Source organism: Polyergus mexicanus, unplaced genomic scaffold (assembly GCF_030449975.1).
Source record: "Polyergus mexicanus isolate NDT 795.1 unplaced genomic scaffold, iyPolMexi1.0 SCAF_15, whole genome shotgun sequence".
Classification (NCBI taxonomy): domain Eukaryota; kingdom Metazoa; phylum Arthropoda; class Insecta; order Hymenoptera; family Formicidae; genus Polyergus; species Polyergus mexicanus.
Window position 1 is genome coordinate 6,653,298 of NW_027223335.1, and position 72,089 is coordinate 6,725,386.

Below are 72,089 nucleotides of genomic sequence, written 5' to 3' on the forward strand. Positions count from 1 at the left end.
CATTTCGGATTTTTTTAACACGTACGCTATCTCGATGACACACTTTAATAGTGACGGATTACCGGTTTAAGTAAATATAATGATACATTTATATATCATATCATATGTCGTACATAGAATTTTGCCTTTAATTGTAAATATTTTTTGCTTTTTTTTTTTATAAGTTACAATTAATTATATTTAAAGCAAAGAAAAATTAATTTGGATTAATTATAGAAAGAAAAAAATTATATAAGAAGAAAAACACCTAAAAGAGATAATACTGTGACAAGCATTATTGTTTCTAATCAAATAAAAAAAAAAAAAAAAAAAAAAATATTTCTCCTAAAAGAAGAATTCATAGACAAAAGGAGGTGGAGCGCAATTCTGGGACACCCAATGTAACACAAAACGATAAATACCCACAAAAGATATTCTGCCATATAGAATCGCTTAATTTCCTTATCGTTGTTACATTGTAAACATGTCTTTCCGAAGAGGCTTTTACATTTCGGGACCGCGAAAGGGTTATCAGAGTCTCGCACAGCGCGTCGCCGCCGGAAGTTACATAGATTCGTGAATGTATTCAACCTGTCGGCACGGTATCGCTCGTGAAACGAGAGAAAGTAGAAGTTTGGCTGAAACGTATCTACAGCTAACAGCGGTTTCCCAGCCTAAGGCGGACACAATCGAATATTCGAATAGGTAGTCGCTAAATAGACGCGTGCGCAGAAAACAAAAGCAACAAGAACAATATTGTGCGTACACTCGCGCGACTACAGACACAGTGATTAAAAATTGCATAACGATCCCCCGTGTAATTATTAGAAAACTGTGCCGTCGAATATTAGTTTTTACATGTTCTTCGTTTTAATCGAGCAATCGAACAATTAATTAGAGATTTCTAATTTAAAACTGCGAGCAAACAAATCGGGAACTATCGAAATGCAAATTACACTTGAGCGAATGTCAAATGCTACGGAATGTAAAGACGACGACACGCAAAGTGTAGCTACAAATATATATATATATATATATATATATATATATATATATATAAATATAGTGTGAAAAGAATACGGTCGAATATGTAGATTCGTAAAAATTCAGACGTTCACAGAAACGTCAGATATACTGGGTGGCCCATTTTAATACATCCAGTCGAATATCTCAAAAACCAAGCCCGGAAGAGAAAAATGTTTCAGACAAAAGTTGTTTGGTTTCGAGGGGGCCATAAGATGGTACCATTGGTTTAACCTTGGAAAATCATTTGAAGGTCATGTGAAAGTCAACTTTAAAATCTTAAATGGAAACTCCCATTTTTTATTTAGTATTCTTGTAGCTGACATCGAGAGCTTTCCAAAACACTATAATAAAATATTTTTTTATTAAGTACTTTTTGAGTTATTTTATATTTTAATCTGACATCTTTTGATATAAAAAATTAAATATCTCGTAAAATATTTAGTTTTTGATAATCTTACCGTAATACTTCTATGTACAGAATAATGAGACAAATCAATTAGTATAAAAAAAAAATTGTTTTTAAGAAAATTATTTACAATGTATTTTTTTAAACAATTATTTTTTTTTTTTGCACTAATTAATTTGTCTTATTATTCTGTACATAGAAGTATTACGGTAAAATGACCGAAAACTGAATATTTTACGAAATATTTTATTTTTTATATCAAAATATGTCAGATTAAAATATAAAATAATTCAAAAAGTGAAAAAACACTTTATTACAGTGTTTTGGAAAGCTCTCGATGTCAGCTACAAGAATACTAAATAAAAAATGGGGATTTCTATTTAAGATTTTAAAGTTGACCTTCACATGACCTTCAAATGATTTTCCAAGGTCAAACCAATGGTACCGTCTTATGGCCCCCTCGAAACCAAACAACTTTTGTCGGAAACATTTTTCTCTTCCGGGCTTGGTTTTTGAGATATTTGCCTGAGGAGATTAAAATGGGCCACCCAGTATTTTGCTCTTAGAAAAATTTTGTTTTGCAAGATTCGCGATGCAGACTCATTGATGCCCGTCGAAATCTTTTTACCGGTGAAATCTCCAAAGGGTCCTCATCGCTTCTCTCTTCTTTCGCGAAAAAAACGCAATTCTGAAAACCACTTTTACTCTTCTGAGGAAAGCCTGAGAAAGTAGGTCTTGCATACCGTATCGCGAGCGCGGGCTTTCTTTAAAAAATCCGAAAGCTTCGGGCCAACCTCTCGTCCGTGACCCGCGTTATTTCGCGGCATTCGCTTAATTAATTTAGATGGATAAGCGGCAGACGTAAGCTCGCGATCGTTACCGATCGCATTATACTCTTTTTCCTTATCGTCGACTTGCAACCGGAATTAATCGTTGAATATCACGCAAAGATCATCGCGTGTATCCAGGATGTGTTTACGTTGACTTTTATTACTTAACTAAATTCGAAAGTTTTCGTCAAGAAGTCGATAACCGATAGGGGTGTGGAAAATGATATTCGATGCGCACGCGTAAAATCGTAAAGTTATTAATCATTAATATATCAAAATAATTAATTTATGATGACAGGGTAGCATAAAATATTATTTAATGCCGTTTTTCTTTTTAAATTTTCGATTAAAAAAAAATACTAGGAGATCAAGTGCCTACGTCACATACTCATTCATACATTTATTTCTTTTATTTGAACATTCAATCTAATTAATTCCAATCAAATTAATTCTCACGCAATTTTCTCACGATTCTGCGCGCCAAGAATATTTCTCAAAAATATTGTCTCGATTTTTAGGATCAATTTAGCATTGTCTTGGAAAATATCGAACGATGCCGCAATTACTTTATTGATAGAATAGCCGTCCGATATCTCGCCGATACAATCGAGAAAATTTCAAAAATGTACATTACAAATAACAATCGCATCTAGCATCGATGCCAGTATACAAAAATAAGTACCAATATTTTTAATCAATTATTTTGCTCATAATAATAATTTACACATAGAATTTTAGGCAAAAAAAAATATAAAAAAATATTTTATGATGTTTTTAAATAAAATTCAATAAATTATATAAATAAAGAATATTATAAACTTTTATATCAAATCGTAATTCGAAAAGATGTATTAAAAAGTATGATATTTATTCTAGTATATAATAAAATATTTATAAAAATTGACGCGTGTTTTTGTTTTTAATTTCAATAAACATTGATAAGTTTCACTCACTATGATCACATATGATTCGTTAAAGATTATTTCTTGTCAGGCCAAGGAGGTCTATTTATTAAAAATTTTCGCTCAACGCATCGGAAAATTAAGGTCAGTTATTTGCATCGTGTACATGCGTTTGTTGGCCCGGTTACTGATTATTACTATTTGCGTTAATGTCCGCAATAGTGCATTCTAATTGCTGCCTACGTACGTAGCATTCGCGATTAATTAAAGCCGCGACAAGCGGAAGCTTTGCGATAATTCACAGCGTCGTTTGTAAGCGTCGTCCCAAATTTCTTGTCGGATTTTTCCTTTTGAACCGCCGCTTATAATAAGCGGCTCGGCGAATAGCTAACCGGTGCATTTGCATTATTGGGCGTGTCGAGAAATATTGCATAAGCTTCGTCGCACTTTTTAGCTGCTCTTTGGCGAGACAAATATTCCAAAATAACAATGTTCGCTTGATTGCCATCTAATAAAGCATAAAAATATCAGCGCAAGCTTATTCTTGTTTTCCCTTATTGTGTTTTCCATTTCCTTATATCTTGTAAAAGATTTTTCTGAATATTTTTTTCTAATTTTTCTCATCTTTGTAACTTTCTGATCATGACAATAAATATATAATTAATAATTATTTTTATAAGTTTTGACGTAAGAGGAATTGCACGAAGAAATCAACAAAATGTAATCTATTTAATAAATAAGTAATAATATATAACAAATAAATCGAATTTCGAAGCAAAATATTAGCAAATATATTTTCAGACTCATTACGAAAATCATATATTTTTTGCAAAGATGCTTTATTAATTATATAGTAGTAATTTATACAATTTATAAATAAAATAAAATTTGATACGTATCATAACATTAGATTTATTCATTTCACCATGCTACTATTTTCTCGCTATTTGTATCATTGTATTACGAGCTCCAATACGTCAATACGAAAATCGCGTAAAGGTTTTATCTACAAATAAATGTTGCCTCTATATTTCATTATGAAAATCGATCGTAACTATTGCGCGTGGATAATATATAAAACAAAATTAAATTAACTAAGCAACTAATTAAATTTTATTAAGCACGAATGTATTTTATACTAAAAATTTGAAATGAATTATAAATAATACATATTAACGATAAGTTAACATTTGACATAACAAAATAATACATATATACAATTTTGATATCAATTAAAATTATAGCTATTACGTATCAGTTATAGTAATTTCGTTCATTTTATATTATGTTGAATAATGTTGTTTAGAAAAATTTTTAGAGCTTTTTTTAAAAAGATATTTAAACAATTAGAAAAACTGTCCAAATTTAATAAATAAAATTTTGGCAAAAATAAGTAAAAAAGAAAAATTTTAACAATTAAATAATATCACAAGTAACAACAATATTCTGAAAATAATTTCATAATCAAAAAATTAATAAAAATAAGAATATTTCAAATATATAATTTTGAAAACAGAGTTTGCTAAATATATATAAAAACAGTCACAATGGACTAACGCGTAGGCACTTTAAGAGAGTCTCTTGTGTGAATTATGTATTTATTAAGAAGATCCCTCCCCTGCATATTTTCATCAGTAATAAGTAGGCAAAATTGAAGAAATGTAATCTATATATTGTCTTGTATTAAAATACCCATAGCCACGATTTTGTCTGCCTACGATATTGTTTTTGCAAAAAAAGATGTTACAAATTACTATTAATTATAATTATTAATTACAAAAAAGACGCCACAATATCATCGTCATTATACTCTCAGCGTTACTGTTATTCGCAAGAAATTAATATCGGATTTTCCAGGAACGCAATATATAATGTTCGCTAATCTCTACAGCTCTAGCTAAATGTGCCTTTAATAAAACGCATAATTTAAATTAATCTGCGTTTGCAAATTAAAATTGACAATGTTTCAAACAAAAAATTTATCCTGACAGTAACGCTTAATAATTTCAATTTCGATACTATTTCAAATCCAGAGTTTTAATTTTTTCTTAGTACAGACAAATATTTGACTTTAATCTCGATACTTTTGCTGATAAAGATAAAAGAAATTCTTTTTAATCTCGATCAAGAAATGCAAAAAGGACCAAGAAAAAACCAGAACTTCGCTTTCTTTCATGTTTGGTCGAACGAAGCAATTTTGATTAAAATATCTAAACGCGGTCGAATTGTTTGTAGCGTTAAGAATATAACCGCGACCGCACCGATCGCCGCTGCTGCAATCACGCGCGGCTGTTTATTTAGTGAAAAAGAAACGGCGTAATAAACTTCGACAGCCGGCCAATGACGTCAATGATTTAATCGCACATTGCGAATGGATCGGAAGAATCAATCGACAGAAAATCTTTCTCTTCGTTGAAAAGAGAAGTAACATGCATTCTGTGAAAGCTCATGAAATGTGGCGATTATTTTTATATGTTATCGCTTCCTATCCCTAAATCGACTCGATTAAAAACGAATCACGAAATAGATTTGCGAAATCATCAAGAAATACTCTCGTAAATTTGACAAAAAAATTTGGATGCATTTTAACAGAAATTATTTAAAAAATTTAATTTTATCTAACAAAACTATACAAATAAATTAATTACAAATAAGTTTATTTAAAAATGTCAGGTTTAGATATCAATCCGTTTTATCTGTTAGCTCGGAATTTTATCGATAATAATATTATCACAAACAGTGAGATGACAAGTGTGTTTGAGGAAGATTTCACACACAAACATATGAAGATATTAAATTCGAAATGTGACATCTAATCAATAAAATCGAGACATCTAATCAATAAATCTTTCTATTTTGATGAAATTTAACACAAGTTTGTAGAGCAAAGGAAATAACTTTGACGTTTCTCTTGACATATCCAAGCTTAAAAATTTTTAAAAAAATACAATCTCTGTGTGTGTAATATATATTTCAATCTATATAATATATATTGAAAGCGGGCGCGAAAAAAAGAATATTCCACGAAAATGCACGCTTACATATAACGAGAAGCAATTTAAAAAATTGAAAATTTGAAACCAGTATTCTTATCTCCGTTTTTCTTTATCTAGTTTTCGATTTATCCACAAATATTTCTAGTTAGCACTTCTTAAATCGCAGTCTAACAAATTAATGTGTTGCCGTTAATAATTATCACTTTGCCGACCCCGCTTTGTCAAGATTTTCGCGGGCATCCTTCATCCTCCTCGTCTATTTTCGGAACGAACCCTTAGCACGCCTGATGCTCCACACGTTCTCGTTTTCTTTCTAGCTGCACGTCTGCTTTTGAGAGGGCAAAAGAAGGGAAGGCGGTGAGTCGGTGGTCACTTTGAGAGAAAAAAATCTAACTAGGGATAATAGAGATACTCGCATCTCTATATATCTACAAACGTTCCTTACAAACAAACGATTAACTTGCGAACCTAGAATCAATTTACGAAAGTTTTGTATATGCGAGAGATAATATAGATACAATTTCAATTAAATATAAAAAATAAAGACAAAAAGATGATAACCACAAGTACAAAATTGGAAAAGAAGTTATTTTTGAAGCTGTAGAATAAATTTATTTGCACATAATAAAAAGATAGATAAATAGTTATATAAATAGAAAATAAAACTAGAAAAGATAATAAAAAGATAAAAAAAAATAGAAAAAATAGATAATAAAAAAATTGCATTAAGAAAAAGATCAATTTTAAATTGATTAAGAGAATTCGTGTAAAAGCAAAGAAATTAAAAAAAAAAATTATATTAGACTAAAACCAATAAAAATATATGTATGACTCTCATTAAATATCTAAATATAAATATATATAAATATATAATATTATTATTATATTTATACATAATATATATTTTTTATTTTGCGACATACATTTGACATGAGATTAATAAATTTTTATATTATAAAGATTTATTATAGTCTCGTGTCAAATATATTGTTTATATTATAAAGATTTATTAGTCTCATGTCAAATGTATGTCGCAAAATAAAAGCGATAAAATTTCCATAATTTTTGTCTCACGTTAAGATAATTTGCATAGTTGCTGCTGTTAACTGGCGAGACTTATTAATAATCGCATGCGAAAGAGCTGAAATAGCTTTTACGAGTTTCCATCGTTTTTCTCTCAGGCACCAGCTATCGGAATCAATCCTATTTGTAAAGTTAACTGAAGCTAAAGGTAAATGACCATTTGCAAGTATATTTATACAACCAAGCTGCTTCATCGCAAGCTATCCGTAATAAAACAAACTTCAAATTTCAATATACTTGCTCAACTTCATTATATCTTACAGCTTAATCTCTAATCCTCAGTAATGTGAATCGGGTATAAAAAGATTTCTATTTAATATAATTCTAAATTTTTCCTTTTCTTGTAATCTTTATCAATTTAATTTATTTCATAGATAATGCATATTTATTTATTTATTATGCATAATTATATGTCTGATAAACTTATTAACAAATTCATCCACTTTATGAATTAACAAACACGAATCGAATAAATTTTAAAAATTAGATAAATATGTAAAATTAAAAATTGCAACCATCTTAAAGTAAAATCTGACATATAACATTAAATTCCCCAAAATATTCGAAAAAATTAATTGTAAAGCTTTGAATAAGGCATCAAACCGATTTCAGCGTATTTTATCATACTCTAGTAAAATTTTGTCTGCGTTATCAATGTTTCGTTTATACTCCACTTCCGGAAGATATAACCTAACCCAAACCCATTTTCAGTTTTAAAAATAAAATTGAAGACATGACACAAAAATTCATGTAGTTACATATTTAAAGCTGTTAACGAACTGTGAGAAATAGGTGAAATCGATTATTGACAAAATATCTATGATACCATATACCTATATCCCGTAAATGTAAACAAATACTTTTTCCATGTATACCCTACAACAAATACGCAAACTTCACATTTCCTAATATTACTTTACAATAGCATTAAATTTAGCCGAGAGGGAAAGCATTAAAGCTGTCAAACTTTAATCTGTCATATCTTCTAAAAGGAATGCTTTCCCCCACTTTTCTCTCGCGGCGAATTACTCAGAGGAACCTCCCCTAGACATGTGTCTAAGTGGCGATAAAATCGATGAGGTAATAATCTTTTATGCGTATTTACCTAAAAAAGATTCTCTTCTTGGAGCGGCAAAAACTTTTGGCGGATATAACACAATCGCGATTAATCTGACATTATATTGCAAATTTTCTTTTCTGCATAATGTAAATAATATCCAAAATATATGATCCGTACAAAATTAATAGTGACTACCTTTCATTTCCTCAGACTTTCACATTGATCCCATAAAATTTTAGATAAGAATTCAGTACGTTTTGATGTATTATCACCTGCTATCATCGATTTGTTACCGCTATTTCAGTGAGAATAATCGCAGAGGCTGAAAATCATAGAATACGTAATGAACAATTGTGAAACGTCGCGAATCATGGAAATAAGCAGAATAATGGCAGCGATTCGTTGAATAGTCATACTTGCATCATTCCTTCTCAACCTTGTTAGTTCTCCTAATCTCTAAGAACAATTCGGAATTTGTAATTCTTAGATTCAATTAATCTTAGTACTCTGCGTTGATACCACTGCTTCACAGCAGTAAAATCTACAAAGATTTCTCTAAGGCAAAGATCTATCGGGAAAGAAAAAGAATTTCTGTATCGAACTGTACAAAAAGACTTGATTTCCAAAATATTACTCAATAACATTGGAATACCCTATACGATGCTTAAGATTTTATTATGATGCACGAGACGCAACACCGAGATCCCGAAAGCGTCACGAGAAGGAACAATACCAAGCTTCCAACGTCGATATGGCGATAAGGAAAGAAACCTGATGAAAGATCCATCGCTGTCCGAGAGCTAGAATCGGAACAAACGTGTCCATGCATATGTAGATGCGGCTGCATCTGCAATGCAGATCTACGCGGCATCGGCGAACCGACCTTCGCGAAATCAAACGATTCGAAACTTTGTAATTTCGCATATAAGACAATTTAAAAAATTATAAAACGGATTGAAAAAAAGAGAGAGCATAAAAAGACAGAAGTATTGCTTGTAATATGTAAATTAAATTAGAATTCTTAATCCTGAATGAAATCCGAAAATAATCAAATTTTCTATTTCATTTATAATATAATTATCAATTTTCATTTATGAAACTACTATTCACTACATAGCTATCCTGCAACCATTAAAAATACGCTTGTTTATAATTTTTATAAATGATTTTTAAAAATTGCATTAATACAATATTTTCAAAAATTCGTTTCTATATAATTAAAAAATCTATGAAAAGATTCTCAATCGAAATAAATTTCTGCAATATAAAGCGAAATATAATAAATTACGTATAGATAAAATAATAATATTTAAAAAAGAAACATAATAAATAATATTAAAAATAAAATCATTAATCTTCTCTTCTATTCAATAATATTTACTTCTTAAAAACAAATTTCGCTCGACGATATAATTTCGCACAAGTCGGAATAAATTCTATCATTCGATTTATAACTGCGACCTAAATCTTTTTTATTCGTAACATGGTGTATTCTCGCGAAATCAAACCCACAGAAAAGATTTAGGAGATTCGCAGCCGACTTCCTTTTTCGGCTAGCCACGATGCCATCTTTCTTGTCCGCGAGATTCATCCAAACGCGTCGTCCATGTCTACTTAAATCGTCCCAAGCGTATCGGCACGAGCAAAGTGGAGACGCATAAACGTACACGTGTGGAAATAAATCGTTCGTTCGTGTACGCGTGAGAGAGATTTAAAACATCACTTTCGCCTTTCGGAATAAATCTCACTCGCACATTCGTTCGCGAGTTCTCGTAAAAATATATATATATATATATATATATATATATATATCTCGAGCGAAGGATGATATTCCGCCTGAGAGACTATGAGTAGACGCAGGGTTTCACGCGAAAATCGAGGCGATGATCTTTTCCTTCTCTATCTTTCGAAACAAAGCGAATTCCTTTTATGGATCGATCGATACGCTGCCGAAATGTCGATGCTAAAAATGGTAATCGTGTCACGGGAGCGAAGCAAATGTGCGAGAATAACCGTTCATGTTTATTCATGATACTATAAGAAAGTTTCTAAGAAATCGTGAAAAAGATGATCTGCTTCTCACATTAAAAAAAAAAAATTAAATTATTCAAATGATTGTTATATTATAATGTAGCTTAAATAAAATAAAATTTCTTTAATAATAATTGTGATTCCATTATGAAGAACATTTGATTGTCGAAACTATAAAAATTATAAAAAAATTATAGATTTGTTTTTTTTACACATTTTTCGTGCATTATAATAATTGCAATAATAAATTGTTTTATTAAATTTTAATCGAAAATACATAATTCAATCTTTTCTGAATTTCATGATGAATGCAGGGCTTTCGAGGAGAGTCGCGCAAAGTTAAAGGAGTAAAGAAAAATGTAAATTTTTTAAAATAATTTGTTTTCCTTTTTTCCCAATGATATCGGTTCGTGAAGCGATGATGTTTGGTTAAATAGTCACAACTGTGCCACGGGAACGAAGTTACGGACTACACGTGGGTGAAAATAAATCGTCCGACTTGTGGGAACGACGATGCGAAACGAGCTAACGTGTCATCGACTGCGACCCGAGTGGGACCCGCCGCTTCCTCCCTGTAATGGAAGAAATATCTTCGAAACGTCGATATTGGGGGAGGATACGAAAACTGCGAGAGTCCCTCGCCTTCGAGAATGTCGGTCGTAATTTATATACTCGGTCCGTAGCTAATCATCTTTGATATTGTTGTATAAAGGTCAACTCACGTACGTTGTGCAAATTCTTACTAGGCTGATACTATTGATATCGTTCTAAAAAAATCAGGTGAAGCTAATAATTGACTGGCATTGCAAATATGACTGCCATATGTTTATTATAAATACAGATTGCAGTCCATTTTCAATCTTAATATATGTAAATGCTCTAAAATTTATTGTACAGGGAAAGAGACAGAATTGCAGAGATCTTCGATCTTATTATTATATGATTTTGATCAATGATGATAAAATATGTTACGCGGCATGAATTTAATATAATATTTTTTATTAGACAGTTATAGATTATATTGGATGATTGCATAAGTTCGTGCCCGATTTTCATAGATGGCATTAAATTACTGCATGGCGGAGTTCTATTGTTTTCGTGTGGTAATTGTTGCTTACACCGAATAGATGACGTTGTCTTATGTCAATTTAGCGTCAGACATTGTTCAGATAAGTCCATTTGTGCATAAGAGAAATCATTAAACATGGAGAACGAAACGGTGCATTTGCGGCATGTAATGCTATATGAATTTCGGAAAGGCGTGAGTGTTGGGATTGCACAAAAAAATATTCAAAGCGTTTATTTGGACCGCGCTCCTGCTCTCCGAACAGTCAAAAAGTGGTTTGGCAGATTTCGAAATGGTGATTTCAACATGGAGGATCAACCCCGCTCTGGACAGCCTTCTGGCATTGATGATGACATTGTGCATGCCTTAGTGGAAAGAAACCCAAGGATTACAACTGAGGATATTGCTGAGAGGCTGAACATCGATAATTCAACCGCTTTTCGTCATTTAAAAAAGCTTGGATACATTTCCAAGCTTGATACCTGGATGCCGCATCTCCTGACTGAAAGGAATAAGCTGCAGGAAAACTGCAGGAGTCGCAATGGGAAATTCTGCAGCACCCGCCATATTCTCCAGATATTGCGCCTTCAGATTTTTATCCGTTCCGGTCTTTGCAGAATAGTTTAAATGGCAAGAATCTCAATTCCGAGGAAGCTGTCGAAAACCACCTTACAAACTTTTTTCGAGAAAAACCAAGTTCTTTCTTCAAAAATGGAATCGACAAGCTTATAGATCGTTGGAAAACCATTGTAGAAAAGAATGGAGACTATATAATTGATTAATAAAAGTGTTATCTCTAAAATATAATCTATTGAAGTTTATATTTAAATCGGGCACGAACTTATGCAATCACCCAATATTATATTTCATAATATCCACATTTCTACTGAAATTTGTACGAGATAGACATTAGCATAAATTCTCTTTTATTGAATTCCATTCCTCTTTTGGGATACAGTAATAAAAGCTCTGGCGATCTGCCTTGTTAGCGACTTTGTTATGAAGCGGCCCTGAGGCAGCAAAGCGAGTTTTTAGTCCAAAGACAACATCCAGAAGTATCGATATTTAGAATGTACCAGAATAAAGTATGCTTCTCGTGTGAATAGTAACGCAGCTATTTGTAGATGCGCGTCGTACACGTGAGAAGAAGACGATAACGTTTTGAGAAGTGCCGTACATAAAATTATTATGTATAAATACGCCAAGATATTGTAAGATAAATAATTTCATATGAAAATTAAATTTATATATATATATATATATATATAGGGTGGGGCATTTATATTGAGACATCTAAATATCTAAAAAATAAAGCAAGATAGAAAGAAATGTTTCGGACAAAAGTTGTTCGGTTCTAAGGAGTTCATAAGATGGTGCCATTAGTTTAGCCTTGGGTGGAGGCGCTTCGGAGATTTCAATGTTAATATTGTTTTTTTTTAATGAAAGCACCCCAATTTTTTTACATAAATCAATTCCTTGCAATATTCTGCATAAAAAGTTATAGAAGTATGAAGGCCAAAAGTTTAATAGTTTTTACAAGATATTTTATGCTTTATTTTATTACTTTACTTCGACATAATTTTACATAAACTATAAAAATCTATAAATATCTAAATAAAATTATTTATTTTGCAATAATGTTACCTTAATATTTTAAGCTCAAAAAATGAGAGACATCAATTGGTGTAAAGAAAATAAAACTCAAAGTCAAACTAATGGCACCATCTTATGACCCCCTTAAAACCGAACAACTTTTGTCCGAAACATTTCTTTCTATCTTGCTTTATTTTTTAGATATTTAGGTTTCTCAATATAAATGCCCCACCCTGTATATAACAAAAGTAATTGATACAAAATGTATCCAAAAAAAAAAAAAAAAGGAATATATGATCGTAATATAAAATTTATTTAAAATTTATGAATATATTAGAGTTTGGGAAAATTTCTTACAATTACGTATGTACAAATTAAAAGATGTCTAAAGTGCACTCACCCTCTGCGCCTTTCGCTTGTCAGCGCGTTGATTTTGATGATATATTCTGCTGAAATTACTGACGATAACAGGTACCGGTAAAGCGATCACTAGGACACCGCTCAAGGAGCATACACCCCCGACGATTTTTCCCGCAATCGTTTTCGGAACCATGTCACCGTAGCTGAAACAGATAAAAAAAATTTTTTTAAACCAATTGCTCCATAATATATGTAACATATTAAAATTTTAAATATCATTACTGAAATTTATACATATTTTTAATTACTTATTCTTCCAATAATATATATTTTTTCCTGTTAATATCAAAACATTTAGAAAATCATGTTTTAATAAAAATCGAGTATTCTAACATTTTAAAATACAACCGTGTTAAAAGTTTATAAATCGTTCAATTAACAAAATTGCAGAATTTCAAAGTCATTAAATTTATAAATTCTAGAAAACGAGAAATTTGAATAACTTTATATTAAGACATTGAGTGAAAAATCTAGAAAAATTTTTCTGAAATTAAAATATATTTCTATGTACAATATAATTCCAAGCAAATATCATACATTGCGTAACAGAAAGATTTTTAAACTCGTGCAATCTTATTCATTTATCATGCATAAATTCCAAGCAAATCTTATGTTTCGCGTAAGAGAAGGATTTTCACAAACTCCTAGTCTCATTTATCTTAAGATATTCTATCTTCCCAACAAACAGACCACTTCACGCAACGGAGATACATTCGCGAAACATTGTTACAGGCATTGTTAGCGACACAAAATGACGACGATTTAACCAAACGATCCGGCCAAATGTTCAGAAGGTACGATGAAATTATGTATAACCAACGTTATTGCTCGCGTCGCAGCGAGAGAAATGGGAGAATGTGGATAATTCACGGCGTGCTTGTGAAGAATTCAACTGTAAAAGGTACGGTCCGTCCTCGTTTCTCAACCGTGCGAATGTCCGCCCGTAAAACTTTTCCACGGTTACACGTGACTCGCTACATATCTGACCCACAAGGTTTTTAATAGTCCAGCTCCATTTACATATTTACCGTATATCGGATAGCGTAAACACACGGTCGAACAAATACAGCGAGCCTGTAGCTATCTGTTTAACTTGTTCTCATGACGAGTTTGCGACGTGCTTGAACATTTGCGTTCCGCTAGGATTGCGGCGACGATGCGAAAATGCGAGCTTTTTTCTCAAGAGTAGAATGCTTATGATTTTCTGTTGTCTTTTCCACATTAGTGAAAATTTTACTATTAAACGGATCATATAAACATCGCTGTAATTGTAATATACAGGATGTCCCATTTTAATCTCCTCCGGCAAATATTTCAAAAACCAAGCCCGGAAGAGAAAAATGTTTCAGACAAAAGTTGTGTTTGGTTTCGAGGGGGCCATAAGATAGTGACAATGATTTGACCTTGGAAAATCATTTGAAGGTCATGTGAAGGTCAACTTTAAAATCTTAAATAGAAATCCCCATTTTTTATTTAGTATTCTTGTATCTGACATCGAGAGCTTTCCAAAACACTATAAGAAAGTATTTTTTGATTAAGTACTTTTTGAGTTATTTTATATTTTAATCTGACATATTTTGATATAAAAAATTAAATATCTCGTAAAATATTTAGTTTTTGATAATCTTACCGTAATACTTCTATGTACAGAATAATGAGACAAATCAATTAGTATATAAAAAAAAATTGTTTTTAAGAAAATTATTTACAATGTATTTTTTTAAACAATTATTTGTTTTTTTTTTGGCACTAATTAATTTGTCTTATTATTCTGTACATAGAAGTATTACGGTAAAATTATCGAAAACTGAATATTTTACGAAATATTTTATTTTTTATATCAAAATATGTCAGATTAAAATATAAAATAACTCAAAAAGTACTTAATGAAAAAATACTTAATTATAGTGTTTTGGAAAGCTCTCGATGTCAGCTACAAGAATATTAAATAAAAAATGGGGGTTTCTATTTAAGATTCTAAAGTTGACCTTCACATGATCTTCAAATGATTTTTCAAGGTCAAACCAATGGTACCATCTTATGGCCCCCTCGAAACCAAACAACTTTTGTCTGAAACATTATTCTCTTCCGGGCTTGGTTTTTGAGATATTTGCCGGAGGAGATTAAAATGGGACAGCCTGTATAATCATAAAATTGAAATGTCTCTCTTTCGAAATATTTGATAGAGATAAAAATTGAATGTTTGAAAAGAAAATTTATATCATCAGCCAATTAACATAAAATATTATTCTAAATCGTATATAGATAAGCAATAGCGTATATGTATATTTATCTTATAAAAGTAAAAGAACCCTTTATTTCTCTCCTTCCAATCTATCGCGAATCTCTCATTTACATGGTAGCTCTATATCTAAAGAGATATAAACATTGTGTTTTGAGTTATTTCGTGTTTAAACTTATTGACGAGTTATATTAAACATCTCATTTTGTTCTTCAATAATTCCTCATACGCAAAATATTTCCTATTGACAGTCTCATCTTTTTACACTGATTCCCACATGTATTTCATAATTTGTTTTATGCATTTTCCACTAATTTTATCTTACCGCAATATATATTTTTGAAACTCGCAGCTGCGATAAATGCTGACGTGCAAGTTTAAGAAATGATACGATAAAGCAAAGAATTGAGTTTTAAAACTTGAAACTCCAAGATTTACAAAATTTATCGCAACCAAAATTAATCGAAGGATTTCTATCCTATTATATGTCAAATCTAACATTAAAAGTTTTATATGTTCGTATCTAAAATCTTATGAGGTATATTATATCTCATAAATAAAGAGTTCTTTTACTTTTATCTTAAATTTAACATATATAATAGGATGTTTATATAACTACAATATTTATTTGATCTGTGAATTCTTCGTTTTATCTCGCTTATTCAAAAATGCCAGAAAGAAAAAGAATGTCGGTACTTGACACGTCCTACAAAAATTGATATGAAGAGAGAATTATATTATTATTGAGGACACAGAAACAATATTATACTGTGCACAGTGGCAATCGTTTATTCCGCCGACATGCTTTACTCGAGAGATCAAACGATGGCTGGAGCATGAAAAAGGGAGAGCCGAGGAGCCGAGGATAAAATGAAGTGTAATGGATCGCACTCGACAGCTACAGATCGTTCCTTTTTCCAGCGAATTTCTCGGGTCGCACGCAATTTTGGGTTGTGACGGAGCAAAAGTAAAGGAAAGCTTCTGCAAACGACGTGCTTGTAGAAAAAAATATTCTCGCTAAAAATGATCGATCGCTCAATATCCTACGTGAAATTATCACAAAAAATCTGCCTATTTATTATGTCTTATATTATTAGAAAAGAAATATGTAAGCTTAAAATCCTGATAGTAAAATGATTGTTGACTCAATTTCACTAGAAAATTTAATATCCTTAAATTTTAAATTACATAAACTTTATAAAATATAAAATTCCTAATTATTTTCCATAAAAAAAAAAAAAGATACAAAAATTCAAATTTTAGAGTTTTAAATTTAATATACTCTGTGAAATCTTTTTATAAAATTTATTTCAAAAAAAAATTACGTTTTGCTAAAAATATAGATAAAAATACTAAATATTTTCCAAATTCTCAAACACTTATGTGTGAATTAGATTGAATAAATATACGAGCACACTCGCAGTGTATGGCTGTTTTTATTGCCAGTTTTACGTAAGTAACTTCCTATAATGCACAATTAATTTTATATCATATTATTTTGCCAACTAATCAATTTTATAAACAAATCTGTTTTTCTGTTGCATATACAATATAATGTCGATACCCGTCTCTATCAGAAGTACAGAAAAGAGTGAAAGTCGATCCGAAATTGCGGGTTACAAACTTTCTCCCGAACTCAGTTTTCCCGGTAGGCAATAATTTTTCCGCACTCTATGGTCCCCGGGGTCCATTCCTCGACCCCTGATTTACGTTTCCCACGGACTTTTATAGCGACCATGAAACTCGTCCTGGCGGGATCTCACCTGATGCTTGCCTTCTCGTATTTCACGCACGTGATATTACACGTGATGTTATCGATCCTTCTCCTTTTCCGCGCCTTTTATTTATTTAACAAATAATCTTTCATGCCAATTACTATTGAACTATCAGAATTTTTTATTCTTTCCTTGGCTATAGAAAATATATCTTTCACGCGAATAAATATACTTTTTAGTGTAAATAAGCTAGAAAAATAATACACATTAAAATTAATAAATATATTTATAGAGAATCTAATAATAAAAATACTATTATTTGACAAAAAAAAATAATAGATATTAAATGTATATTAAAAATAATTAATACATTAATTGATTCTAACACTGCATTAAAAAAGAAAGATGAGAATATTCTGAAATGATAAGAAATTCTGTATGATAAGAAATAATAATATAATAAACTCATTATAAAAAGATATAAAAATATGTGCATAACAATTAATGTGTTTTAATGCAAATCTTTTATGCGATAGAGGAAATAATTTAAAATAAAAATTCACGAAATTAAATTTATTTAGTTGCATAAATTATACAATAAACATGATTTAAGATTCTTTTTGATCTTAAAGAGGATTAAAAATGTAATAATAGGGAAAAGTTGGATAAAACCGGATAGGCGGGTCAAACCGGGTACCTCTGTTTTTTTCGTAATAAGTGTTGCTATTTATGGCTAACTTTTGTCAGTAGTTGTAGATTGGCGTCATCATTATTTTAAAACAAACCGTTTTTTAATAGAGGTTCAAAGTTTTTAACCCTCAAAAAATCGATATCAAGGCAAGAATCAAATTGTCGGGCATTTTTTCTATATAGGGCATCTGTTTCGGTAAATGCAGCAATGTATTTTGTGCATATCAGAGAGTATTAGTTTGAATCAGCACTTTGTACGCCGGAATAAACAACCACCGTATTTGTTACTTTCCTTGTGTTGGGGCAAAATCGGGTATTTACACATCTCATGTAATGAAAAGAGAAAGAACTGTTATCCCAACTTTGTCTCCCTACAAGAAACAGTTGGAAACGCAAACTGACACTTGGAAAAGAAAGCTTTTTGAGACCCCTAAAATTAAAAAGTTAAATAAGGAAGTCTGTGATTTTTGATCAATAGAATACATCTTTATATATTTGTATTTTAATTAAATTAAATCTAAATTTTATAATTACACAGTGTTTTGCATATTTTTAAATGGGTATCAGGTTTTATCCTACAAGTAGGATAAAATCGGGTACTTTGACCTCTTTACAAAATCTTGTTATTCTTGGCAACCAAAAAAAAATTTTTTTTTTTTTTTTCGGTAACTAGTTTTATTTTCTTATAGTTTAAGGTTCACTAAAGACTACTAAGGTCGACGAAACTTTTCTCACTCTCAGATTTTTTGTAGAAAGACAAATTGAAAAAAGTATCCGGTTTTACCCTACTTTCCCTTATATATTTTTACGTTATTTCTATGTATATACATTTGTAGAATATAAAACTGCTTTCTTTTGTTCTATAATTATAATATACGATTAAAATAGACAAATATCAAATGTAGGGGATTAAAAGTGGCAGGGCGCACGAGTTCAAGGCAAACGTTGTCGAGTCGAGCCGATGCAGACTGACATTTTACTTGTCAATGTAGCCGGGACACGCGACGGTAGCGAGTTTAGAACCGGCGAAAACGTAGAATTAATGATCTATATTTAGACAAGCACGCCTTGGGCGGTCGCCCGAGCAGCTACCTGGGCTTACCAGATCGAATTTGCAGTTAAATCATACATAACTATTGTCAAATTAAATAAAGAAGACTTAATATCCCACTTTTAAAAATTATATATAAAATTAATCTATATTAATCTTAATTATTTAAGATTAAATCGAGTTTATTAATTTCTCATAGGCTTTCTAATAAGTTATATTAAAGATTTTTGAAGATAACAAATGAGAGAAGCTTCAGATTCTTCCTATAACATGATTTAAAAAAAATATAATATGCGATTGATTTAAATAATTTTTTTACTTTTTCGAACAATTTAAAAAACGTTTTCTTTAATAAAAATTTCTAAAATTTATTTATGACATCTATTATCAAATAAACAAATAAAGACAAAATTCTATTATCTATTTTTCCAGAATTTAATTTATATAAATATTAAAATTCATATTTATATAAAGATTAAAATTATCCTATTTCTCTATTCAAATTCCTAAAGCTTATTGTTTATGGGAATAAACTTACAGTCATCTCTACGATATTATTATCTAGGAAAGCTCGCGAATTCAAATCGGCCAAGAAATCTAAAGATAAAATAGAAACCGGAGAACATACATCTAACATTTTATCTAATAACTTTTATCACATTTAAAATTAACTTAAACTTTAATAAGTGCGATAGAAATTTTCTACAAACTTTCATGGAATTTTTTGATAGATACTCCAGTTTTAATTTTTATATGAAGTTTTAAAGAAACGTTTTTATATAAACATAGAAAAAACGTAAGAAAAAAGAAATAATATCGCAATGAATTTGTGTCAGGTATCATAATAAATTTCAACTCGCGAAGCACGCGCTGGTTTAACGAAGATAAAACTTTTTTGTCACAACAAATATCTTCTGAATACCACAGGGTGTCTGTGAATTAGTAAAGTTCGCGCAGACTACATGACGTCGTTGTCTTCACGATTTTTCCTTAACCCGTTTCCCCGATTATTAGAACGGATATATAGAACGCAAGGAAGTACAATTCATAATTTATGCGTATTAAATAAAACAATTATTAGCAATCTATATCATAATCTAGCAAAGAAGAAGGAGAAATACTTTAAAATATTAAAGCAGAAGAAAGTATTAATTTAATATATATCCTTCTTCCTTCTATATACATATATATAACTATTAAAATAAAATAATCAATAAATAAAATGTCTTTCCCTCTCCCGTTTTACATTGATCAGAAAAAATAAAATTATACGTTTGTAAATTTTTTTCTTATAAAGTTAAGTGTACAGTTATTTGTACATTTTTTCTTGAAGTCATCGAACATTTATAGTTTATAAATGAAAGAAACTATTTTTCTATTTTTTTAAAGAGATATAACATTGAACACTTTGTCAGCAAATGATATATCTTTCTCTTTAAATCTTTTGGATAATATTTTGTTCATATTAGCACATAGCTACAATATCAAAATATAATAGAAGGAAGAAAGAATTTTACGAGAGAAGATCTGGAAAGCCTCGGGGTATAAAACGATACGCTTGACATCGCTGGTTTCTGTGTGAAAAGTATTAAATTGTTTTATTTTTCAACATACTGACAGCAAAGAAGATACATACTGCGAGTCAAGTAAAAAATACGCGATCTTACATCACAAATCCAGCAATATTCGATGACTTCGAGAAAAATGTACAAATGTTACACGACTCCGCTTTATCGGCTTGGTAGTCTTGAAGTGTATTTCCGTAACGTGAAAAGTATTTTCATAACGAATCATTTGGAGAAATAGGATCAATTAAACCAATTATGACATTGTAATTGTGTTTTTATATGATACAATCATCCCTTCTGTTAAGATTTCAAGTAATATCTATAAAATAACTATTCTTTTTACCAATTTTTTATTATAATGTACTGTTTATGAATGAAAAATATCGTACAATTATAATTTTATATGTATAAATTAAATTTATATTATTTTGCAAAAAGTGAAAAAAAAATAAAAAATTTAATTATATAAAAAGCAATATAATAATTAGTAAACAAAGAAATGAGAAAAAAATCAATGAAAAATATATTTGATCTGTCAAAAGCGATGCAATTATATCAATTTTAATGCATTATTAATACAGAGAAAAAAATATACATGAATTAGTAATATATATTTAATAAAAGATTTCTTTTTTCAAGCCTGAGTTTGTTCAATGAATTTCCTCGAATAGATTTCAGTTGAAATGTGGATTTTAGTAAAACTCGATTTTTCTTTCTGAATATTCCATAACTTTGATTTACGTTGGCAATCATGAATATGCTTCTAACACAATCACGTTCATCGCGTTGTAGCGACCACGCATGATCGCACCCTTTTCTTACCTTGCGTCATTGTTTAACAGTCATAACAGTCATAACTACTTCTATTTTCAAATAATATTCGTAAAGTAAAAGGAACGTGATAAAGGACTGTGTACCATAAAATTTTAATATTATATTATTATACTTATATAATAAAATAAATAAAATATAGCAATGGTACAATATTTTCCACTCTAGAATAATTCAGTTATAAAATCGAAAGACAAACTTGTAATATAATAACTTCCATTAACTAAATGCATATCAGTGTTTTATTTTTAATAAAAATTTATTTATTTATTTATTTATTTTTTTAATCAAAACGTTTACAAATAATTTATCTCTATAATTGAAACATTTTCGTTAATTATTAATTATTAGATTACATTTTCGTTAACTACTAATTGTATAGATAGGTTAACATTTTCGTCAATTACTAATTAGTAACATTAGTTTCATTTATATAATTTTGTACATTTATATAATTTTATAAAAAAACTTTATTAAATATAAAAATGAAAATAAAAATAAATTAGTTTATGTAAATCTATATAATAACACCGTTCAACAAAAACTGAACTTTTTTTCGAATACCGGAACGGGACTAGTCGTTTTTTATAGCTTTTTCGACGCCGAACATGAATTCGGTTTCGAAATTGCTCCATCGCGTCAGAATTTTGAGAAATTTGCAATTAAAGTTGCAAAGAAGGGCTATTGTGTTTGTAATTACAATACTGTATAAATTTCCATTGTTCGTCGTATCTTGTAATAATATTTCTGGTTAAAGTAGAGTCAAAAATATCCATATAGTATGCTTATCAAAACGTAATCGAAAAATTAAAGAATCACGAAAGCCGCGTACAACAAAGTCCTAATACACATTATTGTAGTGACAGTAATTTTGTTTGGCACAAAGGGATCACATCGAACTGCTATTTCGATTACTATGTGTAAACTGTCAGACTTCCAACCGGTCAATAACTGGTCGATTTGATCACAAACAAACGAATCTATATTTACAGTGAGACGATCGGCCGCAGCCCCAACATCGCTATTATATCATCGTCAAACAAAGCGACATTTTCGGGCCACCCAGTATACCGATAGGTACCGCGGACAGCGACTCTTGTTGCCGAGATGCAACGTACTATTAAAAGACGAATCACCGGCTTTCCACATTGGCTGCAAAGTGTTTGCGTACCTTGTCTGAAAATAAAGCGCATTCTCGTTCTAACTCGCAAGATGCGACCGTCGTAATAGCTTCAACAACAAAGGCGTAGACAAAGATGAGCACGGCAACGCATACGCGGGTTTAAACAATAATCGACGATATTGTGATAAGAAATTTTTCTACGATAATGAGTATAATTAAAAAATGCATAACATCTGTTATATGCAAGAAGAATAGCTAGAAGAATTAGATAAAAGTAAAAAAACATTAGATAATGGAGTGGTATGTAGAAGATAAGAATAACTCAAAAAGTATATAAAATTATTCAATTAAAATTCTGTTGTCATTCGGATGACGCTCGATCGTTAAACGATCTGACAAATATTGAGTTGATATGACATAAATACAATATTTCACGATAGATGAAAATCTATCATAAAGAAAATTTTTTCTATACGAGAGTTTTAAGCGCGCTTTTGCAGCTATTTCTGAATTAATCGATATACAGAATGTCCTAGAAACGGCGAGAATTTTTTGCCCAGAAAGGGAGAACTATTTACGAATCAGCTATGTGCAATAAAGTTTGATTGACATGAACTCATAATCCTTTTTAAATTAATCAAAACATATAAGAGACAAATACGATATAGTATACAAGATATATCACATTTCCCAAACGCGCCATAAGAAAAGATTCTATTATTTGTATCTGGCATATCTTTAAAACACATAAAGAGATTACTGAAACATTTTTTGTTTATTAACGTAAAACAAAAAAAAAAGAAATTTGTGAGACACTTATATATATGCGTTATATATTTTCTGTAATATAAAAAAATGAACTTTTTTTTTCTACTCTCTCGATACAACGTAACGATATAATATTTTTATTCACACACATATATATATATATAATTACACACGGACATTTTTTTGTAGATATTTTTTTCAAATTAATATCAGCCGAATAAAAGCTTTCATATAATAGAAAAGGATTTATCACATTACGATGATTCAACGGAAATTACAATACCAATGGAAGACGCAACTGAAAAGCAAAACCGTTTATTAACATCCCTTCCCTTTTCCATAAATAAGCGAACGGACTTAACAGTAAAATATAATTCAATACATTGACCTTCTTTACTAGATATTCCAGCAATGCTTATTTATCTCGCAACGCACAAATCCAAAATTGCGCTATATGACCTAACATCAATATATTTTTACTTTAATCTAAAAATTTATTTATTTATTTTGTTTTCCTGTAAAAGAAATAAAAAAACGTTATCAATATAATATCGTCGACCAGAGTTACAAAGTATCGGAAAAATTGACGTGACAATTTTATAAAACGATCGTTTCGTACGTAAAGAACGATCGAACAAATATAATTCTGTATTCGTTTCTCTTTTTTTTTTTTAACCCATCGCTTGCCGTCGCGTATCCGTTTATATTTATTCGGCACGCGAAGCAGAGTAAGGAGTAAAAGAGGAGATAGAAGAGAAGATTGGCTCGACATAGGCTGGCACCTGTCTGCTTGTACCGACAAGCGGATTTAGCATCGGGTCTAGGTGACCTGAGGCTGTTCGCCGCGAATCCACACCTGCGCCTCCGTAAAGATTATTTCAGCGCTCGCGAGCGGAAGCATAAAAATTCGCGACAAAACCTACTTTAGAAGATAATTGACAGCGATTTTTTAATTTCAAAGCAATGAATATAATTACGATTTGCTCTCTCTCTCTCTCTCTCTCTCTCTCTCTTAAGAATATCACGGTAGGGTAAACTAGAATTGAAATTCTTGAAAATAAAGATTCTCAAATAAAACAATGTACTGATTTTATAAAATAGTTAATAAAGATAGTTTCCATTTTTTATAAAATTTTAAGAAATTAAACAAGCAGTTACCACCCTTTTTTTAAGAATTATAATTTTCCAATACCGATGACAAAAGATGTATTTTTATATAAAGACAACGTTCTTTATATCTCTCAACATATAAAGAGAAAATTTATCTCTTAAAATATCGTTAACATAATTTTATTTTATCAGCTTTTGTAATATTTCGGATTAAAAATTCGGATAAAAATCGAAAGTATAATGATATGTATAATATGTGAAACCGTCTTGCAATGTATCCTAATTCCATCTGTCACAGTTGCCTAACTTTAGAATGTTATAAGCTCCATCATACAAAGTTCCTGATTAATCAGATAATGCGGTCCACCGCGGAAAGACGATTTCAACATCGATTACGACGATCTATCATATCCTAATTGCAAGTTCAAGGAAATTCAGTTAATGTGGATCTCTATTAATAATCGTTTGACAAGAAGAAAATCTCGCAATTTTCATCAATTGCCATTGTAAAGTGCATTCAATATTAATCGCTACGTTCTTGAAAATTATTTTATATTAATTTTTTCAATTAATAATATTAATTCTATTAATAATATCAATATTAATAATAATACATTTGCATTGCCAAAAAAAAAAAAAAAAGATTTATTGACTTGAAATTTAAAAAAAAAAGATAAACAAATTCATAGAGAGAAAAAAGCAAAAAAATATGTTATATGTGTATTTGTGTGTATGTGTTCAAATCTATATAAAAAAAGTAATTAACATACAATATAAGAATTGATAATTCGAGCGTAAATAATTTTCTTTAAAGTTAATAAAAATTTCTGCCCATCGAGTGGCATAGATCATGAGATCGAGTAATAAAAGAAGGGGATGATTTTATCCCCACATCATTCGCAATGGCGTATAAAGTCCTATACGATAAAAAATATATTATAGATGGAAATGAATTTCTACCATAAAATTTATAGATCAAGATTATTATTCTAATTTTATTTCTCGTATTTAATAAGCGACACGTGCAAATTTAAAAGTTTCGTATTTTAATAAGTTAAAAAATTAATGAGGCTCTAATGTGAGAATTGCAAATTTAAATCTTTGCGAGCCAACAAGAGCCAACGTAGAATCAACCAAAAAATTAATTTTTGTGAAAATGACGCACAGCTACCCCGTGATGACTCTTATTGGCCCGCAAAGATTCAAATTTGTGATTTTCGTATTTTAGATCAAATATTTCAAAATGTTAATTTATTAATGCAACTTGTAAAGAAAATTATTTTATATACATACGTATATTAATCAATTTAAATAAAGATAAAATATTTCATAATATTTTATTAATCTTATTGAGACCACAAATTTAATATTAATTAATAAACTTAAAAAAAAATAATAATAACACTATTTTTCTCATATTAGATAAAGTTTGTTTATATTAAAGTACTGAATATATTACAATACTCGAAAAGCATAATAAAAAAATTTGAAAATATATATTTGTAATTACAAATAAAAATAATTTGTACTAATAAATATGAATTTAAAACAAATCCAATATAAAATCGCTCCATACATAAAATAGATATTAGATAGAACTTTGAATTCTCATCGCTGTGTTATATCAACACACCATATCAACGTCAACATCAATCTATGATGTCGTTAAAAAAATCGATCATCAATCCCCCCGTTGCTTGATTGACAGTAAAACGATGATCTTATCATCTTCGATTTCGCGCGAGATTGGTTGTTGGCGCGAGATCTGATCCCGGTTGCATCGGTTACGCCATTGTACGATCGTTTTAATACACGAACACCACAGCCATGCAATAATCTACGTTCCACCGGTCAGAATGATCGCCAAATAGTAAGCCAGCAGCCGAATATGAGTAGGCTATAATTACGTGGTCGAGAATTCAAATGGTTTCGCGAATTCACATTGCGATTATCTCGCAATCGATTAACTCCGTTATTATCTACCTTACTACATAATCATTTTCGAATCACCGTATGACAATACGTTGTCGAAAAAAAATTTATTGATGTTCGTTGGATATATTATATTGTACATTACGATGCCCGATACGTGAAAATATTCTCTCTCGCAATATATATAAATTTACATGAACGAATTTTTTTTTCGAATCATACCGTAAATATTACATCGTAAAATGTGCTACAACTTGTGTCTGGAATTCGATTCTCTACTAATTATTTATTGACAAACTATGTTACATTTTTTGAAAAAAAAAATCAATCGATAATTTTTACATAAGAAAAGGTATACCTAAGCCATCGTGCAAAATCGCACGGTTTTCACAACCTTCTTTTTTTTTTTTACTGCGCAGTAGATTATTTAAAGACCGGTGCATCGGACTTGATTTTCGCCGCGTTATTTCCGGATCTGAAGAATCACCGCCATTGCTGTGCCGTTAATCAAAATCGCACACCAGATGCGCGTGGCAATGCCAAATGGCTTGACGGAGTCAACGCCGAGGAATTTAAGCGATACATGCGAAACCGCAATCGTACGCTTCGTTCGTCGCCCGCGAAAACGCAGCCGCGTTATTATGAATGAGGATTTATCACACGAGCGATGCCCGCGAGTGCATAAGTTTTCTACGGGATTTCTGCGTATGCAAATTTTTCTCTTCCGATAAAAGACATGTGTCGTAAAACGATTATTAAATATTTGATATCTGTCACTTAGCACTGATTCACATCTTGTGCTTAAAGTTAAAAAAAAAAAAGAGACATTGAAATTATCGCAAATATATTTATATATATTTATTAATAAAATATAAAATATATTAATATATTAATATATTTATTATTAGTTTATTATTTAATATATTTATTATTATATAGTAAAATATATTAATATATTTATTATTTCTATTTCTCTCAATACACGAGATATTTAATATAAAAAAAAATCGAAGAAGGTAATATCTGAAGAATATTAAAATCAATAACCGCCAAGTAAAAATAAAACGAGTGACGCAAATTATTTTTCCCCAATTCTGAGTATCAGTATCACCTTTAATATCATCGAAATGACCATAATTAAAAAATCCTATATAGTACACATCATATATTATACATACTTTATTTTTTATAACGCGGTTTAAGTACTGATGTCTATTGCGCTACTCACTCGTCGTGTAAAGGAACGCTTTTACGGCGTTTTAGAATTTATTTACTGTGGAATTATTGCCGTAGTGGTATATGTCGTAAAACCCGCAGGTGATAGAATTTTTATATTTTATTAGAGGTAATTTTTCTTTTTCATCGCATCTAATACACCTTTCGCAGATATATTTTAATTGTTAAAAGTCTACTGGCTTATTCAAAACTCATACGTATTCTAGCTTTCTAATACAATGATGATCAAGGCCAAAATTACCCATTTTAGATTGTTAAGGCGAATTCGACCAACAGCTATAAATCGTCGAAAAATAGTAAAATGAGCTAATTAATGTTATAATCAAGTAAATACAATAAATAGTAAATATTAAGGGATTCAGGACAATTTTAATATTATTTCCTATAAATTTTATTTATGACAAGAATTTCCAACATGTATTTACAATTCTGTTTTTATGATACTTCAAAGCTGCTCGGCGAAAAATATTCGCTAAACTTTTGCGATTCTTGATATAGCAAAAGAGTTAATAATTTATTCTTAATTACGTTCGATTCAAATAATAGCTTCATGAAAAGCCAATCTTCAAGAAAGATGTTTTAGCCCTGCGAAATGAATTTTCTGGAAATGAAAGATAAATCATCTCAAGGGAGAGAAATTCTGTCTCGTAAAATAATTTTGGGACAACCTTGAAATGCTCGTATTCTCTGTGAGAAGAGAAACATAGCCCTTTTAAAATGAATCTTTCATGAAACTATTATTTTACTAATCGATTAAGCAATTAAGAATAAATTATTACTTATATCCATTAACTTTTCTGCTATTAAAATATCGCAAGAATCCAGCAAAGAACTTCAACATATAATATAATTCAATCAACTCTAATAGATTATAACTTTTTTTTTTTTATTTGATTTCATCTTCTTTTTAATAAAAAAGAAATACCATTTAATCGCAAAAAATATTCCACGATAATTAAAATAAAAAGTATTACGATTGAATTGTTATTGAAGAAGGAAACAACAGAAGAGGAGAAAGATAATTGTCTAAAAAAAATTTAAGGGGTACGGTTGAATTGTATGTTTATCGCCGTGAAAGAGAACAGTGAAGAGAATTACAATATCTTTCCGTATACAAAAAAAAAAGAGAGCCAAAAGAAAAAGATTAAATCTTATTTCGCAGCGGATAGAAGAAAGATCACGAAGCAAATTAATTAGAGGCGAGTTGTTTACCGCGGAGAAAGTTCCGGTGGAAAATGCAAAATTCAAATAAACGGATAAATAGACGGCTGACATTGCACCACGTTACGTATTAATACATCTAGATTATATTACGTATATACGAATCAACAGATCTGATTTAACAATCCTTGGCAGACAACCAAGAGATTCTAGAGAAATCCGAAGGCGCGGACCATACTTGAAGATGGTTCCTATACCGATTTCCTGAAAACACTTTAATGACACGCGATGTTAGCATCGCATTTCAATTCAAGTCAAATGAACAGATTCGATTCTGACTGCAACGAAGGTTGAAATTGTATTAACATCAATATATTTTACGCATTTCGATATTAGTCTACGAAATTCTAGCGATAAAAATATGAATTCTATTAAAATTATCTCATTGAAATAAAAAATAAACAAGCTCCTTCCTACTCGATAAAAAAATACCGCTGATATAATTTATTTCTAATTTTCTTTGACATATTTTATGTCAAAGATACATCGCTAATCAAATTATAATAAGAGAATATGCGTCGCAATTAAACGTTTTATTAATTTGATGATTTGAGACATTATACAATACTTATTTTTACTCCATCTTATGTCTCGTTTGTTATAATCATTATTTTCAATGTGCTTAACGCGTAATAATTTAATCTGTATTTTTCTCGAATTACGGATATAACGACATAATCCTGTAATTTATTATCAGTCATCTGAGTTCATACGATGGCGTGTACCATGCGATTGCGACGCTATTTATCAAAAGCACGCAACAAGATTAGCAAAAGCAATTAGGATCTTTTCACGGTCGTTAACTTTTGCACTTTAATTAAATTAGCGTTTCGCATTCATTAGCTTTCAAGTTATAACATATTCAAGTTATAAGCTACGTTATACAGATATGTACAGAATGATTGTCTTAATGCAAAACTTTCAGATAAAATAAAAATTGAACAATGTATCATATAAAAAATGAAAGAAAATGAGATAAAACTGCATAATAGGTAACGCATCTCCGCCGATTTTATTATCACTTAGATATGTTATAGGAGAGGCTCTCCCGAGTAATTCCTGGCAAGAGATTTGTGAGGGACGGCATTAGTTCAAGAGATATAATAAATTAAAGTTTTGTAGTTTTATAATACTTTTTCTATTATAAAATAAGAAAAAAATAATGTTCGTTTATTTGTTGTATTTGTGTAGAGCAGTGTTTGTTTACATTTACAGAGTAGGTATACACTCATAGATATGGTACTTGTTTAATAATGTGTTTCACGTATCTCTCGCAGTTCGTTAAAAGCTTTCCTATGAAAAATGAAACATTAATATAAGTATAAACAGAAGCATAAATTTTAATTTTATATTAGAAATAGGTGTGGGTTAGATTATATCTTCCGGTAGGAAAGGAGGAGGGGAGGGGGAAAGAAACCCACTGCATCCACTTTCCCATCCACAACAATTGTAAGGTAGAATGTACAACAAACATTTCTTCGTCGGCTCTACAACAAATACAACGTATACGAACTGCACTTTTCTACATATTATTTTATAATATCTGAGAAAAAGCGCATTAAAAATTTTGAAAACCTCAATCTGTTATATCTTCTAAACCAATGACCCTCCCCCACTTATTTCTTGCGGAGAATTACTCGGAAAAACTTCCTCTACAACATATTTAAGTGGCGATTAAATCGAAGGTGTGTTACTTTTTGTGCAGTTTTACCGAAAATAAATAAATTTTTACAAAAGTTAAAATTATATACGTAGTGTACAAACTACACATATGCTATTATATCAAGCGATATCGTGTGATGCCTTTGGCCAAGCAAATTAATATCCGTTTGCGTAATTCCATATATTCGCGAGATTCTAAACGGCACGGAAATTTCTTAATTACCTAAACTTGAGCAATTAGCGCGCATATTAATTGCGTTGCGTGTTCTCAACCCAACGGCTGTTTAATACACGCCAATATGTCATAGAGGTTAACCGAAAGGCATAATCACTTAAAGCCTTACAACGCAATATTACAATATAAGAAATGATTATTATCTTTTAAAAAAAGTAGCAATGTACCACATATTATAAAATAAAAGGAAATAATTTCGTGATTTAATTATTGCATAAAAATGTGCTGAATTAAAAATAAAATTTATTATTCCTAATAGATCAATAATTTTTTCATAAAAGCTAATGTAATTTTTTTTCTCAAAAATATAATTTTTTATCTTATTAGAAATAAAAATATTCACAATAATTTACATATAATATATCGATATTGCATTGATATACATAGCAAATCCTAGAATCTATGTCAAATGTCAAAATTCTGTAAATTCTCATTCATCGAGATAGCACTTAGATACAATGATCTAAAATTAGATTGACAATATCTCTACCGATATATACATATATATATATGTGTGTGTGTGTGTGTACACGCTTTAGATGGATAGAATTGTTCGGATTACAGTATAATTGAAAGGCTTGAGGTAATAACGTGCTAAGCTATACAATAGAAAGCCGCGTGAGGCTGTTAGCTTATATTCAGCTATCGATTTTATTATAGCCTCAATTAAAAATGCTTCGAGGAATAAAAAGATGCGTTAGGAAATATATCGAGAGCATAACGGTCGAGATCTAATTTAAGACCTTTAATAAAGAAAATTATTATATAATTTATGTATTTTCTTATAAAATTATAAATTATTGTTTCAAATCGTTCGATTACAATGAACGGAAAAATACAAATTAAATTAATAACAGTGAAAATTATTAGACAGAAATTAAAAGCAACATTAGAATAAAAGAATGCGATAATTGTTTACGCTATTTCATATTAAATATACTTTACATTCAACAAATTAATAGGTATACAAGAACGTGCTGTTGCGAAGCACTTTTATAGCAGAATATCATTGTAGGCCAGCACTTCGAGTTTATCGCGAGCCACTTCTATCGCGGCGATTATCTACGACGTCGAGGGGCCGATCGGACCGTAAACCATGAAAGAGGCTAATGAGAAAGGGTTAATTATGTTTGAGAGAGTCAGGTCGATTCGTGGGCGAGTAACCGTTAAATGTCACGCCTGGTGCGCGAGTGGAAATATTATTTTTAGTCGATCGCTATATCGGCTGGAAACGGCGACGCGATAACCGTTTTAAAGTGATATCGGACAAGCGTGAAAAATTGTCGCGGAATTGGACTCGAAATCCCGGGTCGATGAGATTCCATCGATTCTTTTTCTTTTTTTTTTTCGCACAGACCGGCGATTTTTTCACTCGATATTTTCTCCCTTTCTTTCTCTCTCTCTCTGTCTCTCTCTTTCTTTTATATTAACGAGCAAATAAATTTATAATTTTCAAATTGACGAAAAAATAAGTCAATATGCGAGTGATAGAAGATTTGAAACAATATAGTTATCACATACATATAAGAACATTATCACATTATATAAAACATATCTAATAAATTCTATAAAATTATAATTCAATTTTTTTTAAACATTTCTTCTTTAACAACTTCTAAATTTGAATTTTTTATTCACCAAAAAGCTTTTGCGAAATAATTTTCGTATATAACTGTACCCTTCAATGAAGAAAGTTATTAAAGACGTTTCTGTGAAATTATGTATGAATTCGAATCACGATTAAATATTTAAATCAGCATCAACTGTGCAATTTATATTTGATGTTAACGACGTTAAAGTTATATGAAGAATGTAGGAAAAAAGAGAAACAAAAGAGAGAGAGAGAAAGAGAGAAAAGCGAAGAACAAGATTCCTGTCAAATGCAAGCAGAGATTTTACTGGAAGTTAATACCACAGTTTATAGAAGAGCGTGTTAACACCAAGCAATTGGGTCACTTCGTGGGCAAACTTATTCCAGACTCGAAAGTTGGAGTCCGGATTGCCTGGCATATATTGTATAACCAAGAGTAATTGCATCAAAAATATGCTCGATTATGTCATTTGCAGAGTTCTCATTTCGACGAAATATATTTGAATTTCTATTTAATTAATTTTACATTTTCTATACGCTTTATATATTATTTTAAATATAAATATAATAATAAAAAAGATTATTTCAATTGTATTTCTTCTTTAATAGATATTATAAAGACATTAAATATTATTGCTTTAAATGCTTGATATTAATTAAAATAATAAGTACAAATAAAAATATACGTAAAGGGCAATACGAGCCACGCGCAGTACTTGGGGGGCAAGAAATTTTTTTAAAGATAATTCAAATTATTATAGCGTACGTTTCGGTGCCATTCTTTGGGCCATCTTCATTGGATATATTTATAAAGACTTTCATAAAATTTTTATATTTCTTATATTTTTAAAGGTAATTTTAGTTGATAAGATTTTTACAAATGAAATGACATAAAAAAACGCGACATTATTTGGATAAATTTTAATTAGGTACAAATTTAAAAATTACAACATAAATTTTTTTATCCGAATTATATCGTATTCAATATCATTTTAATCGTAAAAATATCATTAATCCATTAAAATTATTTAAAAAAAAATTACTTTCTATAATAAAACATAAATATTTTAATTTTTGTTATATAAGATTTTTGAATATTATAGATAAATTATTATAGATAAGTAAAGGTCTTCGATGTTATTGAAAGCAAGAGGCGAGAGAATGAGTAAAAAGCAAGCAAGATGACGTATCATCAAAGTGTTTTGAAATCTCTTATATGCGAGGGGCTTATTCCTTTATATAGGTATAGTATTTCACGAATATATATGTGTCATATTATAATAAAAAATAAAATTTTTATATTATACCTGTTTAAAAATAATTTGAATGATATTTTTGTGATTAAAATAATACCAAACACGACATAAACCGGATAATTTTTAGTTAAATATGTGATCAAAATTTTTATTATTAATTTAAATGATTAAACATTATCTGATCGATGTGATTTTAGTCGCAAAAATCTCATTAATCCATTAAAATTATTCTCAAATCGATGAAATGTAAGTAAGAATCTTTTACAAAGTAAGAATCGAAGTGTGACAGAGAAATCTAAATTATAAATTATCGTTTTGTTGCGATCTTTACGGACAATAATAATTATTTCTTTAACAATAAATAGAATCAAATATATTTTGTTCATGATACTACATCATTTGATTTTTCGATGATCTAGATATAATTTGGATTAAGAACGTGCTATAAAACGATCGAATCGCAAAATTCATTAATTAACATAACGATAAACTCCGTGATACATTAACCGTTTAATAAATAATTGAAAATACTTAGATAATTTAATATTTTGCATATATATTTTATAGTACGTAAAATATTTTGGTAGCAAATTAATAATATCTAACATGGTATTTGGCCTTGGTACCGTAAACACCGACGTAAACATTGGCGCGCTATTGTTCACGGCCTTGTTATCATTTATACAAAAACGCTTGAATAAAACTGTAGTGGGGCGAGACCCTCAAATTCTTTTCTTACATATTATCATTCGCGCGGCGATACTCGAGCAATAAAGTAGCAGCGCGTCGTCGGTGCCGTCATCGTGCCGCGGACGGCTTTCGCGTCTTTCGCGTCGCGTATCGACACAGCATTGCCACGAGTCGTACAATGGCTCATACGTGGCACGCGCATTTTTTGCGTTGAACGCACCTTGGTGCGTCGTCGTTGCCGTCATCGTGCCGTACGAGCAACGATGCGTCGCGTTGTCGCGATATCGCGTTTTCGCGTCGTCGCGTCTTCGCGTTGGACTTTTATCTCGTTTTCACGATTGTCATCGAGAATCATACTTCGTTGCCGGCTAAATGGGATGTCTCTCAGCGTTGCAATCTTTAATATATTAATACCTATTAATATAATTAATTTTATATTAATATCAGTTAATATTAATACTATATTAATATTATATATTATATAAATATTTATGTATTAATAAATTTAATATATTAATGCAGGCGCAACGTTAAAACGCCTCAGTGTCGCGGCTGAGGTGAATGCCGGCCGCGTAGCAACGTATGTTCGTGCATAATATAGATGCATGTTCGCGCGGTTAATCTTGAACTTCGGTTCGAGAATCGGCTGTTGAGGGCACGTTCTGCTCCGACGAACGGTTCGGCCCGAATCGGTTAGAGTTCGGTCGATTGTTTTGGAATCGTCGTTAATGGGTCCCTTCTCTTGTACCGTCTAACAGCACATTGTAGAAATACTAAAATGTTTGGCATCTGAGGAGTTGGCTGTTCTAATTAGGTTCGATTTTCGCTCGCTAGAGAAGTTGATCTCCCGCTTTCGAAATGCTAGATTGTTAGCACGTAGAAGGTGGGTATCTTCATTCTCGACCCGTCTATCAGCCTTACGATAAACCCGGCTCGGTCTGTACGATAGAGACTTGGTGGTTCGTATGAAATCGTTCCTAACGATGTTCTAGTCGGCCCTCGATGGGAGCAGGCGCGGGTCAAGAGTCGAGCGAACCCCATTCGCGTCGATTCCATCGATCGATTTCGTCTTCTTCCGCTTCCGCTTAACCTTTGCTCGAAGTAATCGGTGAATTCCCGACTTGTCGACTCGAAGTGTGATTCTCACGTGAAACGGGGTTCGATCGTGCCGAAATTCGAAAGTGCGGGAGTGTCGTTCGAAGTATCGCGCGTACAAGTGCGGAAGTAATCTTTTAATGAAAGTGCGGGAGTGTCGTTTAAAATATCGCGCGTGTGAATCAATCTGAGAGGAGGAGGAGGCTTAGCAGAGGCATCGGGCACCGACGGGACAACTCTGCGGTGAGTAAATTGTTATATGCATTAAATGTAAAATTCAATGCGTATAATAAATTTTTTTAAATATTAATTATTTTCAGTGCTGTTACAATTTTGATCTTCTATTTGCATGTTACAGATCAACGTAGCGCGGCCCTGATATTCTGAGAAGAGGAGGAGGCCTAGGAAAGGCATCCTGCACCGGCGGAGCAACCTAAGGGTGAGTATTTATTATTTGTATATTGGTTGTTAAAAATCGCGTACGCGCATTAATTCAATCTCATTATTTGAATGAATTAAACAAGAGAAAATTAGAAAGAAAAATTTTACATAATTCCGATAAATGTCTCCAGTGTTAAAAAAAAAAAAAATAGCTTTCTCAAAATTTATAAAATTGTTTCGTATTTATGTATCTGCTTATTATTGTACGCATCGGATATAAAATTTGGCACGTAAAGTAATAATTTTTTGAAATATTAATTATATTTTGGACGCTGCTATAATTTGAATTTTATATTTATATGTTACAGACAGCGTAGCCTCAAGATCAACAACTCCGCTGTTGCGCATCAGTGCCGGTGAGTGACAAACTTTTATTTAATTTTTAAGTAACGGATTTGTAGAGATTGTAGATGTAGATTGTAGATTGCAAATTGTAGATAAATCCGTTACTTTTAAATGGATGAGCTAAAGTAAATCAAGCTGAATAATTAAAAAAAATTTTTTTTTTTTTTCGAATGCATCGCATCCATTGCAAAAATAAATTAAAATCTAAATTATAAAAGGAAGATTATAGAAAACATTTTTTTCCAATTTTATCTGATTTATTAAATATAGAACGTTTGTAATTTTATCAATTATATTATTTTATAATTAATTACGTGTAATGGTAATTTATTTTTATAACGCGCGCCAATCTTATCCTAATTTCTTACAGCTCGTCCATATCGTAGAATTTCTGTGTTTTTAAACTTTATTTTAACTGATATAAGAGAGACCAAATGATCGATGAATTAAATTATCTGTAATATCATAATAAATGGCATAAATATTGTATAAATTAATCTTATTCTATTATAAATTATATATTATTACATATTATTATATAAATTAAAATCATATATTATTATATTATTAAATAAATTATATATTAATATATAAATTTTAATCAAATTTATATATTTATAATAATTTATCATAATTTCTTAACTAAAATTTTAATTAATAACTTGGTTTTGTCTCAGTTAAAATAAAGTTATATTAAAATGAACATCTAATGAACGATCGTAAAATCACACGATCGTCATCGAGAGTGAAATGTTTACGCTCATCTGTCAATGACAATAATTATTCGGCAAAAGAAGGAGTTTATCTCCTTACGAGCGCAAGAGAATGCGCTATCCGGCGATAAAAGGAGTTTGTATCTCCTTTTTCGATCTCGGTTTAGAGATCGATCCAGAAAGTGGCCAGGAGCAACGAAAGGTAGGTCCAATTGGTCCGAAAAATGGATATAGGCTACGCAAAATAAGCGGCCAATATTGGCTAAAATGCGTAGCGAGAAATACATAAGATATGATTAGGGTGCGCGATTAGGGCACGCGAGTAGGGAACGCGGTTAGGGCATGCGGTTAGGGATATGTTTCCCGAATCTCCGCTGATTCATCCAGCAAATAGGATTGTTAGGGCTATAAGACATTAAAAGAAAGACTAAAGAGATAAGATTAAAATATATAATATTAATACCCAATTTAAATTTTATTTTCAGAAAAATTTAAAAAATTAAATCACAATAATATTATAAAACATTCTAATTTGTTGTAATATACATTTTTCCTCCTCGATGGTATCTCCTACCTTAACGAAGGCATTTGCCGGGTGAGGAGGTTTTGAGTACTGCCGGTGGTAACATACAGCATTTTTGAGCGAGACATGTTTGATCGTTCCGAGAGCGATTAATGATGTTATATACCTCTGTCTTGGATTATTAGGAGTATTTGAATTATTATTAGATTAATCAATGAAATACTTTGAGTAAGCGTTTGATGATTAATCAAGGCAAAAAATCTTGTGCTTTGAAGCCAAAATCGAGTCTCTCTCTTAAAAATGGGGCAAAAACTTTACATTATTTATTATTATTAATGTTTCATATATTTATATTAATCAGATTTGCTTGAATCTATCTTTGGTCGAATATATATTCATGGCAAATTGGATTTAATCGCTCTCGAAACATAAAATTTTATATAAATCCCAATCAATTTTAATTTCCTGTTAATGTTAGATGAGACGAGAGAGGAGTTTACAATAATAATTATAAACTACTATATATATATATATATATCGTGTGTAAAAATTCTTGTTAATTTTGCGCAGAAAAAACGATGCCTCGTATCATAAGGCGTTTATTTATCGAAAACAATATCGTATTTCAACAAGAAAAATGGTTATCTCGTGCTCAAAATCGAGTCTCGGAGCTCTCTATTCGAAGCACCGACTCATCGCTGTCAATTTTTCTTTCCTCGTGACATGACCCCGCCCAAACCGGCCTTGTACACGGCCCCGGCCGAGCAGATCGATAGAGACATAGATGCCGGAAGGCCATGAAAAGAAAAATTCTATGGGAAAAGAAGAGTTGACAATGAGCAAACGCAAAAAAAAAAAAAAAAAAGATAGAAGCATCGTAGCCAAATATGGTACAATACATTCACTGTCGATTTAATCAGCACAAAACAACGAAATAAAAATCTCAATAACTTATGTGCTTCCCTTTAAATATAAAAATTAATATTGAAATAGATTATGTATGCGTATAATCGAATTAAGAATAACGAAAATAAATGTGATGTATATATTTCGGATTAATATTTGTATAAGTTGAAAATATGCAAAATATGTATCGTAAAAGTAAGATAAATATTAATCTTTATTTTGACATTAAAGAATAAATTTTATAAATATCGTAAAATACATAGGATTTTTAAATATATAGCTTATATTTAATATAATAAATGGACATGAAACGAGAATAAAAATTAAAATTAGCGCGCTTGATTTCGTTTAGTGCTCCTCTATCTGAATTATCAGATTTGATATAACCGCGCGCGGTGAAGTTATAAGTTATATTATTTTTTATATAATCTCCTTCATACGCCTATTCAACTATGCAAACTAAAAATGTTTACACGCTTAAAGCAGGGCGAAAGATAGAGAGAAACGAGATTTATTCTCTCTTGAGATTACGTCCCTTAAGGACAATTAGAGATTTTGTAAAACTTTCAGATAACATAACTTACGATTTGATATAACTATAATTCTGAATCAAAATTAGATTCTCTCACGACAAACATGTACAAATTCGTAAAAATAGTCAAATTGGAGTAAACTTTTAAGAAGATTGAAACTATTAGATTGTAAATAAATTACATAAGTAAAAAGTCGAACAGTGGAACATATAATATAAATAGAGACAGTTTCGTTACATTTTCAAAATATCTCGTTTCTTCTAACGGAAGTACGAAACCGATTACTTTTGTCTCCACACATTCTCTTTTCTTTTCTATTAATAGTCAGCGAGAAAATGTAAGTAATCGAGGCATTGAATTTTCACGAGATTAATGAACTCAATAGAGCGTTAAGGAAACAATTCTTTTTTTCATTCGGTGTTCTTTTTCTCAATCGGCGCGTGCGACAATCCATCCCGTTGCGCGCTTCATGAATTACAAATCGGATCTTGTTAACGCCGTTGCTTGTCCGGAAGGCGTTCTTAGCAAGGCTACGGAAATCATTTTTCAGTGTTTCACACTAATGACAAATGACGAAGACCACGCGCAACCATTAATTTTTTTATCCATACGATACTTTGTTCAACGAAAAGCTTGATGTTAATTTGAGAAGAAAGTATTCAATCTCGGGAAATGCTTGATGCTTCGAAATTTTTTTTAAATACATCGCACGTTTTGTTACACAATGTGAGAAAAATATATTGAAATTTTTAGAATTTCGAAAAGAGAGTATGTTTGTTTTTATTTTAATTATTTTACAATACGCGCAAATCTCGATATTAGATGTTAGATTTTTTACTTCTAGTCTCATTATTTAACTATTAAATCGATAGTTTGTTGGCTACGTAGTATATTAATTTTTTTCGTTTAAATATGTAATATAAAACACAATAAAAAAATCAATAACACTCACAATTAATATAATATTGTAACATAATATAATAGTAATTCACAAAGAGCTTGATAGCAGAAAACAGAAAGACAAAAATATTTCCAGCAAAACTTGACTATATACAGGATGTGGCCCCGAACGTTCCAACCAGACTTTGTGATCTTATAGGAAATTTAATTCTGAACAAAAAATTTTCAAATGAGATCAAAACTATTCAATGCCGAAAGTGTATTGGAGTTAGGTGGGGAGGGGGGGGGGGGGGACATTTTGAAAATAGTTAGTTTTTTCACGTCTTTGTTCATTTTCTACTATTACGTGCTATTTTAGTTTTAAAAAATTTGTTTTATTTTTCTAAAAAAAAAAAAAAAAAAAAAAAAAAGATTTTTATTTTTATTGTTTTTTCAGGAAATTTATTAAGTTTTATTTTCTTTTCACCTTTTGCTCTTCCTTTGCATTAGAGATTTTTGAGCGATAACTTCTTAAGGAAGCATTTTTCGACCCATGTTTATACAAAAAATTTTTTGTTCAGAATTAAATTTTCTATAAGATCCCAAAGTCTGGCTGAAATGTTCGGGGCCACCCTGTAGAATATGTGCGTGAAATGAAATATTGCATTGATATTGATAAAGATTTACAACGGAGATGCATTGAGACTTGTGTGTATTTATATAAAATATAGCGATTATTAAAAAGACATATATGTTTGCACAGTTTTTGCAAATTCGAAAGTATAAATCAGAGATTTTTTGTTCCGTTTGTTCTATCAACAAGATACGGGATTTGAACAAGAAATACGACAGATATTTTTGCAAAGGGCGCGAGACACAATGGAAAGGGAGAAATATGGAACGAGAGGGAGAACAAGATTGAATATTGGAGGCAAAACTATGGAGGCCTTACATTTCCGGAAATTCAACGCGAGAGGTTTATCCGAGCTGCGAAAAATAATGTCGGCTAGAAAGCGAAAATACATTTAAAAGTGGCAGCTAAATAATTTCAATCAAGCAGAATAATAAACTGACGCAAAATTTAAAAAATTATTCAAAATTTATTATTGAATAAAATCTTTTATATATTGCTTATATAATTATTCTTCATAAATTATAATATCAATTCACGATTAATATATTTCTAAGAAAAAAATAAATTTATTAAGACTATTTTTAAGCGTCTCCCTGTGAAAGAGAAATTAAATGTTTTTTATTTCGTTCATTTTGTTCGCTCACAGATAAGTCAACGCAAATCATAGAAAAATTGTCTAAATTGTCTCTTTAAAATAATTAAAATTAAGATATTTACATTTTTTATATAAACATGCAATTAACGTTTAATTTGCTAACTGCATTAATTTCACATATATATCATATTCACTAACAATCCCATTCATGAATAAAGTTGCAAAAAGATTATTAATACAAGTTCTGTTCAATTTAAGAATAATTTGCATTTTTTACTGCTTTCAGCGTAGATACATTATCGGTTAGAATCTTTAACGAACAAACATAATTATTTATTCGTCGACTAATTTCATTAAGTCATAGTTGATTGATACGGAGTGGAAATTCTTTATCGATATACAATATAATATATGTAAACGAATTCAGTCCAACCTCGAAGAAATTGTTGTGTGAAAACGTACAATTAATCGCGTGGTGGTGGAAAGAAAAAGAAAAATCGCTAGTCAAGTTATAAGCTTAACACTCTTCTAGTATGATTGTCCATACAACAAAGTATTTCCCCGGCAAGGCTTACATGTATGTCACATGATACAAAATCATAATCGATCTCGTAGAAAGTACGCGAGGATTGATAAAATGTGAAGAAGAGAAAAGAAACTCTATCTGTCTGTCTCTCTCTCAAGGTGAAAAACAAGAAATTCGTGCAATCAAGGAACAAAGCATCGATATTTTTCATGTCCATCTATATACATACTTGTCAATAATCGATTAAATTGATTAGTGAGCCATTGATTAATGTATCGTTAAAAATCAAATGCAATCACCCTAAAACTAAATTGGCAATTTTAAACTGTTTACGCTTTTATTTATAATAATAAAATATAATAATTTTTCTATAATTTCTATATTTTTATTATTACAAAAATATCCCGATAAATATGTTTCTACTCAATTTTCTTCATTGAAACTTCCGTTAGCCTTAGCTTTCCAATTAATTACAATAATATAGCCGCATTCCTATCATTGTGTTGTATCTCTATTATTCCAACCACGAAATGCCAATACTAACTGCATATATTTGCAACGTTTTTAGAGCGAGGGGTTTAGAGAAAAGCTCGAAGCTCGCGAGAAACTAGCAACGCGTTGGTGAAAAGGGTCGGTGAGAAAATAACGTGATAATTTTCTGCCATTACAATTGCGCCCATACAAAGGGCAATTTTATTTTTGCTGAGATATGACCACACACAATGACTTATTTGCGTTAGGGAAAAGATAAATACTTTAATAATTTTTTTTTTATATATATATGGTAAGCTAGATTCATCAAGGACCAAGGACTTTTATCATAGGTTAATTGATTTATATATTTTTTACTTATTAAATAATCTTAAATCAATTTTCTTTGAATAATTATTTGTGGCATTACAATAGATGAATGATCGGAAATATTAAAAGATTCACGATAACAATTACTTTATTCGATATGACATTCGAGAGTTATTAAATAGATTTAAAATGTAATCAGAGGATATAAATCATTTCATCCCTTAGAGTTTTGTGGAATCAAATGTGCGCGAGGCGATAAACTTGGATAATCGCGCCGTTTGCATAATTTGGCAACAATTTGGCAAATGCAGCCAATATTGCTGTAATATTGCGGACACTACATTGTAAAACGGTTCAATGCATAATACAAAATGAGTAAATTGACCGCGTAAATATCAGCGCGAAGGGTTTTATCTCATATCGTTTTATATTCAGCATAAAAGCAAATGCATTGTGATTCGTGAAAATATACCTATCTATACAAATGATTAAAAGAACAAATGGCAACAAATGTTCGTTCGGCGAACTAATTACGATAGCACTCCTGATTAAATATTCGCGATAAATTCTCATTCAATCATGTCGACAGATAATAATTAATGTTTTGATTATAATCGCATATTACGCTGATAAAAATAATTTCAAAACTTATTGTTAGTATCAAGAAAACTTGATTCATTTTTGATACTGCCCTTTTTAGAATTTTTTTATTCTATAAATTATAATTCGCGTATATCAAACATGCGTAAAATTTGTATTATCGTATCAATAATATGATACATAATATTTAAGGAAAAATGAGAAAATAAAAAAAAAAAGAAATTATAGAGTTAATTATTAGAGCGAGCGTTACGCTTCGTAGTCTTACAGTCTTCTCTTTAATTTAATCTGTAAATAATTCTCAAATTATGCGGCTTTCACGACGCGTAATGGAGAGAGAATGGGATGAGCGATTTTGTAAAAAGTGCATTGAGCCGAGAAAAAAAGGGTGCATTAATATGACTGGGAAGTCTGTGTTTTGGCGATACGCCAATCAGACTTTCTTGACACGGTAAAGTGTTTATCGATGTCTGCAGACCCTCCTCTTTTCTGCACTACCTTCCGACCTATTTTCCGCCCTTAAGGTACACATTAACGTCATTTTAAAGCCATCTCGTATTAAACATCGCGCGAACGAATCTTCGATAATATCTCGAGTTTTTTAATCTCCGGAAAAAATCTTTAACGGTCATTTTTTTACACGATGTCGTCATTGCCTTTGATCAACACAATTTTTTATTTAGTTATTTAACCGAGAAGACCTCTCTCTCTGTATTTCTTTGAGATTATTTATTATTTATTTAGAAAGAGGAATAGTTGAGTCTGAAATTAATTCAAATTGATTTCACTTGCAAGTCTATTATTATTGATTTAATGAGAGAAAAAGAGAGAGAGAGAGAGAGAGAAAGACATTAAAATATTTTTAGCTTAAGAATTTATATCATTAGAAGAAATGCATACTGTCTCCAAATGTAACACGCATAAAATTTCGAATTATATAAATATATAAAATTGTTTAAACTAATAGCACAAAAAGGATACAATACAGAAATAATTTAATATAGAGATTGACATAAAATATTACTTTAGTAAAATATAAATAATTTATTATTTTATTATAATTATTTTATAAATAATTTAGTGCAATGTGCAATATCTGAATGATATTATAGAGAAACTGAAAGATTTTATAGAGTTTATAATTGTCTACATCAATGTCTATCTGTCAATGTCTATATCAAGACTATGCATTGAGTATTATGAAACTTTAGTCAAAATAACTTCAACTTCAAATAAAAGTTTGTTATAAAAGAGATCTCACTGTATTTTACATTATATTATCTCGTAATTTTGCTTTTCTCGAGGATTCTCCTTTTATGATCTCCCGAGGATCTCGCGCTCATAGTGTAGAATGTATATAGACTTGAGAGATTTTATTTTCGGAACTCAATGACGACGGATACGAACTTCGCCCTTGTACTTATTTTTTACGTGCACACCTTAATCCACCCCCGTCTCGCGACCTAAATAAACTTTCGAGGAAAAACGGCCGCGCCCGTGCGTTTTAAGAGAAAAACTTTCCTCAAGAGAAGGAGAGAGAGAGAGAGAGAGAGAGAGAGACTTGCGCCTGGTCCCGAACAGAAAGAGCAGACAGCACGTATCCCTAAAAGACGACTTAAAAACGTCTCATCGTCCTTTAGACATCTTTAATATGTCTTTTGGCCTTCTTATCCTGGAAGCATTTCTCATGTATGATATATCGCACGCACGTATATCGCGCAAATTAGTCGAACGATCGTAGAAACTTTCCTTTTCTTTCTCTCTTTTAGCAAGATAAATATTCGGCGATTTGGTTGAAAGTTCCGTGCGAAAATCTGTTTTTAATATTACCAGCGTGCTTCTTAAATCAAAAAGATTTTTCCCGAGAGAGATAACCCCTTTTATCCCTATGCTATCTGTCGCACAAACCATATTTTCTCATGTAAGCTCATTCTTACGGAAAATGGACACGTCCATCGATTTGCGATAATATGAATGTATCGAGCGAATCGAAAATGACTCCAAATTCCTCAAAGAATCTGATTCTATAAATTTGATTCGTTTATTTTAAGGCATTCTACACGGATCGAAAGAAACTGCTAAATGTCAAATGAGATACGTAGAAAAAATTTAGATACATTGTATAAATATAGACATTGCAAAATGTATATTAATATTTTCATCATAATAACGCGGTATGAAACAATTTGCATTATATCTCTCGAGTCACTTAACTTTTAATTAACGCCTATTGATTCATATTTAACTATCCAATATTTTCGATTTGCGCGCAATATTGCATCACGTATTATAATATATAATCGTGCAAAGAATTGCCTCAGGATACATTATATCCGTAGCGGCTTTAGCAATAAAGCTGCATGTCCGAGCCATTTTTTTCTCGATAACTTTTCTCTGAAAAATTTATCACGCTCTCGTTGTTTCGCGAAACAGATAAATATCGACATAGAAATCCGAATCACAGAGTATGACCAAAAAAAAAACCAGAAACACTATAAAATACATATCACGTTTGCTAAAATATACAGGGTGTCCCATTTTAATCTCCTCAGGCAAATATCTCAAAAACCAAGCCCGGAAGAGAAAAATGTTTCAGACAAAAGTTGTTTGGTTTCGAGGGGGCCATAAGATGTTACCATTGGTTTGACCTTGGAAAATCATTTGAAGATTTGTGAAGATCAACTTTAAAATCTTAAATAGAAACCTCCATTTTTTATTTAGTATTCTTGTAGCTAATATCGAGAGCTTTCCAAAACACTATAATAAAGTATTTTTTCATTAAGTACTTTTTGAGTTATTTTATATTTTAATCCAATATATTTTGATATAAAAAATTAAATACCTCGTAAAATATTTAGTTTTTGATAATCTTACCGTAATACTTCTATGTACAGAATAATGAGACAAATCAATTGTCTTTAAGAAAATTATTTACAATGTAATTTTTTTAAACAATTATTTGTTTTTTTTGGCACTAATTAATTTGTCTCATTAATCTGTACATAAAAGTATTACGGTAAGATTATCGAAAACTGAATATTTTACGAAATATTTTATTTTTTATATCAAAATATGTCAAATTAAAATATAAAATAACTCAAAAAGTACAAAAGTATTTAATAAAAAAATACTTTATTATAGTGTTTTGGAAAGCTCTCGATGTCAGCTACAAGAATACTAAATAAAAAATGGGGGTTTCCATCTCAGATTTTAAAATTGACCTTTACATGACCTTCAAATGATTTTCCAAGGTCAAACCGATGGTACCATCTTATGGCCCCCTCGAAACCAAACAACTTTTGTCTGAAACATTTTTCTCTTCCGGGCTTGGTTTTTGAGATATTTGCCTGAGGAGATTAAAATGGGACACCCTGTATATTGTAACGTAGTGAAAATATATTATCATAATTTAAATCATCGAATCTCAAATCATCAAATATTGCGAAAGGAAGACAGATAAACATACATCGCACAAATCATGCGAATTTATTTCACGATAAAATCTGCTTAAAATCAATCAAGAATCAAATACGATACATGCTTGTATATACAATAAGAATATATCGATAATTTTTAAGAAATTTATACAAAAGAAGTATGACTTAACATTCGTCAATAAATACAATACATCTCTGTTAAGGATTTTCGAAATTTTTATATAATAATATAGCTAGAATGCGCGATCGCGAGACGCACCTAGTTGTCACATCATATCGAACGCGACTTTCATTCACGCCGCGACACAAATTCACGCTCGATATATTCCATTGGCGGGAGATTGGCCGATAGAATGCACCGAGCAGATTGAATAATAACGCACTGTGATACTATCTGGTCGAGATCTAGGAGACTGTGTCCCACTTACAGCAGACTGAATAACGTCGCTTGGCCCGGCGCCCTCAGCATCCTAAATAGACCCTTTAAAGGCTTGTACTTTTCTCTTTTTAAACGTTGCTAATTTTCATTTACGGCGACCGTTATCCGCTTCACGTAAGCTTGCAACAAATTTTTATCTGTCAGAAGCCATGGCATAAACGCATTTTATGCATCCAAAGTAATCGCTTTAATTTTAATCACGCATAAATTTGAAAAAATTTACATGAACGGGGGTAAGACAAAAAAAAATAGACTTAGATTACATCGATAGACTTGGCAATAAATAAAATTCGTAGTGATTTAAAATACGTCGAAGAAAGTTAATACCCAACTTAGATATTCATGATACTCCCGTTAGGTATTACTTAATTTTCCCGACATTGGATGGTATTAAAGTTTCCTCGCCTTTCTTTACTTCCAATTCACTTTATAGTATTAATCTTTCGCTTTCTCTCTTTCTCTCTTTTGTTTTCTAAAGGAAAAGAGTGTTGACAAAAGTGCAAGTATTTATTTAATTATATTGCTCATTTTAGAAAATCAACGGATTAAACTGCAAAATATTATAACTTTTTTCCGATTGATATAGATACGTTCACAAAAAATAATAACTTTATATCTAACGTACAAGATATGTTATATGGAAAATAAAAAGCATTATTAAAAGAATTTTTAATGAAACGATGAACTTGCAACACTGACCACAGACGGATGTTAAATTAAATCCGCTCCCTTTGCCATATGCTACACATGAATTCCTCACGATCTCCGTTCCAGATCTCTCGCCAGCTGCTCGACACTTTTGCATTATAACGTCCATCATTGAATTCACACGCATGTGTAAAATGTATGCGTAAGATGGTGCGACGGGTTATTGCACTAAAAATAACGCGGATGAATAGCACTGCATAAATTGCACGACCAGCTCGAGAATCGTACCTTGCACTCCGGTGATGCACTCGATTCTCGTTCCGAGAGGTCGAATAAATTTCCGCGCGGCACACAGGTCGATGCAATATATGAAATGATGAGAAGATAATATTTTGGGAACTCTATAATTTACTTAAATGTGACCGTTATTTTTTTATAGCCGTTCTTATTATCACCTTAATACGTTGACCCGTTTATTAGTTTAGCACGGTTTATAAAACCGTGCTTTATATTAAAGAACGTACTTTTAGAAAAAGAAAAAGAATATTATTAGAAAATAGCGATCAAAGAGAAGAAACTATAGAAATATTTCTACAAGATTCTATCCCCCTCCCCCCTCCTGTTCACGAGAAATATACTTATTTATAAATGTACTTATTTTTATTTATAGAATGTATAGAATGTATAATTAATACTAAACCTGCTGTTTTCGTTTTATACATGTCCTGTGAAATTATACGACGCATCCAAAATTTATTCAAATCATTGTATATATATTGGATGATTGCATAAGTTCGTGCCCGATTTTCATAGATGGCATTAAGTTGCTGCATGACGGAGTTCTATTGTTTTCGTGTGGTAATTGTTGCTTACATCGAATAGATGACGTTGTCTTATGTCAATTTAGCGTCAGACATTGTTCAGATAAATCCATTTGTGCATAAGAGAAATCATTAAAAATGGAGAACGAAAGGTGCATTTGCGGCATGTAATGCTATATGAATTTTGGAAAGGCGTGAGTGTTGGGATTGCACAAAGAAATATTCAAAGCGTTTATTTGGACCGCGTTCCTGCTCTCCGAACAGTCAAAAAATGGTTTGGCAGATTTCGAAATGGTGATTTCAACATGGAGGATCAACCCCGCTCTGGACGGCCTTCTGGCATCGATGATGACATTGTGCATGCCTTAGTGGAAAGAAACCCAAGAATTACAACTGAGGATATTGCTGAGAGGCTGAACATCGATAATTCAACCGCTTTTCGTCATTTAAAAAAGCTTGGATACATTTCCAAGCTTGATACGTGGGTGCCGCATCTCCTGACTGAAAGGAATAAGCTGCAGGAAAACTGCAGGAGTCGCAATGGGAAATTCTGCAGCACCCGCCATATTCTCTAGATATTGCGCCTTCAGATTTTTATCCGTTCCGGTCTTTGCAGAATAATTTAAATGGAAAAAATCTCAATTCCGAGGAAGGTGTCGAAAACCACCTTACAAACTTTTTTCAAGAAAAACCAAGTTCTTTCTTCAAAAATGGAATCGACAAGCTTATAGATCGTTGGAAAACCATTATAGAAAAGAATGGAGACTATATAATCGATTAATAAAAGTGTTATCCCTAAAATATAATCTATTGAAGTTTATATTTAAATCGGGCACGAACTTATGCAATCACCCAATATATATATATATTAGGAAAATAGTATCACGACTGTGTAAAGTGTTAGTGAAAAATTAATCCGTGTACTTTCTGTGTTATAAAAGTTATTTTAACTTGATTACTTAATTCGATAAATCCGTACTCCGCGTAAGAGAATACCCGCGCTTTTAACCGAAATAAATTTACACGGTAAAGAATTAAAAGTGTAGTTGAGTGACGTGCGTCTCGTCAATATACGAAGCACGTAATCCCTATGATAAGCGAAAAGTTTCGCGAAACTAATCCCGCACACGCTTTCATTTGGGAAAGTTCTCGCAGTTTTTGATACCGCAATTTTCTCCTTTTTTTTTTTTAATCCAGATGCACGTAAGCCTCGATCGAAGTTAATTCGTATCGGCAGATCCTATTCGGTCGGTGTAGATTAAAAAAAGATCACTAGCGGTGCAACTAGACGAACCCTCGAGGCACCTGTTGATCCTTCTCGTTAAAGTTTGAAGGAAGTGGCCTGTCCTGGTCCTGCACGCAAGGTAAACTCTAAGGCAGCTCCGACACACGAAAAAGTAGCAGGTAGCGCGATACATTGTCGGCTTTGCCAACAAATGACATTTTTCTTACTCGGCCTGTCATGGATATACATTACACACACATTATCCATTAAATTCGAATCTATGCCGAGATTATCTTTAGCACTATTTTACGAGTTTTGCGCGCGTCCGGTGTTTTAAGAAAATCTTGACATTCTACGGAATTTAGCGCTCACACATTATCAACACAAGAAGACAAGATAGTTTGCATATAATTTACGTGTAATTTACATACAAATCTATTGACACGCTGCTCTATTTAAATTTTGAAGAATAAAACTAAATATAAAAATAGTTTTGGCATATTGAGACAGCTATAAATGTATATTGAAATGCTCTAGCAAATAAAGTATCAAAGCTTTAAAATAAATAAAATAATAAATCATATTCTTTGTGATTAGTTTCAAACAGATTTTATAAATCAAGTTAAATGCATTAGCAGCAAAGTTTAAAAATTTCAACAATATACACGTTCTCATCTTAACATTGAAAATCATGTCAAATTAATTCGATTAATTCTAACATTCCAATCACAAAATTTTTTCTATTATCTCCCTCTCTCTTTCTGAAAAATAATAAGAATATAGAAAATATTTTTTTTTTTTTTATATATATATATGATAGATTAATTTTCGACTGAAGATTACTGCCTTTGCTTTTAAAGATTTTAAACTTTAAATCGCGTGTTTTATCGAAGATTTATTTTTAAGAAAAAGAGTACGATCCACATTTACTCAATTCAACACATCATCACTGCCTAATTCACCGATCCTTCCTCTTAGTGCTTACGTTCGATGATCGATACGAACTACGCAATTGAACTTTTCAATTTCCCGTATAACATTTTCGAAAGACTTTGGATGCCGTCCAGTATTCGGCAACAATATACATCGAAAAGAAAAAGTGTGTGCTGTGGACGAAACTCGGTCTAGATAAACCTGCTGAAAATCGTGCGGCTGGTAACAAGTAGGTGCAACTACTAGGCGGTCCCCGGTGACTCGGATTACAGCATGATTGTCAGCTGTCCGAGCGAAAACGCAACAAAAATACATTGGCATAGATTCGGTCAGATAAAAATAGCGGCCGTGTCGTGAAATAGAAGAACAACCGGCGCTTCCAAGGCATCGCTCGCAGGCGTGAGAGAAAAATTGCAAAACTTTTCCGTATCCGATTCCGATCTCTAGGGCCTAGCAAGTAAGAGAAGAAACGGTTAACGAACGCGGCAAGATTTTACGAGGCACTAAATTTCACACTAGGATATGAACTTTTAGGCTACGCTAATATTTCCGCTGAACGAAATTTATCACGCTCGTTATCCGATAAAATGGATACTTATTAGACTCATAACACGGAGCCATGTTTTATATTATAGATCTTGCATCGTACATAATCGTATATAAGCATTGTTATGTAATAATGAATATTTGGCAAACTTTAAAACAACTTGTCTTTTTCAAAATATGATAAAAAATCTAATTCAACAAATATCTAATATTAAAAAAAAAAAAAAGTAAATTTTGCGCGCCAAATATAACAACAAACGACATACGTATCCGTATTAAAATCTATACTCATATACATATATAGGGTCATGTATAAATTATTTCAAACTCGCGTAAGTCGTGTACCAGAGCCATGTAAAAAAAAAAGAATTCGAAACCTGAAAATTATAAACAATTTCAAGTTTCTCATAAATCTAAAATTTAAAAGAATTTCAAGTCCCCCCGAAGCAATAATAATGATTCGAAAAAGAAGCGATTAAGCTCACATTATCGAAATAATTCAAAACGTGCGAAATACGAAGTGCCAAAGTTTCGCACAAAAAGCTACATAGAGACAAGGGATTGCAACGATCTCGTTAAAAAGTTATAACGCTAAAGTTGATCGCCAGATTGTGTCCAACACTCGAACTCTCATGCGCTTCGATGAACAAATTCACTTACAGCATATGCACAAACTTGTCACATTATTGAATACACTATAACGCTATATCCTATTGCTGTGTTGAAAGAGAGTTGTAAAAGTAAAATTTGCACGAATCGATTTATCGAGCATTTCTCTCATGTAGATAACTTTTCAAATTCAACATTTAAATATTTATGATCGTTTAATAAGTTTCACGATGTATTTTTAAAGTGAAGATATATCTTGTCTTTTATTCTTAAAAATGTGACACGTATGTATGTTTAAGTAAAATTGTATAAATTATAAAAATATCAAGATCAATGATATATATAAAAATTAACGCATGCAGAAAAAAATGTGGAAGAAACATTGCGATTAGAATGTTGGAACGCAATTTCTAATGGGCGTACAAGATTTGCTATGATTCGCCCTTAGAAAAAAAGCATACGGAGAAGTTTATTATTATTTCAACGTTGATAGTTGCGTAATTGTTACATCAATTTAAATAAAAAAAAAATAATAATAATAATAAAGGAAAGATCTGAGAAATAAAACATTCGAGAAACTGGTGCAAAGATTAATATAAATATAGACAGTGCATTAATATAGACAATGATAAACATGTACTTGCAGCAATATGATTTTTGCAATTGATATATATAAAAGATTCATCATTATTCATCGCTACAAAAATCAATAAAAGACAATATTTACCCCAGCGTAGTCATCGTGACGATGGTGTACCAAAAGGCGGATGGTATCGAGGTGAAGTTGGTGCCGTCGACGTTTTTCTCCGCGTAGAACATGACGGTGGCAAAGATGATGATGGCCATCGCAAGCGAGAACACGAGGAAACCCAACTCGGACGCGCAGGACTTTAGGGTGTAGCCTAGAATCCGTAGTCCCTGTGAATGGCGCGAGAACTTGAAGATGCGAAACACGCGGAACACGCGCAACGTCACGAACGCGCCCGATACGTCATCGTTGTCGGTAATTCCGAGCCCGATATAATAGGGCAATATCGCGACCACGTCGATAATCGACATGACGGAGCGCGCAAACTTGCATCGGCTAGGTGCGGCGAACAACCTCAGCAGGTACTCGGCCGTGAAGATCATCACGCACGCGGTGTCGAGGCAGAAGAACACGATCTTGTAGCGCTCGCCACACGAGAGAGTGCCGGCGCGACCCGGACGATTCCCGCACGGCACGGTCTCCACCACATTTGCCAGTACGCTCACAGCAATGAAGAATCCGGTAACATAGTAGAAGACTAATGCGGCGGTGGAGATGTGCGGATTCTGGAATGCTCGCCACATGCTCTGCCGGATGTCAAGCAGCTGCTGGAGGGTCTGATCGCCGTTTTCGCTCAGTTTGTCATCCATCAGCCGCTCGGCATTCTCGCGCTTCCGATCCCGATAGTCCTCGTAGCAGCAGTCACCGATGACGTCTGGCAGGATGCCGAAGAACGCCAGCTCTTCATCATAGCTCGTCAGACATTCGTGCTTCGGATAGTGCAACTTGCCGGTTCTATAATAATTGAGAATATGCCGGAAGATGTCCGGATCTCGGTCAAAGAAGTATTCCTTGCTATCTTCATCGTAGAAGAACTCGCGCTCGTTCGAGCCGAGCAACGTATCCGGATACTTCTCCAGGGTATTACGCCACGTCTCGAAGCGACGGCCGCTCACATTGATCAGCAGTTTTTCGTCATCGGCCTTGCGCCGATCCTTGGGGATCGGCGGCGGTGGCAGTGGATGTGTGGCAATCGGCACCCAGCCGATCGCCGCCGCCCGGGCAAATGGCAACCACGCTGCCACCGAGGCCATGCTTGACGGTGGAATCTTTCTTCAGGATAGCGGAAGAGTCAGCGTCGATCTTATTCGAAGGATCGGTGGTACTCTGCTCTCTGCTTTGCCGGTTCGATCTTTACTCGATATGTCTAGAGATCTTTGCTCTCTCTTCAGAATGGCAATCTAGAGCTACAATAAAACTAATATCCACGATTCAAGCCGCATCGATTCTATTATCGCAAATAATTTTTTCGACGAAAAAATGAGATTCTTTTCGATTGAATGAAATGTACATATATATATATATATATTTTTTTTTGCCGATTCGGCATTTACGAAATTGAAATTTACGATACCGTTCAAATGTTCGTTAATATAATGGCTATACTCTCTAAATATCTTTCTTGCAACAAATATAAAACGATTTTTTGCATCCGTCACTGGCAACTCTCCAAAGATTTCTTCCAAGTTCAGATCCAATATATCTCTTTAAAATTAAAGATTTCCTCTCTCCAATTCGTGGCGTGGAACACGCCACTTTTTGCCTCGGTTCTTCTTAGGTCAGCTTGAGCTGACGTTCGTTTGATTCATGCTTCTTCAAGTCCGATTACTAGTATGATTATTAGCCTACATCTCTCAACGAACGATCACGCTGCTACTCTCTATTTTTAATTCAAGTTCTTCTCAAGCTTCTAAAACGTTTCCCTAGCCTGATCTTAATTCTCTTACATTTGAGAATTCTAGTTACTATACGTCTTCCAGGCGATCGGTAGCCGCTCTACTTCCATCTATTTGTTGGCTTATTATTTATCTACAAATCTATTTATTTATCTATTCGCCGTGGCTATATATTTAATTTTTTCAACAAAGCTTTCATCCCCCTCCCGGTAACAAATTTCCAATTTCTCCGAGAATTTCTTATCGTCGTTTTGCTCTTCGACATGCAGATATCAAAATCAAGACTTTTCCCACTTTGCCGTATTCGTCGTCGTGAGTTTCGTACGTCGCAATGATACCCTGAAGAGATGCATTAACAACTGGCTAAGTAACATTTGCCTCTCTTACGTTGCAACGACGACTTAGACATTGGCAACCTAAGATCGGGTACCAACCCGAAATTCGTTATTTCGTGCCTGGCATTTCTCAAAAAATTTCTTTCTTCCTCATTCCGTTTTCGAAGAAAAAAAATGAAATTTAACGAAATGATGAACGCCACGTAGTAGCAAAGCACGAGCCGAGCGGAGACGCGCGCCGGATTAACCAATCGCGTTCTGGCAACGTGTCTTCCACCATCATCGATAGTCGCACGATAGCTGTTGGTGGTGCTCTTCAGGATATCGCACCGGAAATCTTCCACCTGTTTTGGCTCGCTTGGCCACCGTGATAGTCTGAGCTTGAGTCTCCGCCAGCAAGCACCTACCAGAACACTACATTGTCGAGCTTGCTCTTTGTCCGATCCTTACGTATATTTTTCGAGTGCGCTCCTCGAAAAGACGGTCATTGATGACATTATTCATCAATGGAGAATGGACGCGTTTCTTCTCGAGTCGGGAAAGCTTTACCGGTAACGAGTAACAAAACGTTTCCTTTTATTAACGATAAGAAGGCTCGTTTCGAAGGCTGACGCGATAATAAATTTAGAATTGCGAAAAGATTATAGGTTTTTTTGTAAATTTCTCTTTAGATAAAGTTCATGTATATATATATATATATATATATATATATATATATATATATATATATGTATATGTATATGTAGAGCTATTTACAAAATATTATTTAAGACACTATGTATCGAGATGTCAGCTTTCTTCAAAGCGCTGTCCGCTCATGAATGCCAGCTGGCTGAAGATGAGAAGAAGCTTCTTGCTACGAAGCCTTTGTGTGTTATAATTGGGCGGACAATCGTAAACTCGCTCACGCGTTCACGGAGTTGAGACTCGCGGAGATAAAGCCTCGCTGAAGCTGCCGAATAGAGGAGAAAATGTTTACGAGTAGACACCAAACAGTCAACGAAAGAAGAGCGTTCGCAGTTTTTCGGCGTGCTTTTTTAAAATTTCGCCGTGCTTCGCGTCAGAACATAAAGAGAGGCGTTCGTCATCCGTTCTTACCGAACGTCAATCGAGATTCATTCATCGAGCGCTTTGACAGCGCACGCGAATTTTTTTTCGATCGCGCAAGCACATTCCGCGCAGCATCTATCTTCGTGTGGTCCCAGACTTCTTCCTCGTGGCTTTCCTGGCAATCGCCGGAGCGCGATCACGAAACTCTCTTACGCAAGCGAGGCGCGTGCTTCTCCCGCGACGCATCCAATCTGTCAGACTTTACACGTACATTCCTCGCGACGAGTCGACTCGCCGGAAACCGCTCCAGTTGTTTAAGAGCCTCCACGACTTTTCCCCCGAGAAGGTAGCGCGTCTCCGCAAGCTCCGGCACTGTGAGCTCGCATGTCGATCTTCCCCATCAGGCGTCCGCCGTCTCGATTATTCTCCGCTTGCGCGCACTATGATCTGCCCACAAGCCCGATTGATGCTGCTTCGTTCACGAGTACACGACTCTCTCGCGTCCCTAAAGCTTCTCCGTCGCTTCGCCCGATGCGGGATGCGACGCGTCGCACGCGCGAGCAATGCGTACGCGCGCGTGGCTGCGCGCGCGCGCGCGCGCGCGGACACTCTCGCGTCTATACGTGGCGGCCGTGTACGTGTATGTATTATGTGAGCGAGTGTGTGTATGTGTGTGTGTGTATGTGTTTATTTGTGCGTGTGTGTGTGTGTAATGCGCTTTTGCGCGCGCTGCACCGTCGCAAGCACCCACGCTGAAGCACCCGCTCGATGAGTTGGCCGCTCGCGACTACCGGAGCTTAGTCCCCGGCACCGAGTTTATGTGATTCGCGGCGGTGGTGCGGTGGTGGTAGCCCGGCACCTCCGGAGAAGCGTGGCTCTCGTCGCGCTTCGCAGGAGAGAGAGCGGAGCGACCAGCGTCGCAGCAGCGCCGAGAGAGCGCGGAGCGGTCACCTAGCCAAGGTCTAAATTGATTTTTACGACGGTGGCGGTGGTGGCGACGCGCGTCGGCGTCCCGACGTGGCGAACGTTTCCCGTTGCCCGGGCAACCCCTCAATGATGACGTCACGATTCTCACCACCCTCATCGTCGTCTTTCCGCCTCCGATCTGCCGCCGCTGATCCCCGTATTTCCACTTTAGCCTACTTACGCTTTGAGGAACGCTGGCTCTCAGCTTCGTCCGCACGCTCCATTCGCGCGGTTCTCTTAACGAGAGGGAAAGAGAGAGTGACAAAAGTTATTCGCCGCCGAGTCCCCTTGTCGCTCTTTGCGTCCCAACTCCTCGTATATTTATCGTCCTGTTGCGGTTTCTCGTATATCTGCATTCATTCATTCTTTCCTTCTTTGTTCTCATTGCCGGTGTTCGTTACGATTTTCCGTATAAATCTCCCGCCCTAAACTCTTCGTGCTTCTGTCGGCAAAAAATCTCTTGTCATCCTTGCACGATCAATCTTTTAATACGAATCATACTTAACACTTATTTAAAAAAAAAAAGGCCCTATCTGTCATTTATATATTTTAATATAAATCCGTCCGACTTATTCCGGATTATTCTACTATTTTCTCGACAAAGCCATCATCGTAGCCACTGTAATCGAGTTTGCTCCGAGCTTATTCTGACTTACGACCGGTTCAGCCTATCCCCCTCAATTAACTCTTATATATTGACTTTTTTTACATTACATTATTGTTATAAGCTAATAGTCAGAAAAATAAGTATCTCTCGTACAACTTTTTCTCAAACAGTTAATCTAAAGTTAAAGAGAACTGTCAGTCATTATTCTCTATCTACTTAATTCGCATGCGTATAGTAAAAGTGGTAAATAAAGTAAAACCGGCTGTTTCTTTTTAAAGCTTTTTTCGATATTTCGTACTCACCTTAACACCGAAGGCAATTACGCGGCTAAATCCGGTCCTATTATCCCTTTGTTTCTTCTCATCTTCCGTTTCGTTTCCTCGAGGCGAACAATGCTTTTCCATTCTATCTGTTCCTTCCACTGCTTGCTCTATCCGCACGTACGCGTATTATTCGCCAAGCCTAATCCCATTATCTTCTCAAAGTTCTTTCCGTTTATTTTTATATTTCTTCTTATTTCTTATAATTACTCCATATATTTCTACCGTTCCGCTTCAATTAGTATCAATCGCCATACTTACGTGTCCTATTCGCTCATATTCTCTTCTTGTACTATAATTTCGGTTCATCTATTTTAGCTCCTCTTATAAATTTTTCCTCTCTACCTCCGCTATCTTCTTTCATCTTTCATTCTCACGTCTTTCATCCTTCCGATGCGTCCCTAATTTTATTATTCGATTCCAACTCTATTTAAAAAAAAAAAAAAAAAACTTATAATCGTATAACAATATTGCATGCTTATTTAATTGATAATTTTAGGAAAAGCAGATGCTTTCAATTTCTCGTCATTTTTTCCATTACTTTCTATCCCTCATTTTCTCTTCATTACCATCGAGCCAACTCTATAGCTCACGACTGATCTCCGTTCTTTCGCATTTTTTTTTTTTCATCCGACAAACGTGCCAACTAAAAATAAAAGATCCTCTTTTTACCTTTTTTTTTTTCCTCCACACTACTCTTCACTCCTCTTCGGTTTCATTACTGCAGGTCTCACACGTCTCTCTTGCTCATCGGCTAAGTGTTGCGTTATTTTTCAGTTTCCTACTAGTAGCGAGACAGACGCTTCGTTTAAGCGCCCATTCATCCGTCCTCAACAGAATAACGCGCAGGTGGCTTCACGTTTCTCTTCCTTGTTGTCAGGCAGTTTGATAGAAGCCCTTGGTTGAGGTAAAATAATGCACAGCGGGTTTTCATTCGTCACCATTGATGGACTCCAGCGTAATGTTTGAAAATACTTAATGTCGATTTAAGAATTAAAACGTAATCTTCATTATATTGTAGTAGATCGTACGTGATTATTAAAAAAATAAATGCGAGTAAGTGAATTTCCTAAACTTAAATTAAATCCATTGATTCTTACTTGCCATATTTTTATATGAGAATTTTATTTTTGGATAATATTTATTATTTATTTAAAAAATTCCCTTCTAATTACAAGCATAGATAAGTAACAGCGTAAGTATATAATAAATCTATAATAAGTAACAGACAGTAAAGAGAAAACAAAAAAAAAAGATACAAGAAAAAGAAACGAGTAAGTACTGCGCTGTCAAATGAATTCTCGACTTTAATGAATGTACAAAAGAGCGCATCTTGAAAATTAAAGTATACATCCCCTGATTTGAGTCAGTAATTTGCTACGTATTTATTCTATAAAATGTCCCCTTTGTGAAAAATTCATGAAATAATCGGCAAATAGCCATAAAAACTTTGCCATGAATACAGATAATGTCCCAAAAATAATATAAGTTAAAAAGATAAATATATTATATTTTAAAAAGATTCTCTTTCAAAATAGTTATTATTCCAAAATATCTCTCTCTCTCTCTCTCTCTCTCTCTCTCTCTCTCTCTCTCTCTCTCTCTCTCTCATTTTCTTTAATTACTGATGAACAAAATTGCAAAAAATTATTGCAATTAGAAATACGATGTTTTAAATATAATATCATCGTCATTTTTAAATTATGCATGATCAATATTTGTTGATAAATCTCGTGTAGAATCGTAGTAAAAAATATATTTTTACTCAATAAAAATACGAATATTACTATTAATTTATTACAATATATTTAATTCTTATTTTATAGAACGGAGTTTAGTTTAAAACGGAATGCCTTTTAATATATCTTTTTTATATATTTTAGAATTAATTACACACACATATAGTGATCTAGAATTAATTAAACACACACAATAGTAATCGTAGATAATTTATTGCCATAAAAAAAATCTTAAAAAAATCGCCAATAAAAAGGTAGATTATATACGAGAAGTAAGCTAAAAGTTTGAATACAAAGCGGCGGAAATTGCGATACGCCGCAATATGACCTTCTTCCGGTGGATTTTGCAAATACAACTCTTCGGATCTACGGCCGCGTATTTTCCCGAGTATTTCCCGCAAACGAAGAACCATGCCTCTTTCCTTTATATTTGCGCTTCCTCGCTTTTCTTTTTTCACACGGAACTTTTCAATTAACGTCGCATTTTCCTGTGTAATCGACGATGTTTTTTTATCAGGAGTTTTTTGCCATCGTTATTGCAGCAAAAAAAAAAAACAAAGAGAAAGCTTACATCATTCTACCGATTGCATGGATATTATTATACTGTAAATGAAAATAATTGCGCGTTAAAAAGATTTTAAGCAATAAATAAAATGAGCGATTTTTATTATATTAAGTAAACTTTACGATTAATATATGCAGCTCTTATAATTATTTATTTACTATCGAAATTTCCATCCCATTATCCCATTGTCAAGTAATAATAATTGAAAAATTTTATATTATTAATGTACACGCATATAGATTTATTAATGCACACATCCATGCGCGCGTATGCGCATATATATGTATAAAGCATCGTTATTCACACGAAACATTATTTTCACAACTTGTGTAAAACACACATTTATCTTGTAAAAGTAGAAAACAACAAAAAGTAGAAAAAAAAGATTTATATTATATATATATATATATATATATATATGATATATTTTTATTATATATAAAATATAAAGATATATTGTCGTTTTATAAATATTAAAGGAGCCATTGTTTAAACAAATTTATACAATGTATATTAGAATATTTTCTATAAAGTATATAAACATGGGACATGTACATATAAATATATTTTCGCAAAGAGATCTTTTCGTGATACTTTTCCTGAAAAACAAAATTACTGCAATACAAAAGAAAAAGAAATCGTTAGTTTCACAGCAAATCTAAAATCTTTGATCCCTAAAGATCCATAGAAATTAAGGACGAAAAATTAAAGACGCGAGATTATCAGATCAGAAACAAGATCCAGCTACCATCGAAGCTGCAAAATGCCCGGTAATTGCACCAAGTACATGGTTAAGCTGTTTGTTAAAAGTCTCAAATCTTTCCCTTTTTTTCTTAATCTATAGAATTACAAATAGAGACAAAAGTCTCTAAATTCAATATGGCACAAATTTATCGGTTGACGATACGTTATTAATTAATTCTATGGATTTTGAATTTTAACACGCGTTTATCGCAAAACAAGATTCCTCACTATTCTCTTGACAATTTTTACATAAAATAAAATTTATTTTTTTTCAAATATATAAAATTTTTATTCATTACTGTTATTTGAAAAAATTTCATCAACTATATGAAAAGAAACATTTCCAATCCAAAATATTTCAATGTACGACCTCCAGCATTTTATAAAAGCAAATTTTTATATTATATTATCTCTAGATATATGATAAAATCAGTTTTTCAGATTTTCAGAATCAATCGATAAATTTTTAATCCTTCTGATAAACTATATATATATATATCTATCTCTTTTTATAATAGGTTTTCTGGTAAAAAATAAAAAAATTTTTGTTATCCAATATTGTATTTCTGAATAAATTTTTACCTTTAAATAAATATTTACTTTTTATCGCGCAAAGAATTAATTCAAACAAACAAATCGCAAGTAATATATCATAAATACCGCGATTAGCACGCTAGTTGTAAGCTCGAAAACTTAATAGATCTTATAAGAGGATTATTCAAAAGAGCATCGAAGAAATATTGAAGATACGAAAAGCCTTCAAGAATCTCATGTCCTTTTGCGGAGGCAATTCTATGTGTCTGCCGCGTAGTTTCCCAAGAGTTTCGATCCTATCAAAAGTTGTTTCGTTGTCTCCCTGTGTGGCCATTTACTTTGTCAAAGTTACAGCTTCGAGTAACGAGCGAGATAGTTCTTCTTTGAGAAGTTGCATGAGAAACCGCTCGCGGTTTCGTTTCGCGATACGCTTTGGATCTCTTATCAGATTGAAACGATTTGCAAGTATACAGAAAATCACGCTTCACATTAATTATGAATTATTGAACTTATAAATATTAATCAGTTTATATTTGGAAATAAAATAGCACAATTCTCGCGTACCAGTCATTAATAAAAGATTTTAAATTCTACAACTTTATCTTTTAAGACGATATAAAAAAATTTCATATATTTTTCAAGATATTAACTTTTTTTTCTATTGTATTTTCGTATTGTTTTTAAAAGTAATAATAATATTCTTCATTGTAATTAAAATGAAATGTTAATAATTAAAATTAATATTAATATTTATATATTTAACAGTATAAAGGAAATCTGATTTACATAATTTTATATTTTTAAGATAATCGATTAAAGATATCACATGATTTCGAGGTTTTTATCACAAATTAAGATAAAATCGAGTTTATCTTAAATCCGCCTCCCCCTTCTCCTTTAAAATTATGTATACGTAAGTCAAAATAGATTTTACCTTCTATCATTTAATTTAGAAATATACGATGAGAACGACGAAATGCAAGTAATGTAACGCGACAATATTAAGTGGTCATCATAAAATAAACAATGAGTTATGCAAATATATTGAGTTTCGATGAATTTACTTTACTTAAATGCTGATCGGCTGCATTGAGAGAGAATGGAGAGAGAGAGAGAGAGAGAGAGAGAGAGAGAGAGAGAGAGAGACAGAGAGAGACAGAGACAGAGACAGAGAGACAGAGAGACAGAGAGACAGAGACAAAGAAGTAGATAAATAAAAAGAGCAATAATATACATATATTTGAAACATTTTATTAAATAATATTCAAAATATCAATACTACCTTTTTTTATTCGAAATCTATGAAAAGATGAAAAAGGCAGGTGATGCGATTTCTCAAAATGTGAAATTATTATGAATAGATGATAATTTAAAATAATTATGTAATAATAAAATAAATAAATTTCTTTACCAGTCGCTGCTTCGTCTGTTTTCTAACCGTATGCTTCCGATGAAATTTCACAGAAAGATCAACGAACGATATTTTATATATCAGCCATTCCTCACATTTTTCTTTCACCTGGAAAATGCAAAGAGTACGTATTATTTATCAGCATTATGTTTCTATCGTAAATCGAATTACGAAACAATTAATCATTGCATATCATCATATTCATATATAATTATAGCTCACATATTATAATTGCCGACACTTTTCATGTTTGCATAAAACTCCGATATATTTCGGGGATAAATATGAGATGAAATAAAATATTTATTAACCATCGCCGTTTTAATAGTCGACCGGCGTCGAAATACGAATGATGATTGAGAAAACGCAGTTAATGACACTCACACGCGTTTATTTACGTTACATTATACGGCCAATATTTTTGCATAAACACGATATGATACCTAAATATTTAAACGCAGAATTGATTATGTTTGACGTGAATAAAACGAGTATATATAACGCGAACGTTACTACAAAGAGGCGGCGACGCGGAAAATGGCGGAAAAGCATGAAAGTGGATACGAATTATGGCAATCGGCTTGAACGTGGCACTGTGTCCTGACGTCACATCCGCGATACAACGAAATATATACCGCGAAAGAAGTTGAATCAAAACCCAAAAAAGCATCAGTTAAATTCATTTTATTGTTAGACAATTTCTAATTAATTCGCAGCAGAGGCGAAATTTTATTCTCTCTCTCTCTCTCTCTCTCTCTCTCTCTCTCTCTCTCTCTCTCTCTCTCTATTAAATATATTTTATTATGTATCATATATTATATATTTTATTATATGTGTACTTCTATTATATATCGCGTATTTAGATATGTGCGTGTTGATATATATATGGTACGTAAAATTCTAAACAAAACTCGGTGTTATCATCAAAGATAAATAATGTAAACTCTTTAGACAATCTATATAATTTACAAAGATGAAAGTCAGCGTCTCTTTATTTTTTTATTCATTTTACTTGAGCATAAAACAAACCTCACGACGAAGTGGACGTAGTAGGATATAGTACTTATCACGTACACAGACCAAATGGCGACTGCATCGAGAAACGCGCGGGGAAATTAAATAATTTTAGCCTCTAGGGGTACGTTCGAAAATCTTACCTGTAGGATAGAATAGCATTGAATTGACCAATCGAGATAAAGAAATCCTTGCTCTTTTTCTTACCTCACTTCATCGGGAAGATTTCTGAACGCATCCTGGAAATGGACGTGATGGCGCTGCTGCGCGCAAAATTTAGTCACCATATAGTTACACGTCGAAAACGCCAGCGTGACGTCACGTCGAACATTCAAAACGATCGCTATATTTCGTATGCTTTATCGCACTCTCTCGCTCATTTTCCGCGTCGCCGCCGCTTTGGAATTACGTACGCGAAACGTTCAAGTTATATACTCGTTCTATTCGTCGAAAATAAAGAATTTCACGTTTAAATAAGTATGGGGAGTGCTTACAAAAAGATCAAAGCGTATCCTCGCTCTTGTCTTTGTAAAAGTGTGTAACAGTATCGATATTGTTGGGTCTGTTCTTTTTAGTTGACCCGGGTCTGCACTAGAACCGCACCAGTTCAAGTTAGTTCAAGATAGTGTAGGCAAGCGCAAGAATATACATGGGTCTAAAAAGAACGGTATAGCGCAGTATAGTCGACATTTATTGCAATCTTTATTTTATTACATTCTTTCTTCAATGAATATAAACAAAAGGTTCCGAGAATAATAAACAATCGATAAGAAGGACATAAGAAGCAAATAACGACCAAGTCCGGAACTAAATCACAAAGAAAAAACAAAAAAACTTCGTCTTATTTATATTATATTATTCACGTCTTGTAAATTATCGTATGTTAATTATTTTAATCTGATTTATTAATATATATGTCGCGTTTTTTTTTTTTTTTTAATATGATTTATTTTATTATACGGACATCCGTTAATTTGCTTCTTAAGTTCTTCTTATCGATTGTTTCTTCGATAAATATTTTTAAATTTCCGGGTTATTATGAAACTGCCTGCACTGCTTGCTCTACCTTCGGACCTAGTGCAGGCAGTTTACTGAACTGACTGTACTACTTCAGGTTGTACTGTTAAAAAGAAAGCTTTAGCGCAAACTTCGTGAACTAGTGCAGCCAATTCAGCTAAAAAGAACAAACCATTGTGTCTCTTATCCGGTGCATCTTGATAAACTACAGCTTTAAATCGCATAAATTACATAAAAGATGAATGAAACTTGATACGTAAACATGAAAATTATCTAATTATACATATAAGATTTATTACAGTATAGGCGGTTGAGACCGATGGCGCGGCGAAGAAAAAATCGCGATATCTCGATTGGCACTCTCGCATCCGGAGATCGATAAAGTTTAAGTCAATCGCAGATTGCGTGGTGCGTCAGCGTCAGTCCGTCAGTTGAGTGGTTGAGTCGTGTGTGATCCCTGATAATTCCGATTCGCAGGTACCGATATGTCAGCGACAATGACAGCCAAACTGCAGGATGACATGAATAGTATACCTCTCGCAGACGATGATCCGCAGGGTGAGTGCTTGGAGTTGCTTATTCCGTGACGTCTCTCGCAATAGCTGTTGCTATACCCGCTATCGATGACTTATAACCTAGCCAGTTTATTGCGAACTTACTTTGCACGCCAAGCCCTTATCCGGATCTTAATCTTTATTTAGCGCCATTTACTTAGCTTTGCTTATTTTTTTCTGATTAACTTTTTATCTATCTGTATTGACATTGTATTTGTTGATATTGGTATGAAAGTTAGATCAGCCATATTTAAGACACTGAATATATGTACTGATAAGTAACAATATATAATATATTCTCTATTTCTCAGAACTTGATTTTGTGATGTAAAAACGACACTTAATATTAGTTTGATCCAAGTATTGTCGCTTTCTTTTATATTTATCGATTATATTTTTTGCTTACGAATCCTTGGGAATCCTTAATAATTTGCACATTCCACGCATAATGCAGTTTGTCCCGTGACAACTGTAGCTTTCTGCTTTTTTTTTTTTTATTTGTATTGTGAATAGCTCGCTAAAGTTATTTCTCACACATTCATAGTAATAATACCGGAAGAGGAAATCTTGGACAATGCTTCGCATATATCTGATGCGCTAGGAAGAGGACGTAGTATGGATTCTATTCCATCGACATTTACTAACGGAAGCTGTAGTCCAAATAGTAAGTGATATTATCGATCTCTTATGATGTCAAAGAAAAAAAGTATATAGTTGATTTTTAATTTTTTATATAATTTAGATGAGTATAATACATAATATTAATTAAATACAATCTTAGTCCCTATTTTTAAACCTCTTTTGTCTAATTTTATTATATATTTATTATATATTTTATTTAAAAATTATAACAATGTTAATCTCTTTAATTTTTGATTTTATAAGATTACAACATGGACAAATAAAAAAACAGTATGTAAAAAGATTGAAATGGATTATAGGTTTAGATCCAGATATCAGCCCAGATGAACAGGAGGAGAAAGCTAGACTGATTGCGCAGGTTCTCGAACTGCAAAATACTTTAGATGGTGCATATATACTTTAACAAGAGTTTATGTTACAGATATATGTATGTGTTGGTATTTTCTAATATGTAAATATATGTGCTTTATTTAGATCTGTCACAAAGGGTGGACAGTGTGAAGGAAGAAAATCTCAAGCTGAGAAGTGAGAATCAGGTTCTGAGTCAATACATTGAGAATTTAATGTCAGCATCAAGCGTGTTTCAGTCAACGAGTCCTAATACTAAGAAGAAGTAAACGACCAAATTAATTAAATAAATTAGATTAAATTATTAAATTATATATATAAATTTATGAGCCAGCTATACAGAATCTTGAAATAATTGTGATTGTTTTGACTATTTTCAAAAATATGTGTATTTAATCATGCATTTAATTATAAATTCTTATTTGACAAAGCAAAGTATCTCTGATAAAACAATCTATTTTTATCAGTCAAGTATAATCAAATATCCTTTTAAAATAATTAAGACTATTTATAATGCATTCACTGTGACTGTGACTTGAAACACGCTTATAGTTACAATTGTATGCACCAAAGAGTCTTGTATTTCTATAATTTTTATGAAACACAAACGCTGTGCAAACTTTTAAAGAAATCTGCTAAGTAATTATTTTATATACAATATAAAAAAAATTCCCAATTTTTTAATTCTTTTAATTCTCAAAATTTTCAATTTTTATATTTAGGATTAATTAATTTAGCTGAGACATATATAATGCATAATATAATGCATTATATAATATTAATAATATGTTTGTTATAATTTATTGTCTGAAGTAAATAATATATAAAATCAAGTAAAAAAAGTTTTTAAATAATTTGACAATTATATTTTTTATTATGTTATTTATATATAATATATGCGCTGTTAATTTCATATAATCAATTTTATATTACAACTAATGTATTTCGTTCATACATTTGCTCTTTGCATTTATATACATTTTCAGCAATTTATCCGATATGCGGACTTTACATTTGCAAAGCTAAGTATCAAGAAATTTGAAGCCAAGTATACATTTTGTCGAAATATCTCTTGTTTTAATACAAATTCTTACTTCGAAATTTTGACATATTTATTATATATGCATTGTATGTAGATGTACAAAAGAGATAATTATATACAATTAGAATACGCTATAATTGATGACATATGAAAACTTAATATGCTACATATGTAGTGTACGTTACGAGCAAGATGCGAGCTAGTTTAAAGTTTGCTATTTATGACGGAACGAGTTGATTTTTAAAGATGACACATACGTGCAGTCATCTTGCTTGTAAGCGTATCGAATCGATACGATTGACGCATAATAATAAATATATATTTACTGCAAATGAAAAACTGCAACTTGCGATAAAGTTTCAGTTTGAGGGCACAAGCAGAATGCACTATCTTAAATTATCCCATTGTTGAGTAAAACAGTGTTATAATAAACATTATATTCGATCAGTGCCTCGTTCGAATGAATTTTTTATCAAGCGGCATCATCTTTTTTCTCATAAAACATTTATTTATCATTGTCCTCGGTTCCTTTTCCGAACAATAAGTTTATAATGAATAAAATATAAGAAGCATGCCTGTGTGCTAAAACTTTCCGATTAATTCTCGATTAGTCCTCTTGGATAGCCGAAAATTGTATTGCTTTTTGCCCCCAAGATGTTTTCGACCCTGGCTTTGCTCGTCCATTCTTCTTTATTCCTATCCACCATCCATAATGCACGTATTTGCGCGATCGAAATGCATCGTAGGAACCTATACTCCATTGTTCCCATTCGGTATTATCGTTAGTCATATTTACCTGAAATCAAAATATATGAGAGACAAGTTAGATCTACAATGGATTTTAATCATCTTCAAATTTTTTCATTAATAAATATTTAGAGAGCTGATTTATCAACTACATGGATTGTGTTTAAGTAATTTTTATTATCTTTATCTTAAGTGATTTTTTTTTAAATAATTTTATGGCTATTAAATTAATAATTATGCTGACTATTATATTTTTATTATTAAATAGAATTAGAGAGTCTTGTTAAAATTATTGTGAGAATTAGGTTGAATAAGGTCATTGAGATAATTTTATAGAACTGTGTAGAATTTTATCCACAGCATTATAAAATGCTATGTATAAAATTTGCAGATATAAATAGTATTGCACAACATGTTATACCTCACATTTGTCTCGGTAGTAAAAGCTTTTTTCATAACTTTTTCATAACAATACATAGAAAGGCATTTCGCATTACATTTTTATATAGACAATATATTTTGTCTAATATATATATATATATATATATATATATATATATATATATATATATATATATATATATATCCATATTTTATATCTATATCTTACCTCTCCATATAATCGTCCCTTTTTATTAAATGCTAAATAAAGCCTCGTTTCGATACTTTGTATTCTAATAACGCCGAAAGATACCGGCGTCACGTGTAGCAAAGCTGCAAAAGTATATAATCTCTTATAAAAATAATAATTTATAATGTTAATAATAATAATGATAGCAATAGTTGGAAATAGTATTCATGACATATATAACATATTTTGGATCTTTATTTTACTCCGGTCATTAATTCAATTAACATTTCGTAACAATAATGCGGAAATACCGTGCGACTCTTTGTTGCCGGATAATCCTCGGACTCGTCCGGACGGTGTAATTGCCAGATGATACCCTGTTCGGCAGTACAGTTTCATTATCCGACAATTATAAACAGGATTTTTCGCTGGCTGTCGGGGATCCCATATTACGTATGGCGTATATTTGCGTGGTTTGGAATTGCGTTCGATGTTACGCGGCGTTCTATAATTACAATCCGATAATAATTCGTAAATACCTATGTTACGTATTATATAACAGAAAGAGAGAGAGAGACAGACAGACAGACAGAGAAAAGAAATCTATTCTTTATGCAAAAACACAAACTAATATTAATACGCATATCAAAGAATAATATGTATCAAGAAAACGATAAAAAACATAAAAATTGTATAAATAAACAAAAAGAACGAAGCAATATATACAATATATTATGCCTGTCTGTGAATGTGTGTATGGAGTCACACATATACATATACGTGCATACATAAAAGCAAAAGTATACGAGACTGTATAAAGATTGTGTTAATTAAGAACATTAACAGTATGGCAAATTAATTCTATAATTACAATGGACATGAAACAAAATTACAGAAATAAATAAAATAGAGAGATAAAAATTTATTGCATTTTTAGAAAAGTACTCTTAGGAATGAAAAGAAATTGTAATAATCTCTCATTTATATTATAATTAACAGAACCCTCGTGAAACATGTATAATATAGTACTAAATTAATATTTCATTTACACACATACACACACACACATATATATATTTATATGATATTTTTTTCGAGTTTTTAAGTATATTATGTCTCTTAAGCCATCAGTCGTTGGAAATGGCTTTGCCTTTATGAAGGGTGTTCACACCGTTATATAGATGCTGGAAAATATATAGGTCGGCCAGTTTTTCAGGTCAGCAGGCCTCGTGAATGAAGCGCATCACTATACTGTAAACGCTCTCGCGCACTTCGTTATTTTAAACCGATTCTCGATGGGAGGAAATGTCAATAGGCTTTGTGTGCGAGAGTTACGCGAACAGCTTGGTCGACATCAAAAAGATAAAGTATATTAAAGCGGTTAATTTTATATGGCTTCGTATACACAAGCCAATAAACCTACTGTGTAAATAAAATTTACTTCCACGCAAAAATAAATAATATATTCGCGAACGAAGCTACGTATTTTTATTTTATTTATCGGAGAATATAAAATTTATGATTAACGTATCAAAGTTTCTTCAAAGAAAGAATACATTTTTTTTTCTTTTTTTTTTTCTTTAAAGAAATTTAACAGGTAACTTTCTCCAAGAAGGAATATTCAATCTATAAATTTTTATTTAATAGTATATCCGTTGTCTTTATTTACTACTGTATCACTCTTATTTATTACTTATTTATTACTATAATATATTTTTCAGATATCTTTTTAAGATATCTAGAGATTTTCAAGACATCTTATTAAAAGAGAGAGATATCATATCTATTATATCAAAGTGTTGATCTCATCACAAGTTACTATAAAAATTAATATTTATTAATTATTTTCTTAGCTATTATTTTGATATTCTAAAAAACTTCTTTTACGCAATGCAAAAAATCTTTCTTCCAGTAGAAAGGTGAAAAGAAGATAATTTCTTTTTGTATTTGTGAACGGAATGAAATTCCGTTTCTATTCGAATGGTGCAAATTGCATCTCGCCAAATACGTCAGCGTGTCAATCATGATTTCGCACGTCATGTTATGGCGGGAACGTTGCTGAATTCACGGGAAATTGTAGTAGCGATACTACGTACGACACTCGTGCGCTCGTTTGATACCGTTAATAACACAAACTACACCTAATATATCTGCTGACCCTGTGGCGATATGGAGCAGAAAGTTAATCGAGTCAAGTGATCAATGAATGTACGTTATAATGTTGGAGGGCGACTAGGTAGGTAGATAAACGCATTTGCCGTGTATCTAGTGACGGCCAGACATTTTACCTTGTCCCATTAATTATGTTAATCCGTTCATTTACGCAAATTACACGTTTCTAGGTTCGTAGATGAAATGCGAGAGACAGGCATCAAAGTTAATTATTACCATTCCTTGCAGATTGGACGGTAATTTCCGCATTGAGATATTTTTTAAATTACACTCTTAAATATATAGAAATCGCTAATTGTATGCGCGTGACGCGTATTCTCGATTTAATTATATATCCAATTGATTATATATACCCGTTCCCGTCAAACGTGACGGTCGTTGTCGGAGGTCTTCTAGTTTCCCTCTTCTTCCGGATATCGCGAGCGATTTTTTTCCTATTTTCCATTACGTCATCGTCTTCCCGAAGAGATAGTTCCGTGTCATAACTGTCATCGCTGCAACTATCATCGATATCGCTGCACTCCTCGTCGCATGTTGGTGCTTCTAGATTCTCGTGAATCCAGCGCAAACTCATTTTCGGTTTCCTTGCTGCTGCTGCTGCTGCTGCATAAATTCATGGATACATATTTACACCGCACATTGGTATTGTATTATAAATATGGTCATCTAATTTATTTCGTTATTACTAAAACCGCATTCAATATTCATTGAATTGGTTGTCATTGGCCAAGAATCATCATAGCCACATTTGCGGCTAAATGTGAGATGTAACTATGGATCCATAATAAATGTATATTTATGGGTTGCTACATATCGACTATAACAAAGGACATAAAATTTGACAAATTGCTCGAACATATAAATTTATGCATTTTCAATGACAAAGTTGGCGAGGACAATCATACATTAAAAAAAAAAAAAACATTGAACTATTTTCTAACGACATCAAATCAATAATTATATCACATCAAGGGAAACGAAATCGCATTTAATCATTTTTTAATTCATCCAGTAATATAAATATTTCTATTTTAATTTTATTTTGTTGTATTTTTTAATTTGCTAGTACAGCTATATTTGTGTATATTAATTGAAATGATATGATTGAAATTTGCAGAAATTTTTCATTGTTTTTTTACTATTTTATAAATTGTTTCTTATATGAATCTTTCTTATAATCCATGTCTAATGAATATCTTTAAAAGAGTAACTTTATGCATTATGATTATTTTATCAACAAAATCAAGATAGTTTTAACATTCTAGAATAGTGTTATATCCTGGCATTGGAGAAAAAAAAATGTATGAGATAGTAAGTAAAATCTCTATCTGAATGTTGCGAAGCACCCACGCGTTCGAAATTTTTTTTATTCAGAGCAGGAGAAGTAGTATAGTATTATAGTACTCGAGATTTATAACGGTGGTCTCGGTCTACCAGTGGCCATGCATATCGAGTGTGCAGATAATTGCGCATCGGATCGTACTTACGCACCAATAACGCTAAACTAATTCAATAAGAGCAGAAATACGTCAGGCGAATTGAGCACAACGCATTAAAAAAAAAAAAAAAAAAAAAAAAAAATTATCCAGAGATATGCTTACAATTATTAACTCGAGTCTTCTTCCAGCTTGACACATCGATAGCAGCATACGCACTAGTTATTTA

General features: G+C 32.1%; 3 protein-coding genes across 7 annotated transcripts in view; 1 reads left to right on the forward strand and 2 right to left on the reverse strand.

Annotated features, from left to right (window-relative positions):
* Positions 1 to 6,437: 6,437 nt before the first annotated feature.
* On the reverse strand, positions 6,438 to 56,309 carry LOC138939668 (potassium voltage-gated channel protein Shal). Its single transcript, XM_070307690.1, has 3 exons — positions 52,290 to 56,309; positions 13,373 to 13,535; positions 6,438 to 6,464 (listed from the first exon to the last, which is right to left on the reverse strand). The coding sequence occupies exons 1-3, from the start codon at positions 53,402 to 53,404 to the stop codon at positions 6,453 to 6,455; spliced, it is 1,290 nt and encodes a 429-aa protein (XP_070163791.1). The 5' UTR covers positions 53,405 to 56,309; the 3' UTR covers positions 6,438 to 6,452.
* Positions 56,310 to 64,752: 8,443 nt separating this feature from the next.
* Positions 64,753 to 66,660, forward strand: LOC138939953 (short coiled-coil protein B). Its single transcript, XM_070308339.1, has 4 exons — positions 64,753 to 64,906; positions 65,447 to 65,566; positions 65,844 to 65,930; positions 66,019 to 66,660. Exons 1-4 carry the CDS (start codon positions 64,834 to 64,836, stop codon positions 66,159 to 66,161), a joined length of 423 nt encoding a protein of 140 aa, XP_070164440.1. The 5' UTR covers positions 64,753 to 64,833; the 3' UTR covers positions 66,162 to 66,660.
* Positions 66,661 to 66,833: 173 nt separating this feature from the next.
* Positions 66,834 to 72,089, reverse strand: part of LOC138939952 (fibroblast growth factor 1) — a 5,681-nt gene continuing 425 nt past the window's right edge. For 2 of the 5 annotated variants that reach the window (XM_070308336.1, XM_070308338.1), the window contains exons 2-6: positions 72,026 to 72,078; positions 70,778 to 71,027; positions 68,564 to 68,757; positions 68,292 to 68,395; positions 66,834 to 67,730 (exon numbers count right to left, since the gene is read on the reverse strand). In XM_070308336.1, coding sequence (XP_070164437.1) covers positions 67,542 to 67,730; positions 68,292 to 68,395; positions 68,564 to 68,757; positions 70,778 to 70,998 — 708 coding nt within the window. In that variant the 5' untranslated portion in view covers positions 70,999 to 71,027; positions 72,026 to 72,078 and the 3' untranslated portion in view covers positions 66,834 to 67,541. The remainder of the gene's footprint in view (positions 67,731 to 68,291; positions 68,396 to 68,563; positions 68,758 to 70,777; positions 71,028 to 72,025; positions 72,079 to 72,089) is intronic. The other 3 variants (XM_070308335.1, XM_070308334.1, XM_070308337.1) reach the window with 2 other exon arrangements.

What these genes read in the sequence shown, in the direction of transcription:
- LOC138939953 (XM_070308339.1), top strand. Translation starts at nt 64,834, where the DNA reads ATGTCAGCGACAATGACAGCCAAACTGCAGGATGACATGAATAGTATA. An exon ending in CGGAAGCTGTAGTCCAAATA is followed by an intron (nt 65,567 to 65,843) that starts GTAAGTGATATT and finishes AATGGATTATAG; the next exon opens with GTTTAGATCCAGATATCAGC. An exon ending in ACTGCAAAATACTTTAGATG is followed by an intron (nt 65,931 to 66,018) that starts GTGCATATATAC and finishes TGCTTTATTTAG; the next exon opens with ATCTGTCACAAAGGGTGGAC.
- LOC138939668 (XM_070307690.1), bottom strand. Translation starts at nt 53,404, where the DNA reads ATGGCCTCGGTGGCAGCGTGGTTGCCATTTGCCCGGGCGGCGGCGATC. An exon ending in GTCACGATGACTACGCTGGG is followed by an intron (nt 13,536 to 52,289) that starts GTAAATATTGTC and finishes TATCTGTTTCAG; the next exon opens with CTACGGTGACATGGTTCCGA.